Below are 72,089 nucleotides of genomic sequence, written 5' to 3' on the forward strand. Positions count from 1 at the left end.
CTTGAGACAATGTACTTGAGACTTAAACTAGTTAATACAAATATTATTAAACGTGATTCAGTGTGAAGGAACCCTTGAGGAATGAAAAACTATATTTGTAATTGCTCATGTGTACTTGATGTGTATGTGTAAATTGCTTCTGCATTGTTATCTTGTGTTGTTTAAACTTTAAAAAAAATTTAAAAATTGATAAACATTGTAAAATAGTAGGTTAATTTCTCTTGGGTTGTTGAGCAGGATGTTACACTTTTCATTTATTTAATGCATTTTCCACCTCCAAAAAGTCCTAGTAGTAACACCATGCCACCTATAGGAGATGGAGACACAAAGAGTGTTAGATAGTCCTCATTTTGTTTGGTATTTATTTAACCTTTGAGAATTTTGTATTATTATTTCAATACATTATTTTTTGATATATATGAGATGAGGCATAAGTTTTGCAACAAACTTATATGATGTAATATGGGTTGTTAATTGTTCATGTGATGGATGGTAAATTATGATTTCATATGTGATGGATTATAACATGTTTACATTCATTCTAACATGTTTTGTATATAGGATATGTGATATGCTTATGACTTAGTATGATACAATGTGCTAACCTGTGTAATGATGTAGGATAGATGTGATATAATGTATTATTATGATGGCTATGTATCATGTTCTAGCTATATCGATGGGTGAACCTTATATGACCCCTTAGAATAGATAATGATGCCTTGGGAATATTGAGGATCCCCGAAGGCTCGTTAACTTTTCCCATGAACCCTTAGTACCCACTAGGACCCATTATTTACGATAATGGCTCCTAAGAGGTTGTAGGACCCATTGTACCATATTAAAATGGAAGCACCCATCATTTAAGACCTTTTGGCTCTTGCCTTTTAGTGACCTTATGGACCATGGATGGATTCATGCTCAATCAATTCTTTCTCCTATTCCGTCTCATTTCTTACATTTTTATCTATGCAAATTTTGATACCTCAAGGTGTTTTTTTTTCCAACCCCAGAACAGGTCAACCTCAGTTAACCTATTCCATAGGGACTTTAGGTCTCGAAGGCAATTTAGTCTAGTGGTTTCTAATTTAGAAATTGGGTGACCTGGTCAGCTTGTTTTGTTTTTAATCCCAAAAACTAGTATAAAAGGAATCCTAGGAACCTCATTTTTACATCACTAGAAAACACATCACTATTATAGAAATCCACTAGAATTCAAATAAATTGCAAGGCACAATTTCAAGCACTCAAGTAGGAATTTTTTATTATCAAGCATTCAAGATTCAAGGATCCATTGTGGATGCTTCCTCTTCAATATCTAGTATTTTGTTGACCATCAAAGGAGGATATCTACAATGAGACATTCATCATAATGATTATGTCTATGTTTATTCTTATGATCATGCTATGATGTGTGTGTGTGTGTGTGTGTGTGTGTGTGTGTGTGTGTGTGTGTGTGTGTATTTGCATATGATGGATTTGATGCTTTATGTTGTATGTAATACACTTATAAAAATGAGTGATTGATGTTTTTGTATTTTATATGTATTTATGGTATCATGTGATGCAAAGACTATCATGCTTATGATCATGATATATATGCTAACATGATATGTATGAAGGATGCATTATTGTGGAGATACTAGACCAAAAGAACATAATGATTATAGGGATTGACTAAAATAATTGTTAGACTGATTAAGAAAGAGTTAGGATTGACAAAAAACACTTTATGAGAAGACCTGGTTAACATCTTATTATTTAAATCAATCAAAAGAACAAATTGTTCATTGAAACTTAGGATAAATGATTTTTCATTTTCTCAAATCCTCAGACATGGATATGAATGAATTTATCATTGAGCTACTTTTATTCAATAAAACGGGTATGACCCACCAAGATATGAAAGATCAAGGTAGTTTTGGGTTCTCTTTTTAATTTTGATAGGAATTGATAACAAACAGGGAATGTTAATCAATCTATGAATGTGAGCATTAAGATTCAAGGTTTGTGTGACATCCACAAGCATTGCTATCTATCAGAATATTATTTGCTTGAGATGAATTTCAAAAATGTGAATGTGCTTCTCATGAATAGAATCGTGACCCATCAAAATGTCTCGAGTTGCTTGTGGATACCATATATATTCATAAGAACATGACTCAAAACAAATCAAATAAGGATAAGAATTGCTAATCTAATGAGTCAATTGCCATAATGATTTTATGTATAGTGTTGCGTGTTTTCTTTGACAATGACACCAATGATGATGTTTGGTTCTAAGAACGAGGTATCCCATTTAAAACTAACCTATCTAGTTTTGAGTGTATCCCTCCCCTGTATAAGACATGAGATTATATGACAAAATTGATATCATATGACTAATAGATAAGACATAATGACCAATTTGATAGAGGACCAATTGTTATGTTTATTGATTGATGTATGATTTGTGAAGATCAAAATTATTAGGTTTGGCATTTTCCCCTAATGCTTGTCAAATCTCTTGATGTTATAATTTTTAAGGATTTTTTAAGTTGTAAGACTAGTTCTTTTAAGATTTGTTTTGAGGACTTTTTTGTGTTTTTTAGGATTTTTTCGATAATCATAACATTAGTGTGCCCCCAATCTAGACATAGGATGATTTATTATGGAGAAGGTGCAATAGAATAACTTGTGAATGATGTGATGGACTAACTTATGAATGACATGATACTGACTTATGGAGTCATGATGGATTGTCTTACAAGAACATGATGGATTGACTTCGAATACTAATGAAGTTTAGACCTTGTATGGTAGGAAATGATTTATTATGATATAAATGAGGTGGGTGGATGTATGAGAAAGGACATTAGTAGAGTACCTATTAGATAATGGAGCAAAACTCTATACATGACGAGTGTTGCTAGGTTTTCACCACAGTACTTGTCCAAAGTTGGTTTTCATCATAGGATGACTAATTTGTCTCTTTTTCTTTTTCTTTTTTGCCACTCAAGCTGTCTATTTTCCAAGTTTTCACCCCAAGTATTTTTTTTGCTTTTTTGACTTTTTTACAAATTTTAAAAACTTTTTCTAGGGTATTTAAAAAAAAGGAATCTTTAAGAATTATGTATAAAACTTGCACATATCAAATCTATTGACATGATTGGGATATGGATCTCCCTTAGATTCAAACAATTGATAAGTAGATTAAAAAATGCTAATATGATGATGTATGGGCCAATCCAATTTGGTTCAAATTTTCATGGTTTCACCCTATCAACAAAGCTCCTTAAAGTTTCCAATAAGATTAGTCTCGAGTCTCAAAGATTGTGACATATATATTCTTGGTGTAACTTCTATAGAGATGATTCTAATGGACTTGTAAATGGTTAAGATAATTTTAATGTTTGTCTTCAAGGAGTTCAGGCTCTTATAGTGTAGATGATAATCTTTATTTGTGATGATATTCTACAAAGAGAACCTAACTCAAACTATATTTTTAAAGTAACTTCTAAGTTGTAAACCAAGGAATACGGTGTGACACTAGCGGGAGTGTGGATGCTAGTACAGTAGGCTCGAGAGGAGGAATTGAATTGGATGTACCAGTCATGACCAATTTCATCAACAATCTTCTTGGGGATTTTGACTATGGTCTTATTAGATGTCTCATCTTGACCATTAGGATGTGGACAATATCTTGAGGTGATGTGGCACTTGATATGAAACTTGGTACATAGGTCACAAACATATTTGTATTGTTTAACGAGATAATTAAGGATGAACTTGGACATTCACTTACCATTAATATAGGTCATGATGATAGCTTCTATCCACTTTATAAAATACTCAATGACAATGATAATATCATCATGGCATATTTTTCCATGGTAGACTAATAATACTCAATTTTTAGGAGATTCTTGTCCAAAGTAGGGCACTAGAAGGAGCCCCAAAAATATTTTTATGTATGTCACTTAGGCTCTTTTGTACTTTTTCAACATTAAGACATACGAGGAGGGTTCCATCTAAACTCTTCCTATATTTGTCAACAATAGTATCATATCATGAAGCTTGTTCAATAATGGTTTTCATTGGTTATGAGACAAGTTAGGTAATATGTATTAGTTATGGAGACATGTATGAATACCATGATACTAAGGGGAACTAGGTCCAACAATTTCACACACAAAATTATATAAAAGGAATTTAAAGGTAGAGACCATAAGTTACTCTACTAAGAACTTGTGGTGAATTACATTATTTGGAATATCAAGTAAAGATATCATTGTTGTCATTACATTGATTGTCTTGTTTTGTATTCTAGGAATCTTCTCAAAGATAAGGCGATCAAAATATTTCTTTAAAGTCATCAATAATTTCTTGTATGGTATCAAATTTTCATCCTTATTCATTTAATCATCATTAGCCTACTTGATAATCAATTGCGAATCTCCATAAACATTTAAGTGTTTAATTTTTCATTCGACAATTTTCTTAATACCCATGAGAAAAGCATCATATTCCACCATGCTATTAGTGCATTGAAATTTGAGCTTGTAAGATTGGGGTATGAGTCATCTTGAGATGTAGTAAACAATATTCTATCCTCAAACCCCTTTTGTTTGTAGGACCTATCAAAGTATAAGCATGTGTGGAGGTGAATTAATCAAGAATATGGCCTCGTCTAAATAATATGACAAGATGTGATGAGTTGTTGGTATAGAAACATTGACCAATTAATCTTCAATTACTTTTCCTTTGATGGCTCATCTATCAATGTACTCTATCTCAATTTCTTTGTGGATCATAACCCATTTGGATATCCTTCCTATAAGTGTTTCTCTACTAAGAAGATATTTGAGTGGGTATATCTTAGCAATGATTGATATCATACAACCAAGCATATAATGTTTGAGTTTTTTAGTAGAAAATTGTATGGATAGATGTGCTCTTTACATAGAATAATATTTTAATTTGTATCCTATAAGTAATCTCCTGATATAATAAATATCCCTCTATCTGCCTTCAGAGTCATGTTGTGCTAGAATAACTCCTAGAGACAATGTAGTTTATAATTTTTTAAGGAGTAAACTTTATCCTTCTTATGGTAGAATTAATACATGAGTTGATAAAAAATGTAGAAGTTGTCAATCCAACTTCACAGTTTTCAATCCAACTTCATGAAGCCAAGATCACCTGCATATAAAGATAACTTATTGCCAATAATTATGGAATAACAAAGCAAGGGTTTGTGATTTGAAAATGTGAAAGATTATATTATCAGATCAAACAAATACAAATGTATTTTTAACAGATGCATAAAATATATAATGATCAATCCTTATAAAGGAGATCAACTAACCTAAAATAAGAATCCCTAAAAAGTAACCATTTAATAATTAATATAATTATTAAATGTCACTAATGTATAAAGTGATATCTTAAGAGAGAAGTAAAGGTAGCTCAATGATCAAGTTAGATCTTTTGATATTTTAGTCAGTCAGTTATTCTAACACCTTCCCCCTTAAGATCAATGATGACACAACTACAAGTAATGCATGGAAAGAAAAGGAAATTACAATGCATAAAGCATACTTGGGTCTCAAGAACATGGCCTATAGGGTATTGAATCAAAACCAAGACCCTCTAAAGTGGAAAAATAGAGAAAACCTCATGGGAAAAATTCTACTCAAAAAAGAGATGGAAAGAATTATGAAAAACTAGTGAAGGATTATAGAAGCCTCCAAACTAGAGAATGTCCTAGAATATAAGGATAAAAGGATGATCATGAAGAACACCCTTGAAGTATGAATAAGCTACAAGACAATTTACAATAGTAACTGATGATTTGAAGAACCTTCACTAAAAATGAACATGACCAGGTAGAGAATATTGTAATCTACACGAGTGCCCTCAAACAACACTACTTGAATCAAGATGCAAAAAAAGGCAAAGAACTGAACTCAAAGATACATATGATATAGAACACCAAAGAATTAATAGGTGATTAATCAAACATGTAATGTGATCAGGTCAAAAAGATTATAATATGTATAAATGCCCTCAAATGACACTACTCGAATTAATAGGCAAACAAAGGAAAATCATTGAACTCTAAGATACATATGACATAAAACACCAAAGCCTAAAGAGATGGCCAATCAAACATGGAAGGCTACCTTGAAAATAGGAATGAATAAAAGAAGGCCATAAGGTAAATGATCCATCTCACCAAAATGCATAGGTACCCAACCACTGCATCCACCTAGTACATATGAACAAATACTATATACATATCTCACTCCATCAAACCAAGGAAGCATTAGTAAAACTAATAAGAGAAACCCACCCATAATGCAAACAAGGGAGAGGTGTCAAGTAACTGAAAAATATGGCCAATAAGAGTTGCATGTCAAGGAACTAGTAAGAAAAAGATACCTAGAAAATACATAAGAGTGTTGAGAGGATTGATAAGTCTCTGTACATAGATCATCATGAGGCTAATTTTGTGGAAGGAACACTTACTTGACAAATACTAATGACAAACAAGTGTATATATCAATCCTCCATGACTGTACTTTATGAATAGTGTATGTACAATAAGGCATAAAATGTGGTAGATTCCAAGAAGGTAGTAATTTTCATAAGCACCCTCAGATGACACTACTCAAATAAGGAGACAAACAAAGGCAAGCAATTGATACTGAAGATTATAGATGGAAAATGATAATTTATCTTAGTGTATTTTCTTAAGTACTTATAAAAATTGCCAATAAATATTAAAAGAGACAAAAGGCTAGTAAAATAGAAACAACAACCCAATACAAGTCATCCCATGCAACGGGAAATTATCCCTAGACTTGAAACAACCAAGATATTCACCACAGTGCAAAAATGCAAAAAATTAAATAGAATGCATGTGAAGAAAAATCTAGAAAAATTACCCATATCATTGGAAAGAGAACAAAACAAGCTTTCCAATGATGTAAAGTTTTTTTAAAAATGGAGTCTGAATGCTCAAGTTATGTCTCCTAGAGTGCAAAATAGAACCTTTAGCTTTAATAGCAAAAAAAACCATCAAAACAAAAAACTCAGTAAATCAAACCTACATCGTGATGAAAGGCTTGGAACTAGCTTTTCAATGATATCTTGTTTGCTAAAAGTGGAGTCTATATGAGCAAGATACGACCAAAAAAATTGCAAGTAGCTCTAAAAAGGGTAGAAGGGCTATGCAATGTGTTGATGTAGTGATGACATCATTAGACATGTAGATTGAGTTTGATGACCCGTATGGCCATTAGGGTGCCCTACCATGAGCTATTGGATGGACCCTAAGTGGGTGTTGAGGTGGAAATGACAGTGCAATGATGTAGGTGCTTATAGGGCATTTACTTGGCAAACGTGGCTCGATGACCACCTGATGGTTAGTAATTTGGCATCCTTGATTGATGAAATGTAGTGCTTTTTGTACCCTTTGGGAGAGCTTGTGTGTATGTGTGTATTATGTGGGGTCAACTTTAAGCACTTTAACCAAGTGCTAACTTTGAGCACCGAGGGGGGGGGGGGGGGGGGGGGCTGGGGGGGGGGGGGGGGGGGTGGTCTCAAAGAGGACATGTGATAGGTTGTACCTCAAGCATGTTAGGGTACATTGTTGAACCTATACTTGTGAACATTTTTAATACACCCACCTTTTAAAAGGTATGCACTTGAGCACCTTTTTTAAAGTGCATTCAATGTTAAGTAAAAGTGCCTTTTTTTTCTTTTTAAATAAAAAATTAAATAATCACCACTTGGGAAGTGTGCCTAGGTTGTACAACCTAAGTGTAAAAGTGTTTGCCTCACCAATCAGCTATGTCCAAACTTGATGAGCCTTATATGAAAATAGGGGTTTTTTAGTGCTAAAAACCCAATAGTGAGGTCTATTTGAGCTCAAAGTGCTCCAAAATCTAGATGACCCCCTATTGCTAAAAAAACAAATAGATTTGTGATCCATTTGAGAAAACCCCTATTACTCCAAAAAAATTCAAAACTAGAACAAGCTACAATAGGCCAATGCTCTATTACCATGTAGAAGTTGTTAATCCAACTTTATGAAGCCAAGATCACCTGCATGCAAAGATAACCTATCACCTAGAATAATGGAATGGCAAAACGAAGTTTTGGACTTTGAAAATATGAAAGAATCTATTATCAGATCAAACAAATACAAACAAATTTTTGAGAGATGTATTAAAGATGCAATGATCAATCCTTATAGAGGAGATCGAGAAACCTAAAATAATAAATCCTAAAAAGTAATCATTTAATAATTAATATAAATTATTAAACGCCACTTATGCATAAAGTGTTGTCTTAAGAGATAAGTAAAGGTAACTTAATGATCAAGTCAGGATGACTTAATAATTAAGTTATTTATTTACTTTAAAGTGTAAAATGCTTCATGACATTATTGTACCCATCTAAAAGGAACATCTATATGAATTAAATACTGGAAGGAATGATACTTGTCAGGCATTTTTTCTATAAATCTCCTAATTGACTACAACCTCCTTTGAAGATTCCTTAATTGAAAAATATTCTTGGGAAGGATCATCTCAACGATTGCTTTGAGCTTCTCCAGATCTACCTCTACTCCATGATGAAATACAATGAAATCCAGAAGCTTTCTTGATGCAACCTCAAAGATACACTTATTAGGATTTATCTTATGTTTGTATGTTTCTAATACATTAGAGATTACTTAGATAGAATGCTAATGTAAAGATCTCTTATAATTGATTTTGACAATATATTATCAACACAGATTTTCATGATATCATGCATGAGATCATAAAAGATAATTGTAACTTTTCTTTGGTAGGTGGTGCCTACATTCTTAAGACCAATGACATGACATTCTAGCAATAGGTTCCCCATGCACAAGTCAACTTTGTCTTAGGTTGGTCTTTGAGTGTAATTCAAATCTAATTATAGCTTGTGAACCCATCCATTAATGATAACACTTAATAACCTATCGTTAAGTCCACAACCATATCAACTTTGGGTAATGGAAAGTCATATTTAGGACGTGCCTCAATCAAGTCTCTAAAATCTATGCAAATTCTTATGCCCCCACATAGTTTGGTGTTTGGTACCAAATTTGATATCCACTATAAATAGTCTACAAGTTAGATATAGCCAACATCTAACAATTTCTTAAGCTCAACCTTAAATAGAAATGCAACGTTTGGATGCATTTTTCATAGTGTTTGTTTGAAAAAATCTACTCTTAGATTGAATGGTAAATAATGCAGGATTAAATGTTGATCTAGCCCTAGAAAATTTGTATAAGACAATGCAAAGTTGATTTGTATGTCCTTGAAAATATGAATGAATTATTCCATTTTCTTAAGAGAAAGTGAGGCTACAAGGTGTATGATCCTCTTGGTTTCTTCAATGCCAATGTTTATCTATTATTTCTTCGCTACCAGTAGTGGTGATCTTTCTTGATTGATGGGAAGTGTGTCCAACCTTCCATCTTATGTTCCCTTGAGGACTATATATATGTATGTATGTGTGCATGTATACATATACATATAGATTACTTGTCTGGCTATTTATTTTATGCTGTACACATTTCATGATTGGTATGTATATAATCATGAGCTAAGCCTTTCATACCAACTTTAACTCATGTTTCCTGATTGGCATTATTTTGCAGTGATGTTTATACATTATGACAAGGATAATTCTTTAAGTTTGTTGATGATTATTTCTCATCTAAGCCTACAAAGGTGGCTCTCTAGCTCATGCAACTAGTTATCATTATTGTATATTCCTCCATAAATTTCTTGAGCTCTAATCTTTCTCTTAATTAATCCTTCCTACCTTTTAGTGTCTTATGGTCATGAACCATGATAGATACTCCAACGAAATTATCTTGCAAAAAGAGGTAGATGAGGTAGATGTCACTAATAGGGGCCATAATTGAGGAGTACTTACAAGGTGTCATGAAATTCTCCCATAACCTAGTTATTAGGGCTATAATGTGAATCTTTGGTGATAATTGCATTTTAAATGAGGACTGCACTAAGGCGAATTCGAATATAGCATCGATGTTCTTGGTAATAACCATGTTTTCTGAGAAGGATAGGATATTGTGAAGAAAATCTGCAAAAGCATTTCAATTGGGAGTATTCTAGTAGACTTGAGAGTTCTGGTTAACATTTATGAAGACCTACCAATCCCTAAGCCTAGACAACATGAGAGACTTGTGTAGATAAATAAGTTGGTTCCTAAATACCTAATTATGGGTATTGAAGATTGGGATAGGTTTGAAATGAGGAAACCCAAAATTACTCATAAACCAAACTTCCTCCTCTAGTTATTTCATGGCAAGAGACCCAACAATCTCCATTGGTTTTCTCAATATCAACTAGAGGAAGATATAAACGTGTATGCAAGAAAGGTTGATATTCCAATGCCTCATTCCTAAATGAGGATGTTGACAAGGAAGAAACCAAAGGGGAATTTAGAGACCAACCTAGAGGGAAGAACAAATGTAAACATAGTTGCTTGGAAAAATGTACAAAGGACTACCCTAGGACCAAAATTAGAATGAGGACTTCAACAGATGAACAAAAGAATCCAAATTGTATATTAGTCATCTATATTTTAAGTTAGGCCATTTTTTATGTTATTACAGCTTCTCAGATATCTCGTACTCTGGTTTTATACTTTGCTTTAGATTTCTTAGACTACTTTGATACTTTAGTGGTATTATATCTCAAACTCTCGTAAGACACTTTGATTATCTCTTGATAATCTTTGTTTTGCTTATCTCATTTTATGTATTATAGTTTTCCTTATTTCTCCTTATTTTGGTATAAAGGAAATCTCCAACTTTTTGTGTAAATATATACTCTTAAGATAACCTGGGTTTAGTTCTTATAAGGTAACTTTGACCTACTCAATGTTGATCTATTGCTATGCTAATGACATTCGACTTTAATCTCTAGATCTTGTCACTCTTATAAGGTATAATATTGCCTACTAGATTATTTTCCTACAAAGAGTTTGCTTGACTAAGCTGAAATACAAATTTATAAGATGATAGATAAACATATATACATATAGTAACTTAAATTTGCTTGTATTTGGCTGTATCATATACAAAGATGATGTTTGTCTAATTAAATAATTATATTAACTATGATAAAAATAAAGTTGAGGATGTGATTATCACTAACTTATGATTAATTCTTCACATATGACTAACTGGTGGTGATGTAAAATAAAGGTTACATTGATCCTCTATTATTATTATATTTGTTGCTAATAAGGATGATAGATTTGGAAATATATGGGTAATATTTTACAATAGGCACTAGATTATCATATCAGGAGAAATGTAAATCAAAGGATCCATGGCTAATTTTTGGCAAGATTAGATCAGATGCATGTCTATATTAAATGGAAGATAATTCAGAAACAAAGTAAAACACCTGAGCTTGTCCTCAGTGTATGTGAATAAAACAATGTGAGAGGTGTAATTTGTAAGGATTCTGTATGAATTAAGAGTTTGTTAAATCGATACAATGAATTATGTAATCAAAATGCACTCTCCATGTAATTGTAAATGAGGAAGTCCATTCCCTCATAAATACCCTGTAGCACACACATAAGATGATTGCAAAAATTTGATATATTTCTTTGCAAGACCAAAGGTTTTCTCTAATCGACTCTTTCCTACCGATGCCCCTAATGAGTCGACATGTAAATAAAGCAATTATTAATAAAACATATTCGACCATAACCTTTTACCCCCCCAAAATAAAACTTATTAATATATTTATATCATTTCTACAATCCTTTTCTTTTATATATTTCACTCATGTCTACGAATTGACATTAAGAAAAAGAGGATTTTAATTTAAACATATAACATATATTTGTAAAAATGATAGCCATAAAATTAAATTATAAAAAACAAATAAATTTATGAAAATTAGACATAAAATTATCATAAAAAAATAAAGTAAAATTATAAAAAATTAAATAAATTAAGACTAATGTAAATAAATTTATCCACGCAAGGTCTAGGAGTGAATTGGGGTGACCTCCTACGTTCCACTCTCACCGCCTACTACTATCTGTACCCTAGCTCACTGACTTAAAAATAAAAGTAAAGTCCACCATTTTCGTATGCTAGGCCTATAAACTGAGTGGAAGAAGAGAAAAGTTTCCTTCCACTGGTGTTCGAGTGAAACCCTCCAGAGAAAAAACCAGCTGTTAGTAACCATGATTATCCCTGTGCGATGTTTCACCTGCGGAAAGGTAAGGAAATCCCTCCGTCCTCCTTATTGCTGGGTTTGGGTTGCGTTTCAGCTTGTTTTTTAGTGACCCGTACTTCATGGCAGGTGATTGGGAACAAATGGGATCAGTACCTCGATCTTCTTCAGGCTGATTATCCTGAAGGGTAAGTTTTTCCTCCTCTTCACATTTTCTTTTTAAATGATCTCATTTAACGAATAATAAAATTCAATGCCCAGAAAAAGAAACTAAATATTATGATTGCGCCAGGCTAAGGGCACTGGAGTTTTGTTCGTTTAAAATTTACAAAGAAGGTGTGGGGAGTCTCTTTGGAAGGCTTTAAATCTTACACCAGGTTTAGATTTTAGGCAGTGTATTTGTATCAATCTTTAGTCCATAGCTAGGTCGATGCTCTACTTTAGCTCGATGAATAAGCGTGTCAAAACTCTTTAGTTTGGGTAACCATGGAAGACGAAACCCAGCAACACATATATATAACCCATTCAAGCTATGTTGGCAAACTTAAGTTTATGGCAATTGGCAGAGATACGTATGGCGAAATTTGGGAGAGAAAACACATAGGCTTAATAAGAATATATTCAAATCGGAAATGAATTCAGACTCTTATTGGAGGAATTGCAAGTATGTTTTCTTTATTTCGTGGATATTTGTTTAGGACCTAGGTCATACTCCCAGGCTAGCATGCGAGACACCGTTGTGTGAAGAAGGGAACGTTACATTTTTTTTCAATTTTTTTTTTTCAAATCTGAGCTCCTTGCTGTCTTGTTAATTATGTCTTGCCAATCTGAATATCAATATACTACTTGCTTGCTGGTAGAAAAATAAAAATAAACATGTAAAAGATTAATTCATGCAATCGTATTTCACATGTATGCTCCTTTTAATTGGCAGTTAAGACAACAAGAAGCAATGCGGTGATATTTCATCACAATGAAAACTGTTATCACCATTTTCAATAAATAACAGTTATATACCATTTTCAATAAATAACAGTAAACCTCAGTTGAAAAATTATACATAAGCTTCAAACAGTAAACCTCAATTGAGAATCTTTACACGAGGGTCTATCTTCACAGACAGGGTTTTGGCTAATGCTAAACTCTCTTCTACCTCCTATAAGCATTCCCTGTTGCATAGCATGGTATAATGTCTCACAACAGTTAACAGCGAGAACTACAATCATTCCCTTGTGGTGAAGATGATGGCTTGAGGGCTTTACAGAACCGAAGCAACAAAAATACCTTCTGCTTGCATTGTACACGTGCACGGGTGTCCATGGATTGGAAATGTTGATTTTCAGTGATTCAATTCCGATTCACACTGCCCTCCAATAAGAAATGATGCTTCATGTGCCACTGCCCCTGTAGCATAACCTTAAAAGCCTAAAGACCTACAACTGGAATTGTTGCATGTAAGGTCCAGATACACATCTCTATCATTCCAAATGATTACGAAAACCTTTGAAATGATATGAATACCCCAGTAACTCCTCGCTGAAGCTTGGAATCCCTGGCCACAGCAGGAGAGCCTGCAAACAAAGAACTTAAGAGAATAGGGTATTCTTCTTTGATTACCTAAGTTCCAAACTTATATCCTGGGTTAGTTCACTCTTAGACTCTTACTCCATCTTTTGTGCATGGTAGAGGTGATGAAAAAAGAATCTGTTTGAGTTTTCCTCCTTATTTCTGGATGAAATAAATGTGGAAAATTTGCTTGTTGACTTTAAGCAATGTGTATTAGAAAACACTATTGTTTGTCACTCAAAGCCCTTGAAATAGTCAAATATTTATAATTTTTGTTGTATTTCTCAGGATCTGCTGCAAATGTAATTGCACTGTCGTCTTCAGTATATGCTTTTCAAAATGCAACTCTCTCTCTTATAGCATAATCCATGAAGGGATATGTTAATATAATAATTTATTATTTAAACACATATGAAGGGACATATCCATTTGTTAATATAATAATTTAAACACACACATAACTCCAGTTTAGTCTCTTGAGTTTATCCAACTGAAGCTACCAAACGTTAATACTCCCTCTTAGCTAGGGAGGATAAAGACAAGAGAGATATACACCATTTGTAATATTAGGCATGACAAATTTTAAGGATATCTTTGATTAGAGATTTCCATCATTTTTATATGACATATAATATCAAGAGTATTGGTCTTCAGAATATCAACATATGATATTCATCAAAACTTTGAGTAATGATCTCTAGAATATCAACACTTGATATTCACCATGTACTCAATAAGGTGACGGTCTGCAGAATATCAACATATGATATTCATCATTTTGATATCGCATATGAGTTACTCCTTTTAAAGCCTTAGTTACCTCCATCCCTATGAAGTCCCAACATTTAAAAAAAAACATGCTAGAAACCTATCCGGCCGTGGAGATTTATTTGGATTCATTTTCTTGAGGGCTATAGTTACATCCTCAAAGGTAAATTTTCCCAACGTTTCATTTTGATCTTTGGATATAAGCTTTGGGATGTTCTTAACGATGCTTTCTTGTGCCCCTAGGTTCTAGTTACCATTAATATTGAAGATTTCTTCAAAGTACTTTATCGCTTCTTTTACAATGTCATTTGGGTCCTCCAATTTTTCCCCATCCTTATTTTGAATGGAAGTGATTCTATTATCTATTCTACACTGTTTTGTACTGTTGAGAAAGAATTTTCTATTTCTATCTCCTGCTTCTAGCTATGTTTCTCTTGACATATGTCTCCAAAGCAATTCCTCTTTGGTTAAGATGTCTTCATCATAGATGGACTACTGGCAGAGGACTGTTCGAGTTGCAAAAATTGGCTGAGTTTTCTGGCTTGCCGAGTTTTTATGACTTTTACTGGTGTGAAAAACTTGCAGAATTTTTGGCAAGAACTTGTTGAGTTGTTAAGTTTTTCTTAAAAACTTGGTCGTAGTTTTATAACAATAGTTCAAGGCAAAAAACAGCCCAAATCAGTTTCATTTCTCATTTCTTCACTCGTATTTTGCTGAGAGGGCAAAATTCTTCCAAACACATGCAAACTGATTTCGATCGATTTGAAGTGGACTTGAGTTAGGTTTGAAGCACATTTGTAGTGTGTTTTGAGCAGAGTTTTTGAAGAGGATGACATCAATGATTTGAAGAGGCAGGCTATAGAGGAAGGCATGGATTTGGTTTCACGTTGGATGACATTGAGTTGAATGAGTAGTCACTGCTAGCGTTAGGAGAAGCTAGAGGCAGAGCTATATCTAGGATTGAAGACAAGCCACAAACTGAGTTAGACATATCGAGCAAGAAGGTAATCATGGACAGTGCAGACTTCTAAGATTAGACCCTCTAGTTTTATCTCTCCCTTAATTTTTATTAGAATTGAGAAGAGGAAGATGTAATTGGAATGATGGATTTACTTTTAGTTTTATATAAATTATTTACTATTTTGCTTCCAGCCATGAGTCTTCCTCAGGAAAATGCGATGTTGTACCCATCTCATGTTTAAATATATCTAACTTGTTTGTTTGTGTTTTCATTTATTGAATCATTGGACGTAATCTTCTCATTGAATTTTATAAAAAAATGCATTTCTAATTAAATTGAAGCAATTTTTTAAGTTGCCAAGTTTTTGCTGAAAACTGGCTGAGTTTTCCCCAAATTTATTTTTCAGACTTTGGTGAGTTTTTGGCATTTGGCGAGTTTACCAACTATGGTTTTCATAATCCTTCATTAGGCACTTCTCTCTTTCATATAAGACTAAATCCATCCCTTTCTCAATAACCTCCTTGTTAGATTCTCCAATTCTTCCTTGTTTGCAAAGATATTCCCAAAGTGTTCAGAGTTCCATACCTTAAGCCTTTACTTAATAATTACTAGTTGGTTAACCACTTGGTAAAGTTTAGACCTAGAGGTCACAATCTCATTCCACCATTTTTCTATCATCTTTAGAAAGCACTCTTCCTTGAACCACATTTGTTCAAATTTGAAAGGACAGTTGTCTAGCTTTTTATCCTTTATGATGCGTTAGTCAACTGGGTAGTGATCCAAACCTGAGATGGGTAAATTGCGAGTAAAATCACTCCACCATTCTTTGGATCTAATTGACACCTGTCCATATACTTGCAGAAGATATCTTTAGAAACAGTGATTCAATTGACATCAGCAAACTAATAAAAAACCCTTCAACACTCACTAATAACAATCTCTGATCTTTGGCCATCTATGGGGTTTGGTTTTGCAGTCAAACGTTTATGCCATGTCTACTACAAAAATGTCATGATCTGAAAGTAATTTAGATTTAATTCAAAAAATTAACAAAAGTCAGCCAACTAACACGAGGCAACATACAACAGTAAAATAAAATATGTCTAGTAGAAATCACCTCTATGTCTGTCAGTCCCTCTCCTTCCTATCCAACCTATCTATCCTTCCTGTCCATCCTTCCATCGGAGCACGCTGTCTTCTCTGATTCTAGGATCATATGGATGCATGACCCTGGCTGACACTGGTACAGGAAGGGGAGCTGATGCTTCTACAGGGATATAGGAGGCGCTGCTGTATCTGGGACAGCTACCGGTGGTCCCATTGCAATAGGTGGAACTACAATGGGAGGGGCTGCTTCTGTCTGAGGGGAGAGATGATCATTGATCCTCTTATTATGCTGTTCCTGATTTTTCAGGTCTGCAAGGTAGTTCTGGAGGGTGTTTGCAAATTGAGTTCTCTCAGGAGTGGCTCTGGTCCATGTGTATCCATTTGAAATCTGTCTCGTCCTGTAGTAGTCTTCAAACCTTCTTTGGGAGAGCTTTAAAGTGATGGTAACCTGGAAGACAATTCAAAATATGTGAGTCTCCTCAGAGTCTCAGCAGGAGACCTTGGTACACCATTAATAAACTATTATTCCTAATTTTCCAAATTGACTACAATATATCGATTGATAGAGTAGAAAGAAAAGCATTGTGATCTTTTTGAAGCTCCAGCATATTGCTAGTCACTATCTTGGACTCAAGGATGCTATTATGCATAGATAATCGAAACATATTCCAAATCTTCTTGGCAACTAAGCAATCAATAAAAGATACATGAAAGTGTCATGTAACCTGCAGATAGGGCATATTTTAAGATCACTATTGGGATGCTTGACGGAGTTTCTGCAGCAAGAATTTCTAGAAAAACCACTTTTTTTTTTGGAGCAATCGGATCACCCCAAAGATTGTCAACACAAGTCTTGCATTAAGAGTGAGGGAGTTCAAGGGACCAACATTGCTTGAGGTGAGTAAAGATATCAAAGCTGTCAACAAGGAGAGAATATGAATCCTTTACCTCAATGGCTGCAAGAGGGGAGTCATTTGGCCAACAGAGAGAGAGAGGAATCTCAAATGATTGATGACACATGGCAAGGGAAAGGAGATGGAAAGTGTAATATCCCCTTTTTGGGAACATTAGAAAATTACTAGCCCAACTTGTAAAATAATTAAAAGTGACTTTGGAGTTAAACTAAAACAATTTAAAAATTCTGTTTTAATTAATAAGGGGAAAAGGTGAGAAAGGGGCAATAAGATGAAAGACAGAATGGGAATCTGAAGAGTGATGTGGTTGAGCATTAAAGAGGAAGTCTCATTCATTTTGGGAATGCTTGGTTTGTGATTCAGGTTTCAGTTTCTTTCTTGGAGAGCTATTTGGAAAAGCTTCAGCTTTCATCAAGCCTGAGGACGGAAACCCTCATGCTTGTAGATAGTGGATGCAACTCCATTGTCCATAGAGACATTGCACCAGGTGTCTCGCGTGTGCTTACAGGTTCGTTCCTGACTTTAAATCTGTATTTAAGATTGGATATTTTGATAGCTAGTTATTGTATTGCTGTTGTATAATGCAATAACATATTCAAAGGCATTTTTTGAGAATCTACTGGTTTATATTTTGCTGGTTTACATTGCATCATTCATCTGTTTAAGTTCTCAATTTTTTTTAAAGTTAAAACCGGGCAAATATCCATTGGGGATATTACAGTGGTGTTAGAGCATCGGCCCTGCCATTCTGTGGGATATATTTAGAGCCTCGATCTTACCATCCTGTGAAGTTGTGCTTACAGAAGTTGTATCAAACCTGTTTGCATGCCAGCGTATGAGGGTTTATGAGTAACAAACATTTACAAAAGTTTGATAATTATCTGGGTATCTAAAGCCTGGCTTAATATTTTTGAAGTAGAAGCGATGAATATGTGTAAAACACAAAATGAGACTTGTTGTGATAAATATTGTCAGTGGAGAAATCTGAAGATGAATCAAAGCTCAGATTCTTTGGTATTCACGGAGGCATAGTTGGACGTTAATAAGGAATATTATTTCTGGAACTTTTTTCTAGCAAAATTGATAAAATTTGTCAACAGCTGTCAAGGCTTTGTAATTTCTTGCCCAAGCCACTTTGGAAATTCTTCAAACGCAGAAAAATAATAATTTTGGGTCATCCTTCTATTGCTCAGGACTTAAACAAGTGAAGCCATTCTCATCGTAAGTTTTGGACAACGAGGACAAGAGTTTGCGATGCCATTACACAAAATATTGGATGTTGTTTCTGGAGAATATTGCATGAGGTATTCCTAATTGTTTTTTATTGCCGTAGAACTCCATAGCATAGCTTTCCAATATCTATATCAAAGGACCACAGGCATTTTCCAGGAGCAATTTTTTTTTGAGCAAAGACGGAAGTTTCAGTCTTAGAAGGAAACAATATGAGATTCTGACTTTGTGGCAAACGAAGTATAACGTCATGAGAGCCTTTTTAGCAGAAACCAGTGTCAGAAGGGTTTTTTACATTCCTGATAGCTAGAATCTTTTCTGGAGTCGAGTAACACTTTGGGCGTGACTGAATGTGGAATCAAAGCTAATCACGGTTGCTAGTGAATAGTCAATGAGTGTTTTAAATGATTTAATGCCAAATATTGAGAATTGTATTGTTTGCTGTCAAAAGACATCTTCTGTCACAAATGGATAAATCAAACTATGTAGATGGATGTCGGGCCTGAGTTATTCTAAAACACACTTACCAGGGAATTGTTTTTGTGACGGTATTTGGCAGGAACGACACTCAATTTGGAAAAATGCGATCTGAAACCAAGCAAACTGGGTAAATGAACCTTGAAAAGAGAAGTCGACTGAAGAGAAGAGATATAACTACGGGTTGTAATGATTGTCTTGACGTTACAAACCACCTATGCAGCAGTTGGGTTAAGAAGATATTTGAGGTGTCAATACACTTAAAACTGCTGTAGCTTTGATTTGGTACACCACAGATATACTGTTATGTTTTATAATATTAGCCGTAATTATATTTGGCAGGTCCAAATATATTTATTTCAAACAATCATGTGTTTTCTCTAAAGTTTCGGGAGCATTGGCAATGGTTTTAAAGTAATTGTTATTGCTAAAGGAATGTTTGTCGGGCGTATGTTGAAGATAAATAAAAGGCGAGTCTCATCAGATTTGCAGCTAGAGGAAGGCACGTAAGTTGGAGACTCTGGAATAGGCAGCGCATGCTAAGCTATTTTGGATGAAATAGTTTCTCTATTTGTCGTGAATAGCCAGGTAATTAAGTTTTGCAAATCATTATCAGTGACAGAAGATTTGTAGACGGAATCCAGAAATTGAAATGGTTTCTTTAATTTGTGCTACACGTGGAGTTGAGTTTTTATCAATCATCATTGAACAATAATACTTTGAGAAAATACAGAGTTGTAATGTTGGGAGGATGTTGAAATTCTTCAACTAAACAGGTTCACCATCAGTTGATCAAGAATGCTAAAAAAAAACTTAGTGGAAGCATATCCATATGATCAGTACAAGCTTGAATACTTTACCAGAGCTGTAGATAGCAGTCACTCTCAAGCATTATACAACGAGATTACTGGTTGTGAGGAGACAGTTTCAACTTGCTGGTAGCTATATTCTGGAACCCGAATTCACTCCTAGCTGGGCAATGTTCAGGACTGGAGGTCAAGTACAGACTGTTATTTCCTGTTATCTCTGGAAAATATATTGGCATTCAGTCATCTTGGAACACCCATCTGCAAAGAGACATTCAGACCTTATCGACAGTTTGACAGTGATTGGGCTTAAGTTCATAATAGGGTGGGTTGAATTAGGTAACAGGAAGATTAGTATCAGGCTGTGTCGCAAGGTTTGCTGAATTTTCGGCTCCAGGTTCAAAATTTGGCGAACTTTAAAATTATAAAAAAAATTGAGATAAATTCATTCTAAATTCGTCTGAAAGCAGGTCGTGTTTCTGAAACTGTGAGTGCAGGTCGCAGGTCATGGGTTACGAATTCTCCCGTCTGGTTACACATTCTACCATCTGCTTTCTCGGTTGCTTTCAAGACATTAACCTCTCTGCTTTTCCCTCTGCTTTCAGCTTCTCTTTAACTCTGCAACGAATGGTGTCTGAACAAACCTCGGCTACCATTCCTCTCTGTCGGCAACAACGTCTGAACTAAATTCGACTTCCATTACTCTCCATCGGCTGTTTGGGGCACGACATTTTGATTTTTATGTTCAAAGATTATTTATTTAATAGGTTTAGTTGGTAGTTTTCAATTTTTATTATAGTATGTTAAATGTTTAACGTTTAGATTATTTAATTTTAGGTTTAGTTAATAGTTATCAATTTTTATTATCATGTCTTGTTATTATTAATTTATTACTATAATTAATTTTATATAATTTATCAATTATTAAAACATGCCAATATTATTTTTTATTATATAATAATAGATTGCATATATTTATAATTAAACATGTTAATATTAATATTATTTTATATTATTTATCAATTATTAAAACATATAATAATAAAAATGGTATATACTTAAAAACAAAATTACGTTAGGCTAATTTAATGTCGAATTTTTTTCTTTTTTTTGATTTGTCGAACTTCATCCGAACTTCATGGTTGTCGAACTCGAACTCGAACTTGAACCTTGTGACTTAGGTATCAGGGACAGTTTACACATTTCATGTGAACAAACCTTGGCATCAGGTTGGGGACATAACAGTGGCAGCTTCAGAATCTTCTTTGTTTCACCAAGACTCCTAACTGGGTTTTGTATGGAGCATGATTATCGACATTTCTATCGATGATGTGTGAAGTCTTTGTTGTTGAAGATAACTTAGTTCAAACTTACAGAATGGTCTTAACCTGCATTGCAATTAAATTATGATACATTGGTTTGAAGGGACATTAGTGTCTCTCAACCTGGTATAATCTGCGTGGGACTGGTAAGAGCACCCAGGAAATTCTGAAGAGCTTTACAAAATATCTATTGTACATTAGAAATTGAGGAGTCCAATTCATTGGTCTAAAATCTAGATACATCAGATTGTGACTGTGATAGGCTCAGCGCAGTCAATCTCCTTCGTACAGGGCAGCTTAACTGAGAAAGCTTATTCACTGATATTCGAGGCTAGATAGCAAAACTGAACTATGAAGCCATTATAAAAGCTCTTAGAACTGGAGCATCTTATCTCAGCTTCATTCTATTTGAGGAGAATTGTGAGGGTGCAAGCTGAAACAAAAGACAAAGTCTGATTGATTTTGTGAGCGTCACATTGAATTGTCATGGGAAAGGTACACAGCTTTGAAAAGGTTAGACACGGATTCGAAAAGGTTAGAAATGATCTTATTAAGATACAAGAGCAGTTAGCCCAGAATTTCCAGTCTGGTATAAGAGCTGAAACAATGAGCATATATAATGAGTACAACAAATTCCCTCCACAGATTCAGAAAGATAACCCTTAATGGATTATGTGGACTTTCATCCAATGCTGCAAAATAAGACTGATATGGCAAAAACGAAATATTAGGAATTGGTCAAGGATCTCCTTGTGGAAGATAAGTTTAGATATTTGTATGAGAAAGACAATAATCGTCTACTGGTGGTTTTGGAAAAGTAGAGCAACCAACCATCACACCTTCTCATGAACATGTCTGAGAAGTTAAACATGGTACAGGTTTCTTGATTGGTAGTATGGAGATAGAGGTCTCTAGCGGGGCTGCAAACACTAGTGCTCTTGATAAGCATGTTGGTAAAACTTTGGAGGAGATGTCCAAATAACCAATGATATGGACTAAAAATCTTTTGCAAGTATTGATGTTGATTTTGATTTGGGCTTATGGGTCACTACATATGGTATGGATTCTCCTTGTGATGCATTTATTTCTGAGTATGATGCTGCCCCATATTCTTTTTCACAATTGAGTATAAATGATGGCATTCATGATATTAATATGTATGATGAAACACTTTTTCCCACCTCATATGCATTCGACTTATCTCATGCACCTACTAGTTCACCTTATTTGGAGAGTCAAATGAAAGTAACGGAACGAAAAATAAATTAGAAGAGATAGAGGAAGGTGAAATTCTTGAGGAAAGGAGTCGTTCTCTGGTTTTAGAGGAAACACAGATTGTTGTGCTCCAGTTTCATGAGTCTCCCCTGTGTAAAGAGATTATATCCTTTAAGAATGGCTTTGAATCCAAAGAAATGGATGGGAAATCTGAAAAGAAGGAACCTAAACAGAAGCAGACTCAAAGAAAAAAGAAAAGAAAAGAAAGGTACTACTGTTTCTGAAGGTGTGGAGACTAGGAGCATCAGGGGGAACAATGATTTTGTGGAAGCGATCCTTGTTCTTAGGTACCTTGTTGAATGCTAATAAACATTTAATGGTGATTAAAATTAAAAGTATTGCCCAGAATAATGATTGGCTTATTGTCAATGTATATGCACCTAACATCGAGAGTGCAAGAAAAGAAGACAAAAAGGACTCCAAGAGGAGTTCTCACATTTGTAGGTAATTAAGGAAGGATTGAAAACAATGAAATCAGATTACCTACACCTTCTTTTAGATCGGGATCATCTCTTTGATCTTACATAGATTTACTTAGAAGCATTGAGGAAGAAGGAAGCAGAAGTAGACGTATGTACCTATGACCTCACGAATGCTAAGGACACCCTTGAGGCTACTTTAGTGGCATTTCATGAAGGAGAAGATCAAATTGCTAAGTTAAGTCAGAAATTAGATTTGACATGCTCTAATTCTGCCCAATATTCAGATATGACCATTGAGGAGGTGGTTAGTGGTGATAGTGTGAGGGTTGATCAGGTTAAGCCGAATTCATCCACTTCTAGTCGATGGATGGTACTTTATGGTGAGCTATTTGTAAAGGTTGAGGTAATGCATTGGGACTATATAGTGATGAGTGCTCATCACTTTTCGTTTGATCCACATGTGGAGGATTTGATGAGCCGCAAGTGTGGGTTGACTCAGAGATCTCACAACAACAAGTATTTGAATTAAGGTGGTGATGGGAGATAACTTACAGGGGTACTAACCAGTTTTTTACTATAATGATGTGTATTCGAGTGGGTTGCTTACTTCCATGTCACAGGGATGTCATGCGGATACTAGTTTACAGGTTGATTATGGTGTCAATTACCACTAGCTAGATCACTTGCAGAGTCAACAGATCCATAGGGATGTTAAATAGTCTGGTTGTAGTTATGAGGTTGTTGATACCCTTAGTGGTTTGTATCTCCTTATGGACAATGGATGTGTGAGAGTTGGTTTCTTTTGGACCCAAGTCTTGATAGAGTTAGCAGTATAGCTTGGTTGGGTTTTACTAATGGGCTTCACGAATCTTGGCATGGTGAAGATGAGAATTTGGATAGTTGGCGTGATGTTTGTCCTTACATAGTGGAGGGAGGGGAGATAGGATGGCTTTTTGAGTTGCTCTCTTTTGAGATGCTCTCTTTTGAGATGTTTACTCTTACGATACCTATTATTAGATTACTCCACGATTTCCAGTAGGGTGCTATGATTTATTAGGTAATTTGGTAGATATTATCCTATTCATGGGCACATGCATTATTGGAGTTAGTGGGTGATATCAGGGACATGACAGGTTTTTATTTGCGATCCAGGGATCATAGTGGTAGATTGGTTGCATCCTTATTGTTGGTTTTGTAGTTTGGTATATCTTGATTATATAGTTACTAGTATGAGCTATTGAGCGCCTTGCAAATGGACAAGCGGCCTTGGTATTGGATTATGGACTCATGATTGCTTGAGGGCAAGCAATCTTGAGGAGGGTGGACTTGTCATGTCCCCTTTTTACGAACATTAGAAAATTACTAGCCCAACTTATAAAATAATTATAAGTGACTTTGGAGTTAAACTAAAACAATTTAAAAAGTCTCTTTTAATTAATAAGGGGAAAAGGTGACAAAGGGGCAATAAGACTTAAGACAGAATAAGAATTTGAATAGTCACGGTTGAGCATTAAAAGAGGAAGTCTCATTCATTTTGGGAATGCTTGGTTTATGATTCATATTTTAGTTTCTCTCATGGAGAGCTATTTGGAAAAACTTCAGCTTTCATCCAGTCTAAGGTCGGAAACCCTTGTGTTGGTAGACAATGGATGCAACCTCATTGCCCATAGAAATGTTACACCAGGTCTCTCATGTGTGCTTACAAGTTCTTTCTCATTTTTCCAATCTGTATTTAAGATTTGGATATTTTGATAGCTGGTTTTTGTATTGCTGTCGTATAATGCAGTAACATATTCTAAGGCATTTTTTGAGAGTCTACTAGGTTATATTGTTGGTTTACATTGCATCATTCATCTGTTTATGTTTTGAAATTTTTTTTAAGTTAAAATAGAAAGGCAAGCCTATATGAGGATGGAGAAAGTTTTGAATTGTTCAGAGAGAATACAAAACTTGGAATGGAGGACCTCTTATTCCATAAGTTGATCATCACAAATGATATCAAACATCACCTTAATACCTTTATTGGCCAAAAGCTTAGCCAAGCAATCTTGTACAGGGCAAAGGGTTTGCCTTTGTGTACCAAGTTCTAACATATAGATTTTTCTCCAGAGGAAGAGTTATTGTTTGTAAGACCAACTCCACCCGAGTTGAGATGTTTCAAGTGAGAACTTTCTTGTGATTAGGTCACTCATGGGAATATTACGAAGCAAATAGTTAATGGGAGGGTATTACTATAATAGATAGTTTCTATTATTATTATTATCGTTTATTATTTAATTTAATGGTCATCTATTGTAATTGTTTGTAAGACCAACTCCACTTGAGTTGAGATGTTTCAAGTGAACTTTCTTGTGATTAGGTCACCCACAGGAATGTTACGAAGCAAATAGTTAATGGGAGGGTATTACGATAATAGATAGTTTCTATTATTATTATTATCGTTTATTATTTAATTTAATGGTCATCTATTGTAAATTTTCTTTAAATATTAGAATGTTTCCCCAAGCATCCAACAAAGCCAAACAACTTCACAACTTGCGTTGATTGTTCCTCTATATTCAACCTCTGTAAAGGAGAGAGAAACAACTTGTTGCTTATTATTGGTCCATGTGATGGCACTACAACCCAAATTGAACACATCCAAAAGTTGACTTTTTATCATCAACAAAACTTGCCTAGTTTGAATTTGTGAACCCACTAAGTTTAGGATTAGAACTCCAAGAGTAAAGAAGTTCATAGTCAGTAGTATCCTTCACATAACGAAGCACACCTTTTGCTGACATCCAATTATCAGCCTTAGGAGCTGTCATAAAATGTGAGATGTAGCTCACTGGGAAGCTAATATCAGCTCTAGTAGTAGAGAGGTAGATGAGGTTGCCTACTAGTTGCCTGTATGTAGTATCATCAATTGGAGGAGAATAAGACGTGGTTGATAACTTCAGACCTTTCTCCATGGGTGTAGATGCAGGCTTGCAATCCTGCATACGAAACTTGTCTAATAAAGCCCTGACATATTTGGATCGAGAAATGAATATACTAGTAGACTGTTGCCAAACCTCAACACCTAGGCAATAATGCACGAGCCCAAGGTCAGCCATATCAAAAGATTGGCATAAACTCTCGTTGATTCTTTGAATCAAAGATGTTGATCTAGTGATGATTGAATCATTCACATAAATGACCATAATGATGATGTCACTGTCAGTAGTCTTGATTTACAAATTTGAGTGTGAAGAAATCCTTTTGAAGTCGTGATCACTGAGGTATTTATTAGTTTTCAAACCATAGAGAGCATTCACCAATCTAAGAACTTGACATTCTTTACCATAACCTTGAAACCAAGAGGCTGCATCATGTAAACCTCTTCTTGTGGGCCACCATTTAGGAAAGCACACTTGATGTCCATCTGATGTACCTTCCAGCCAAATTGTGCTGCCATGGCTAGCACTAATCTGACTGTGGTCATCTTTGAGTAGGAGCAAAGGTCTCCTCATAATCAATGCCCTAACGCTGAGAAAAGCCCTTTGCAACTAAATGAGCTTTGTACTTATCCAAAATACCATCAGAGTTGTATTTGGTTTTGTAAACCCATTTGCAGCCAATGGGTTTCTTCCCTAGTGGAAGATCAAAAAGGACCCAGGTGTTATTCTTCAGTGGGCTCTGGTGTTTAGATGTCATGGCCTGTTCCTTCTTTAGAATTTCGTTAGCCTCAGAATATGTTTGAGGTTCAAACACACTGTGAATGTTGGCCATGAGAGAAAAGTTAACTGACTTTGTAGATTTGCTCTTTTTTCGAGCAGTTCTCCCATCAGTAAGCTCATAATCGTGAAGATCAGTAAGTGTCTTAGCCCACCAGTTAGGCCAAAGAGGAGAATGACCAACATTAGATTCAAGGGAGGCTCTATGATTAGGTTCCTCATTAGAAGAATCAGGATCAAATTCAGTTGGAGCTTTTGCATATCTAGGTGATCTCACAGGAGAAATCAGAGGTGTGTGTATAGGAATCACTGTTATAATTGGAGCTGCAGGAGCTGTTGGAGCCCTACCATTAGGTGGATCTAATGGAAGCCGAACTCCCAAGTCATGTGCCTTCATTGACTGGTTTGCTAGTTTAGGAACAAGAGAAACATACATGAATGGTCCTCGCTACTCATCAAAGACTACATCATGACTGTACATGAGATGAGATGTGTCATTGTCAATCAAGCGATAGGCTTTGTGAAGACTATTGTATCTAACAACATGAGTTTTTGACTCTTGGCATCCAACTTGGTGCATGATGCATCAGGGATCCAAACAAAAACAAGAGCATAAAAAACCTTCAGGTGATTGATTTTGGGCTTGCGACCTGACCAAGCCTCTTTCGGAGTTTTACCTTTGACCGCCACTGTAGGTTACCGGTTCAATAGATAAATTGCAGTGTTAAATGCTTCTGCCCAAAACTTCTTCGAAACATGTTTGTGTTTGATCGTGGATCGAGCCATCTCATGATTATTCTGTTCCGACATTCAACTACATTGTTTTGTTGTGGTGTGTGGGGTGTGGTTAATTGGCATTTGATGCTATGAGTATCACAAAAGTTAGAGAATTCATTAGAACAAGATTCCCCTCCTTTGTTTGACCTAAGAGCAATAATAGATCTCCCAGACTCTTTTTCAACTAAAGGTTTAAACTTATGAAATATAGTGAATGCTTTTGATTTCTTTTAAAGAAAATATACCCACATTTTCCTACTGAAATCATCAACAAACAACAAAAAATACTTGGACACAAGAACAAAAGGAGTCGCCATAGGGCCGCAGACATCAGCATGAACACGCTGAAGTACTTGAGTAGCTCATCATGAATTGCCATTTGTGAAAGATGTGCGATGTTGCTTCCGAGCTTGGCGTGCATCGCAAACTCTAAGCTGCTGAGTCTGAATCTCTAGCAATCTGAGGACAATCTCTTCTCAAGCAAGTTGAGAGAGATAGTGCACATTTAAGTTCCCAAACTGCTGATGCTGAAGGGTGCTGACGGAAGACCACCGAGCAGCCATAGCTAAGTCCCTAGAATCACCAAAATCAGTAAGTCTGAAAAGACCATGATCGTCAAGACCTACTGCAACAATAGACTGAGTCACCCTATCAGTGATGGTGCACTAATGTGATCTGGAGGTGGCATCCAATTGACTGAGAGTGTTTCTGCCTTCATTGTTTGCTTGGATAGAGAACCTGCATTTTTCTCCATTAAAAGGGTAGCCAAGGCTGAGTAAATGGGTTAAGAGGACAGCCTCTGCTCACACGAATGAGAGGCCTCCTCGAAGGGTAAGAATACTCTCAGAGGTCGAAGTTGCAGAGTGTTTCATGGGTGGCTAATCTTCTCAAAAATGAAATAAAATCAGATCTCTCTTGAGCAACTGTCAGCCATATATATATATATAGATATATCAGACCCTCAAATTAAGGTTTATACAATTGACACAGTAATCACCCTTTAATCAGTAGTATTGAGGACAATCTAACCTTGGTAGGTTGTCAAGCTAATTGACATTGTGTTTGCTATTCACCCTATTGATACTTTTGAGTCTCTTATAATTGAACCTGAAGAAATCAGTCCTCAACTCCATAGGTCCAGGCAAGGGACATTACATCTGGTTGCTCCATAATTTTTGTCCTATTTAATACACTCACTGCCTAATTAAATGAAGTCATTGCCGAGTATCTTGATAATTGAGTAATTCTCTTCCATGCGTCACTATGTTGGCCACTCTTCAATCTGAATCATATACCAATATATTTAGACAAGTTAACAATTACATCTATTAATAATCATTGCTATCTTTTATAGAGATTCGTGCTCCATTTAAGTATCGCTGGATTATTAAATAGATTTAGGCATCACTATTCTATTATGTAGATCCCTACTATAAGTCTGGGTGTTAAGTTCACTACTTGTTTTGGGTCATCTTAGTCACTCCTCAGGTTTGATATTCATGTTGGAGACACGATGAATTTAGTGAATTTTTTTCCAGTTGCTTGTGGAATTCAGGAATAGAGGGCTGATTGTTGGGTCATTCAAAGGCATGAAAAAGCTGAAACAACTCTCTCAAGTTGTTTCCATGATTGTGACAAAAAGAGTATTCCAGTAATTGTGTATTAGCTAAGCAAGATGGCTTTTGTGATTTAATTTTGTTACTTGCATTTGGCAGTGGAATTTCTTTCCAATGACATTGTAATGATGGAATGTGATCATTACAATCCTCAACCCGAGTTTTTGTTTTATGAAGATTTTGATATAAAAGCTCTTTTTGGTCAAATAATTATTGCATTCACAGTGAAGACCCTATGAGGGAGCTCTTATGTACTCAGACCTTACGTAAAGACTGGAAGGATGGATTTTGAAGAAATCTTTTTCTGTTGTTTTTTCGATGGCATGACACACATCTGTGTCATTTTAGTTGGAAGCATATCGTGTTTTAGTTGACTGTTAAACAATATACCTATTGTTTATGTATCTTCTATTGTATCTACAGTGATGCTCTTGATGCTCTTGGATTGGTGAGGTACTGCTGCAGGCGCATGCTTATGACTCATGTGGACCTCATTGAGAAACTTCTAAATTACAATAGTATGTTAGAGCTTTTAAATACTAACATGGTTTACGTTAAAAGTTCCATATTGTCTTTAAATATTCAGCTCTCATTTCCTGTTATTCATTTTTTAAGTGCACTGAACTTTGCTTTTGTCTTGCAGCTTTAGAAAGAAGTGATGGAAATTAGTCACGAAGCTAGCGATGGTCTAAGATGTATGCAATTTTGTTTTGATGATCTTGGAAGTGGTTATATAATAGACATGATAGAAATCTATAATATTATGTATATTTTATGAGTTTGGCTAGTACGTGCTTGAACCTTATGTTACTGATACACTTTCTAATACGATGTTTGCCCATGCCCCATGATAACAATAACAAATGTCTCTTGTGCTTTTGGAATACTGGTGGTTTACACTTTGTATTTGAATGCTTCGTATATGTATCACGTTCAATTATATAAAGCCTATAATGTCAGAATGGTTACATTTTAAACTTCCCATCTCTTAGTTTATGATCACTTGGTGCCTATGATGTAGAGTTAAAGTTTTTTTGAATTTTTCACAATTGCTTTTTAAAACTATGTTGCATTAACGATGCTACATTGGCTTTGGGGAACATGGGGATGGGGCAACGACGGGGCATTTTTTTTTCAATTGTGTATGGGGGAAGGGGGAGCGGGGAAGGGCCTTACTTTGGAGTTGGTGGTGGAGGGCTGGCAGAGGTGGGTGATGTTATATATATTATGTACTTATATGCAATACTCAAAATGCTAGTTTTGAAAAAAAATATAAAAGTATAAGAAGCAAATACTAAATACTTCAACATTGAACTAGTGAACTTGAAAATTTGATCATTGAATATCAAATTACTAATTGCTATTAGAAATTAGAATACTAAATAAAATTATCGAATTGACAAACGGAGGATTTTTATTATATAAAAAATAATATAAAAATTGATTACAATGAGTAGCATGATATGAAAACAAGTACAGTCAAAATGCTAGTTTTGAAAAAATATATATAAGTATAAGAAGCAAATACCAAATACTTGAACATTGAACTAATGAACTTGAAAATTTTATCATTGAATATTGAATATCAAATTGCCCATTGCTATTAGAAATTAGAATGCTAAATAAAATTATCGAATTGACAAATGGAAGATTTTTATTAGTTATTGCCTTATAGAAGGCAGGAAACTAATGTTTTCTTTTCACCCCTTTCAAATTTTTTTTTTTCCTAAACATGTATCATATATCAAAGTTTAAAAAGATATATTAAAAAAATATAATTATTTGATATCAATTTCGAATTTTTGATTGGCCAAAGACTATTTTAGGTGGGCTTTTAGCATTTATTTGGAAATTAATATTAGAAAAAATCTGAATCAATGCAAACAGCTGATTTGGATAAGGAATCATTTATTTTGAGTCAGATAGTTGGAGCATACTGGAGAGGAAAAAGGTGCAATTAATGTCATTAAATAGAACCATCTTCATAGCACTGATTTTTTTATGTCTTCATTTAGAACATCCATACCATCCATGCCCAGAAATATTCTTTTCACCCATGCTTGTGCAGGCAACCGTTACATAGGCACAAATTTCTTCAGGCATATGAAGGCAACATTTAGTCGATTTTTCATTCAACTTGTAAATGGTAGGGCATAAAAATACCAAATTCGTGGCTCTGCTACTTATCCAGGCTCACAAGGAAATTTGTGCAGATAAAAAAAACTATTTGTTTGTTCTCCCTTGTCTTCACATTTGAAATTTGCTTTTTCTGGAAACTATATTTTCACTAATAAATCTGTTATTCGCTTTTACATGAACCAAGTGGAACTTTAAAATAATAAAAAAATCTTCAAAATCTATCTTTTTAAAAAATATTTATCTTCTAATTTTTTAATAATTAGTTTGACTATAAAGTTTTTAAATACACTTTATTATGTCATTGGTCAACCAACGATTTCACTGTTTTATTTATAAGATTTGAGAATTTTGACTCTTATTTTAAAAAAAAGGAAAGTCTTTAAAATCTAGCTTATTAGATTTTTCAATAGATGTAAAGCTTTTTTTTTAAATTTATTTTTTAACTAAATCTTTTTTTATAAAGTTTTATATTAACTTTTTCAATACATTTTTCAAATCTTAAATATCTATGGATAAATTTTCTTAATTTTGGAAATTCTTACCTTCTGCAAAAAGTAATGATGACTTATGTACATTGCTTTCAACTATTGTGTCAACAACAACAAATTTTTTTAAAAATAAACTACACTCATGACTGCTATAAAAATAAGACATTTTTCAGATCAATGTCATTTGCACCACCTATTTTACTGGTTCATACAATATGCTATATGTCTCTTTCCTACATCAGATCACAATGATACATTGATGTAAAAAATTGCTTCAAGCTAGACCCATTTTACGCTCTTCTAACCAAAAGGCAGAGACTCAAGCTCGCAAAGAGCTCTTGTTATATAAAATATAAAATAATGATTGATTACAATGAGTAGCATGGTATGAAAACAAGTACACAATGTCAAATGTACTGATGCGAGGCAACAAATATAATGTAGTGTCTATAAAAGTTGTAATAAAAACTAAAAATGTGAAGAATATAATTTCAGATTTTGTGGGGAGGCCGGTGAGTCGAAGGGACCATGGAATAAACTTGGTGGACGGTAGGTAATAGCAAGGGGATGTCGATGCAAATATATTAGTGTTGAAAAAGCCCTAAAAATACTATAAACATTTACAGTTGAAATATAATATAATATAATATAGTATTTAAAATATAATATGGGACTTAACAACATCCCTTGGCATCATATGTAGGCACCTTAGAAGGTACTTAACTGTCCATATCTTATAGTTGTGCATTGAATATTATAAGGTTCATTTAGACGCTGAAAATATACATCACAAGCTTCACATGTTTGGAATATTGAAACCATCATATTTTGTTGCATATTGGTTCTCTATTTATGTTGATCAAAATGTGATATTATTATTGTAAATCTATTGTACCTTTTATTAAAGTGTATGTCATGTTGAATGCATCTCTCTACTAATTAACTTGTCATAAAGTACAAGAAATATTTATATCCTTGGTGATGGTAGAATTTTTCGAGTGTTAAGGAAGTGACAATGTTTTGATGAAGTGAAAATAGGTTTTGAAAGAACCCAAAACCTTGTACAAAGAGACGAGAAATATAGCAATGAAAGATCTTAAAACAACTGTAGAACACCACCCAACAAACTAGAGGAACACACCATAGTTACCATCACGAGGGCAAAAAACCAACCCAACTAAACACAACAAAGGACCAACAAGATAATTTTGGCCCAATCTTATGAGAACGTAAAGACATCAAAGGTTTGGAGGATTTGACATTTTTTCTTGTAAGTGATGTCCATCCATCCTCCACATTTTCAGCAACCATCTGCCAATCTAGAGAACCCACTAAAGGACATACATCAACAGTATCCATAGAAGGGAAATGGGTAGCACCACAACTAACCCCCAAAACCCTTTCAGGAGAAACATGGGCATCAATACCCACAATAATAGGAGATAAGACAATTGAATTAGCGCCAACATCAATGTTTTGAATAGATATAGTAGCAATAGAAGGGACAACCTTAACATTTTGAACCAAAGCCACCTTAGAGACAGCATCCGGAGCATCTAAGACAACAACAATAGCAATTGCCACAAAATGGTCAATCTGAGGTGAGCAATCTGCCACACCCCTTCCTTGGAAACTTTTTGAACCGTATAATGATGGTCTAAAACCCCTAACCACCAAGGTTATATCTTCAATCTAACCTTATCAGAGGAACATTGCGTAGTGAGATGGCTAGTCTTATGACATTTCTTGCATTTTAATGGAATACCTTCATAATCAAGATTCTAGGTCCAAGAACCATTTGGAGAAGCCAGAGTAATCTGTGCAGGAGACCCTTTGAAATATCCACCTCCACAAGAATACGAGCATATGTTGTTTTAAAATATCAGAAGAATCCCGTATCAACCATCTGGAAATTCCAAATGGCCTCCCCCACAGACTCCAAGATTGAATCCAGCTAAGGATGAAGGGGAAGATTCGTCAATCTTACCCATACAGGTATTTTGTTAAAGATTCAGTAAGAGGATCAAACTTCTGATACTAGGGTTTGGTCATTAGTGGAGACCGCTCCTCTCAAGAGAAACAACAGTTACACAAAATGGTGTTCCTATCTGCAACATTTCCAAATTTCACAATAAAAAACCTCTTGCCATAGGGTAAATCTAAACTGTATTAGTTATGATGGGTTCCCAATGTTTGGAAATCCAAGCATGTAAATCAAGAAGAGAGGGCCAGAAACCCCTAAAATGAAAAATAACCGTAGTAGAAGATAAATCCTCCAAAGTTTTGAAGATCTCATCCATAGTATCTAAATCAAGATTAACCACGATGGGGCTACTTACAGAGACATGCAACACTAAAGGACAAGATCCCCCTCTCCTAGCAGAGGCATAGATACTAGCCTCAAAAGTAGCCACATCTGCATAAGAAATCATTGATCTCCCCTTAGCTACCAGAGACCCTAAGAGGGTTGTCTGGGAAGACCTTGGCAACATTTGAGACAACCTAGAAGATCCACCACTAGATGCAGCAATAGGGGCAAAAGAATTCCCACAAACGAAGGTCGCAAGTAAAATCGTGACAGCTATAACAGGGAGTGCAATAGCAGGAAGGACATGGTGAGCAGGAACAACATTTTGAAATGCAACTGGAGTGAGAGTGTGAGCAGAACTCATCATGATCTTTTTTTTGACTCTATTCTAATAATGGGAGCAATGCTTTTTAAATAAAAGTAGCAAGTTAACATAGAAACCACCTAAATGTAATCTATTATGAGGATGAAGTTCGTGATGAAGCCCGCATTGCCTGCGACTGTGACTATATTTGCTTCTCCTGTGCAGGCATTAGCTCCCATCATTGTCTAGGCTCCTGTGTGGGCCTCTTCCAAGGGTGTGGTTGTTGTTGGGTCTGGCTCGGTGCCTCTTGCGAATGTTTCTTTCACCCATGATTCCTTCTTCCGCAGCGATGCCTTAGATGGGTTTCAATCTCTGGCTTTTGCCTTTGATGTTGGTTTTGGTAAGCCCATTTGCGTTTGTTCCTGATGGGTCAGCATCTGCTCTGACTCATGCTACAGGCAACTTCGGCATCTCTTACGATGATGTTGCTGACATTGGAGGTTAGATTGTGCATTCGGGTTTTCGTGATGTTGTGCTTGTTGTGGTATGTAACCTGATTATGATTGATTTAGAACCTGTTATAGTTGATGAGATCTCCACCTATGTGGATGACTTCTCGTCCACTGCTGCTATCTTTCGTTTTAAAGGTCTTTGGCCCTCTCTATCTAATCTGCACGCCTGGATTACCCGTGTTTGGGAGCCCATCATTTCGGAGACAACCCAGATATACCCTGTGGCTAGGGGATTTTGCTATTGTGTGTTGTGGTTTCTCATAGGGGGAGAAGTTTCCCTTGATGGCTAAACCTTGGTATAAGGATTTTGATCCATTGACAGAATCCTTTAATAAGATCCCTTTGTGGGTTAGGTTGCCGAATCTCTCCCTTCACCTTTGGGTGGATTCTATCCTGGAGGCAGTGGGGGAAGCCCTTGGGGACTTCTTGTTGGTTGATACGGCTCCATCCAATGTGTTTCGGACGACATATGCTTGCATTCTAGTTGAGATTGACATATCCAAGGGACTCCTTGAAAAGATTAAGTTGGCCTTTCCTCTTGGATCTTGGATTCAACTTCTTGATTATGAGGGTATCCCCTTCTACTGTAGGAAATGCCACAAGATTGGCCACCTTGCTGCCCGCTGCTCCTCTGATAAATCTAGACCAAAGAGGTCCCCTTCTTGGTAGAAGGGGGTTCAGATGATCACTACATGGTCCAAAAAGTCCCCTCTGTGGGGGATTAAGACTCTTCTTAGGACACTTTGGTGGTAGATTCGATTGCTGTCTCTGATGGCACGATTGTTGCCCTAACAGTGGTGACCTCATTTGTTCACCCTCTTTTGGATTCTGTCACTGGTGATTCGACAATGACCCCTCCTGCAGATCCTTCTCAAGCTGTTGTTGGTCCATCTCCGAACATTGCGGTCCCTTCTTTTGCTGCGGTCCTTTCCCCGGCTGTGGGGGTTGACTGTGGTGTTGCTAACTTTGCATGGAAGAAGGCTATTGGTTTGGTGGAGGATGGATGGACCATAGTAAAAGGAAAAAAGGTCAAGCACTCCACTCCCTCTTTTGATATTGCATTACATTCTCAAAAGACAGAAACAAAAAGGAAAGCCTGATGCAACTGTCCTGTTTTTGGCCCTCTTGGCTCTTTTGGCCTATTGTTCTATGTAGTCTGACATGGTTAGGAACTTATTGTCTATTCCTCTTTTAACCATGGGGTTTCAGGTGCTCAATCAAAACTTGGTTTTGTGGCTGTAATGTACTATGTTATCTATGATGCCACCCTAGTCACCTTGTCTTGGTTGGTGACCTTTTTCACCTTTGGGCTATTGCTTTATTTGGTTTGGGCTTCATTGTAAATTTTTTGATTTGTAAAGGGTTTCAGTCACCCTTCAAAACTTGTTTTTCTTAATAAAAAACATAGAAACCACCTAGTAGCACATATATTCAATTTATTCCAATATACTACCATGTAATATAGTAATTAAAGTGCTATAATCATAACTTACATATAGTTGGAGGAGAATGTGATCTTGGTTGGTCATGAGCAACACATTTTGGTTGTGCAGGTTTAGGTTTATTGTCCTTGTAGGTGCAACAAATACAACAAAGTGAACTACTTCCCCATTCACCCCAACCAAGTGGACCTAACAAGCTATCTCAGAGAGCAACATGGTGATTGAGAAAAAAAACATAGGCTTAGGTGAATACCGAGATTTTCAAATGGTTAAGTTGGAAGAGTACTTTAGTGTATCCAATAAAATATTGAGGGTTCATCCTCAATCAAACAGTGTCAAATATACCATCAGACATTTAGGATGAGGTTTTCTTGTTTCCTATGTTATATCAAGGGTCCATTGTTGGACTCAAAGGATCATATATAGGCACTAGAGAGATTTGCACATGTGGTGAACCTATTCAAATTGATGAATTTTAATTTCATTCGTCCCTTAGTCAATGACTACAAGTCTATTCAGTGAGGCAGAAGTGGCTTTTGACATATTCTACCTTGTAATCTTAGCAATATTATCAACTATCTCCTTGACAATATCAATAAAACATACATCAAGAAATATTTATAAATGTTCAACATGAGCTTTTGGATCTTGAGAAAAGACTAAAATATTTCCTATGTAAGCAATCACTTTTTTTTTAAAAATAGTGATGAAATAGATTATCTATAGCTTGTTGAAAGTTTGTTGGAGCAGTCTTGATGCCAAATGGGAGAATTGTCCATTGATAGTCCTTGGAGTACACAAAAGGCAGGTTTGAAATGATTATAAATTATTTTAGTTTTATCTGGAAGAAACCTTTGGAGAAGTCAAACTTTAAATACATGTTAGCACCATGAATATATTGCAATATGTGTTATTTGGAAGGAAGGGGATATTGATTATCCAATAAGCATACATTTAAAGGCTTGTAATTGACCACTAACCTTTTTTCTAGAAGTTCATTTCCATTTTCATCCTTTTTTGGGATGTACATAGCATGAAATGAAAATGGTGTGGATGCTTGCTTGATGAAACCTTTAGATAACAAATCTGCAATCTCCTTTTTGTATATTTTATTTTTCAGTTTTACTTAGTAGAAAGTAATTAACAAGTCCTCGTGATATGATTTCTTTAGCACTTGCATCTGTCTTTGAGGGGTAGAGAGCATTCAATATTTATTGAGTTTTGTTTTGATTTGATTAAGTAAAAATAGGTTTTGAAAGGACCTAAAACCTTGTACAAAGAGACAAGAAATATATAACAATGAATGATCTTAATACAACTATGGAACACCACTTGACAAACTAGAGGGACACACCAAAGTTCCCAACAAAGGGGCTAATAGCCTAGAAAGCCAAAGACTATCAAGATTTATATTTTGATCTAGTCTTTTGAGAATGTAAAGATATCAAACGAAGGTATGGAAGATTTGACTTTTTTTTGCCTTTGACTGATGTCCATCCATCCTCCGCCTTTTTAGCAACCATCTGCCAATCCAAAGATAAACCTAAAGAACCATGGTAGACCACAAGATTATCCACAAGGGGAGAGGGGTAGCACCACTACTAACCCCCAAAACCCTTGTAGAAGAAACATGGGCCTCAATACCCACAACAACAGGAGATAAGACAATTGAATCAACACCAGCAACAATGTTCTAGACAGAGTCAGCAACAAAAGAAGGGACAACATCAACGTTTCAAATCAAAGCCTCCATAAAGACAACATTCATATCATCAAATACTACAACATAATCATCAACCAAAGAAAGAACAATCTGAGAAGAGCTATCCACCCCATCCTCATCTTTGGATACTTTTTGAACCATATAGTGATGGTCCGAAACCTCCAACCACCAAGATGGTGATTTCTTTGATCTAACCTTATTAGAGGAACATCTCGCAAGAAGATGACCGATCTTATGACATTTCCTGCACCTGAAGGGAATACCCTCATAATCAAGAATCTAGGTCCAAGAACCATTTGGAGAAGCCAAAGAAATCCTTTTAGGGAGACCCTTGGAGACATCAATCTCCACAAGAATGCAGGCATACATCGTCTTATACACATTAGTAGACTCCGAATCAACCAACTGGAAGTCCCTAATGACCTCCCCCATAGCTTCCAAGACTGAATCCAAGCAAAAGTGAAAGGGGAAGATTTGACAATCTTACCCATAAAGGTATCTCATTAAAGGATTCAATAGTCAGATTAAAACCCTGATACTAAGGTTTGGCCATTAAGGGGAACCTCTCCTCCCAAGAGAAACAACGACACAAAATGGATTTCCTATTTACAACATTTGCAAATTTCACAATAAAAAACCCCTTTCCATAGGGTAAATTTGAACTAAATCCGATATGATTGGTTCCTAATATTTGGAAATCCAAGCATGTAAATCCAGAAGAGAGGGCCAAAAATCCCTAAATCAAAAAAAAATAGCAGTAGAAGAGTAATCTTCCACATATTTGGAAATCTCATCAACAATTTTTGAATCTAGATTAATCACAATGGGGCTACTTACAGAGACACACAGAGCCAAATAGAGTCCCCCTCTCGCAACTAGACCACCAAGGCCTACCTCAAAAGCATCCACATCTGCATAAGATATAGCAGATCTCCCCGCAACAATCTAAGACCCAGGGAGGGCCGTCTGAGATGTCCTAGACGACCCACCAGGAGAAGCAACAAAATGGGTAGGGAGCTTCTCATGAGTTGTAGCAAGAGGATGGTGACCATCTGCAACAACAATAGGAGGACGGTGGGCAGGAGCATCCACAATTTGAAAAACTTGGGCAGGAGCAATGTGAGTAGTGGGAGCATCGAGATTCTTTAAACATTTCCTAGATTTCATTAAACAAAGATTGAAGTGAATAAGCTTGCTTAGTAAACCAAACACAATTATCGTTATGCTTCTTTTGAAACAATTCCATTTCTATTGTAGTGCCATACTTTACTTGAGTTGGAAATACTTATTAATTACAGTGAATGGTTCCCATGTGGCCAAAGTATGACTTCCAAAAAGATCATCATAACCATCAAGTTCAAACTGTACAAAATTGACATGTTCTACACAATTTGCTAAGAGAGAGCAATGGGTACTATTTAGACCAAATAAGACATGTGATTACCATTTCCATAACTAAGTTTACTTTGAGTAGTCACTCATTGATTCTTTGGAAAGTACAAATAGCAGTCTATGTCGAATTTTGCGTCGGTATCAAGGAAAAAATGAAGCTTGCATGGTTCAATTGATGAGAATGAATAGAGAGTGTAATACCTAAATCCGATGTAATAAAAACCATATGCATATTGTGCATGTTTCTCTTTGAACCCAACTTTGGGAGCATTTTCTAATGAAGGAGAGTAAGACTTATCTTTGCAAAATAACTCTTCATCTGATAGAACTTGAGTATTTTTAGGATGAAATTCTTGAATATAGATATTTCTATAATTTGTTTTCCTTTCTTCTTCTTTAATGTATGAAGAGATCTCTTCTTATGACATGTGGATCTCTTCTTGTGTGGGTTCTTGTTGAAGACATTCTATTTCTATTTGGGCTTTACGATGCTAATTTTGCCAAGCTTGTCATGAGATTTTTCCTATACAAGAATCTAGTTCTATTGAAGAAGTAGGCTATTATTTCCATCGAGAGATTTTATTCCCCTGATCATACCAAACCTAAGGCATATGAGGCCTGAAAATTGACGTTTGAGGAGTTGATGATGTAGGATAAGTATCCTTGCGTAAATTTTGCATTTGGAGATAAATATTAGGAAGCCTTTGTTTATTGCACTTCCAAGTTCCTTGAAATATCATCATCATTTTTTGGCTCTCTTTCTATTACTTCAATTTCATCAATACATTTGGTGAAGGCTTTATTTTTAGTTTGATAGTATGGTGTTGAGGATTCTACAAAAGAATGGAACTTCTAAATCTGAGGAATTAAAAATGTTAGAGTTGGATTCTTCATCATCCTCATTAGTTTGTGGTGCCTTAGAAGTTTTTGGAGCATCAAAAAATTCATCCTTGTCATTAGATGAGAATATTAAAGGAATGCGAGAATGGATTTTGCGTAACCATTAATATATTCATATTCTCCTTCATAAAAATGCCATGTTGATGAACTCAATTGGCCTTAGCTTTTCCCTTCTTACTTTGTTTTTCTGGGGACTTAGCATAATGAGGACCTTTAGAAATACATGTAGGGCTCGAATCCCTTTTCTTTTTAAAATATTTTTTCTTCTGAGAAAATCCTTTTAATTTTTGGGATTTCCCATACTTACGTCTTCTAGATTTTTAGGAACAATTGACAAATAACTTGCATTTTTCCTACATTTCTTAAGGGAACTTAAGAAAATTTCTTTAACTGTAGCTAGGAAACAATTACGTACATACTCATTTAGTGATAACAAGCCTTAACCTTTCTTTTAACTTTAATAGTTTGTAATTACAAATTTAAGGGAAAGATATATCTAGATCATTATTCGATTTGTAAGAACTAAATGTTCACTTTTGCAAATAGTAGTTCCCAAGATTATTCCTAGAGCTTTTGAAGAACATAAAGTAAATAGTATCATGCTTTTTTCTCATGTTCGGGATAGTAAAGGTTTTGATATTGATCATTATAATACTCATCTAGCTATTGTTTCTATGCATTGAATGCCATTAGTGTGACCAAAAAACACGGGGACAAGTTGATTATGTAGTGCCTCTCATGTTTACAGTCTGTACCTTGTCTATTTTGATTTGAGAGATACTTGATACTCTTATTATATGTACTTTGAGATGACTTGAGGGTCAAATGTTATACTTTGATTCAGTACCATAGATTCTTTACTACTATGCTATTCAATGTATCATATTTGCACGTTGATGCCATTTTGAGATGATAGTAGATCTACGAGGATATTTGATTATCTGGTAACTAGACATATTTTCTGATTATGTTTTTTGATGGATTTTATGTTATGGTGATTTATGTCATTCTTGTCTATTTATGCTTTATGCGAATGTGAGTGATGTAAATGGATCAATTAGGTGTTTAATGCATCATTGCTTTGGCTATGATATTATATGCAATTGCATTTGATCATGTGTTTTAGTGTGCATGAATTATATCCCTGGCAGTGACACCTAGAGTTAGTGATTCAACTATTCATATTTTACCAATGTCATCCCTATATGGTCGACATATCCATATTTTAATTGTTTAAATTAAAACATTTTGGTGATTAGTAAATCCAAACTCATCTCCATTATGTGATTAGACCAGTGAGTGCATCTGTGCATTTAGAAGTTTGTATTGTCGCGAAAGTTGTTTAGTGATTTTGGCTTTTCGGGCTTTAAATCTTCTCAAATTTAATTTATGACAGTAACCAATTTTCGTTTGAGTTGATTCGGAGTCTAGCTAGTATAACTGGCTATTTTCCCTAATTGACTATCCGCTTGAAAAGTGAATAAGTATTGAAAAAGGGATTTTATTATTCACTTCTCACTTTTTGAAAATAGAAATTTTGTGAGCTTTTCTGAAATCCTCTTCCTGAAGGATTGGATTTCTGTTTGTTCTAGGAGCTATGAGCGTGGGATCTTTGTGAGGTCGATCTTGTTGGATCTAGTTTAGGTAGACCTTGCTTTGCTGTGATTTTCGACAGCTTTGGCGGGCATTTTATTTTATTGTGTGGGTTTTAGTTTTTGCCCCTTTTGTTGTCAGTTAAGGCTTTCCCATTTTCTTGTTTTAATTTTGTTTCAGGTTCTGTTTTTGGTAGCCATTTGTCTGGGGGCTGAGAAATAGTGTTCCCCTCCGTTTTTGTTTGCTAGTTTTGCTTGGTTGGTCGGTATGAACATTTTTCTGATTTTTGGGATGGGGGTTTGGGGTTTCGCACTGTTATGCTGGTCATTTTTGCATACAGTGTCCAAACCCAAATATTATTGGATTTTTGGAGGGTTTTGTACCCATAGAACAAATGGGTTTTAATTTTGAAGTTTTTCCAAATTTTGGGGTTTTTACCTCATTTTGTGTGCTGCCCTATTTTCTTGAGTTTTCTTGGCATGAGTTTGGTCATGGACCTAGATCATCCCTTTGGATGTTGGTCAAATGTTTATTACACTTTTATGTTGCATTGGGATGCGTTCTACATCTGTCCTTTCGATTCTATTTCGGTTGAGTGATATTCTGCATTGTGTTCTCATCCAGTCCTTATGTTATGATCTTCGTGATGGCATGCCACACATGAGTATGTGCACATACATTTATCGAGTGACTTGCGAGTCCTAATATTCTGTGGTACTTCTGGAAATAAGATCATTGAGGTTGGGTTTGGGAATTTGCATGCCTATGGGCACTCATCATTGGATGAGCATGGGTAGGGTAGGGTAGTATATGGAGGGGGCTTCTATCTCTGTAGCCCAGTGTCTATTTCCCGAGGATTGGCATGCAAAAGCTCTGTAAACAAGTGATAAGTAAGCTGAAACATTGGGTGGTAATAAAACTTAACGATAATAAAACAATGATTCAAGATGTGCTCCTTCCATTGGGAAGTGGAGAGTTGCCAGTACCAGCTTGGGCTTGTCAATGCCAAGCGATTCTCCATGATGTTAGCCCCTACTTAGTAGCCCATTGAGTGTTTGACCTATAGTTATGCATTTTTTATGTCTTGGTTTCAATCATCATGCTGTTTGGAATGTGTGTTAGCCATGGACGTTTGCTTGTGTGTGTTTGTGGTTGGATCATTATCTCCATCAGCACGACGGGAGTGGACCTACAAGTGCCACATGCTTGGGAGGTGTAGCTACCCATACCATTGCTAGGGACTAGTTTACATAGATGGTCTATTGTTCTAGTGTGACCGTTGCTGGATGTTTTCACTTGGTACTTCAGGTTTCAGAGTATGCTTTTTTGTGATTTTTGCTTTCATTGGGATGCTTGTATATAATGTTTAGGTGATGTTAGTTATTGTTGCATTTCCTTATTATGATGATTAGCATATGATAGATGATGTTATATGTTTTGTAGGATCTCTTATGCTTTGCGTTTAGCATGTTAGATTTCCTTATGCTTATGCTGTAACATGTTTTAGTAGTGACGTCCGTATACGATAGTACTGATGATTTGATTGGTAGCTTAGGATGTTATGTGCGAGGGATGGCTAGGGCCCACGATGGTCTTATGATGCTATTATGGTTGGTAGGAACCATGTACTTAGATTCGTTGTTGAGCACATTGTGATGCTGTTTTCATTTATTGTTATGTTGTTTTAAGTACACTGAAATGTTACTTGCTATACTTTTGCTTTTTACTTTTTAGATGGTTATATGTTGTTTCTATCTATCAGTAATGCGTTTGAGTGTTTACACCTCGAAATGTGGATCTAATACTTCCCAGTGTGGAGGAAAATCTTCCCTTAGCTTTTTACCCTTTTTGGTTTGGGCGTGTTGTTTTGGGAGTTCACGCCAAATCATGCATCCTCACGCGAGGATGCAAGATCTCATGTGGTGTGTTGGGTTTCTTCGCGTGGCTTGGACTTTCTTGCGCAAAACCCAACACCAGCGTAGGGTTCTTTGGCCATTTGGCCAAGCATTTTCTTGCATTGCATGGTGCACATCCTTGCATAGAAGGCACTTCCTCGCGGTGCATGCTACACATCTTCACATGAGAATCTATCACTCTATAAGCCTCACACGAAAAACAGGGGGTATCTATGCTTGTTTGAGAAAATATTGGAAGTTGGTTTTGGACACCCTTTTAGGTTTTACACCTTCCTAGTTCAAAATAGATTTCCTATGGGGTTTAATTTCTTATATTTAAAATATATTTTAATAAATGCAACGAGTCTTTTCAGATAGGTTCCAGACCTCTACGAGCTCAGATAAAGATTCTAGGAAATTTCATGGCTTCAGAAATTTAGACTTAGCCAAATTTCAAGGCTTTAGGATTTTAGGCTTAGCCAATTTTTCAGGAGTCAGCTCTTGTCTTTTAGCTTGGGTGACCTCCTTTGTTTCCTTGTTTAAAGTTCTGGTTAGTAGTGGCATTTGGAGATCTGTTGGTGTTTGGATGACTATTAGTCTTCCATTGCAATCTTTGTGATCCTTGTATGCCGATTGTTGTGTGCATCCATACTTGTAAAAAGAAATTTTTTATCTTGGCTTATATTTATCCTTGTTTCCAAGGATCTTCGAGCGGGGCATTACATCACAAGTCTATTAACAAGCCTTCTCCAAATTGAATATCCAATCTATCCCAAGATTTCTTGACCAATCCTATTATCCATCAAAGGCTTGCAAAATATATTCTCTTGGAGCAACTATAGGATTATTGTTGATATTATTACTTATGAGATTATGGATGGGGTCAAAAGTTCAAAATATGACCGTGGAAGGGTATCTTTTTCAAAAGTTTGTAGACTATATAATGGACTCTAATTATTGTTGACATTTCTATTTTGACATTCGTTAGTAAAAAATAGTTATTGTTTGGAAGGAGCGATATCTTTATATGTTCTAGTAGTTGGATCCCATTCCTTAATAGGTCGAGGATCTTCCTTCCCAGGCACTAATTTGCAAGGAACAATGAACCTAGCTATCAAATTTATGGAGGTCGTAGGGGTTAAAGACTATTTTGCTTGCTATATTGATCCCAAACTATAATTTGGATGATGTAAGGAGTGAAGATACCTTCCCCTAGTAAATGTGCAACCATCTTAGATACCCATATCCCCTCGTTAATGTGGGCTATATCCCAACTACAATGGGGGGAGGTGGGATTGTCTATATTGCTACTCTTTCTTCTTCCTTGCTAGGTTGTTGGCAAAATGCCATAACCTTCATGAGATTTTTGGCTTTAGTTTTCATTCTCAATGTTTTTATTTTGATTTTATTTCCTTTGAATTTGAATTTCTTTCTATTAGTAAATATTATTACTATTATTTTGAAAATAATTGATAATGTAATTTCTAGATTGATCATTTGTACAGAGATTATAGGTTAAATTAATTATTTTTCTAGAATGCAGTGGTCAAATTTTGGTCAAAGACATTACTTGCAACTAATAGGGAAATTCATATTTGGGTGGTTTATCTAGGACAATTTGATACTTGAGTTGCAAAGTAGGGTTACAAGGCTTAATGAATGTTGTTGGAATAGGTTGCTCAGTCTATTCTTGTTGCACCACAAGTACCTAAAAACAATTCTAATTCTCATACACACATTGCCACAAAAATATTGGTTAGTTTGAAAATATTACCAAGATACAATCATGTCATAAACTAGAATAACCCGTTCACTTCATAACTTGAACTTACTTGATAATTGTTGTAGTTGACGATCAAAGTATTATGTCTATAATATTAATCATTAAAATCATACACACATCACAATTTACGACCATTGTCTTAATGTTTTATGATTGTTGTCTTAATGTTAGGGTTAAGTTTTATCCAAATCAAATCAAAATATTAGGCATTTAAGACTAAATAAATATACAATTAATAGGGATGTGATAGATAAGACATTGCAAGAGGCAGATAACTAAGTAGCAAAAATTAGTAAGATACGTGAAATTACAAAATAAAGATCATCCAAAAAAAAAGATATAGTAGCTTGTTGATGCAAGAGGAGCTCCTAAGGATACTTGTAATAGTTGAGGTATTCTAGGGGTCACTTAGTCATCTTGGGGATGACTAGGAATCCCCACATCATTTCCTATAAGGGGGCGTGTTGCCTGATTTGAAGGTAAGTCTTGGGGATGCCTTGTTAGGACAACGATGAGGGGATTTTCCATCGCCATCTCCAAATCCTAGAGACATTTTTGTTGCAAAATTATTAGGATTTCAAACAATATTTTAGTAATGGAAATGGCCTAGGAGTTTAGCTCTCTCAAAATAAAATACGAAAGTGGTTTGAATTATTATCCTATCATAGCATTGATCACAATTAATGTGGCTACCCAACACACACCTATTTAGAACATAAGAATAAGGGGCATTATTCCTATCAAAATGTGATTTGGAAATTTCCCTTATTATTGAACAAAACTCATGTTTCTTTTATATCCTACTCTCACTCTTATAGAACACATCTATTTTTTTTTACTTCACATGTTCTGGATATCAAAAGTAGCAAAACAAGGGGATTGTCCCTATAAACAACAAGCCAAAGGGCATAAATCCAAATATATAGCCCATAGGGGTTAATGATATCAAAGTCATTAACAAAATAGGTATTGGCTAAACTACAAGGTCAATAATGAACAATTAATTAACAACACTCTGGTTGAATGGCTAGTAGCCCATGTTAGGGGTTGCTAGACAACTCACCCATATCATGGGGAGGAGAATGAGAGAATGGAGAATAGTTCTTTCTACATCATTAGAAACTCCACAACAAGGGGGAAAAAGTGGTGAATCCACTTTGAAAGATTGTCAACACTATGGATAGAGTGTTAATTGGGCTACACACCTTCATCCATAGGTTGGTGTAGATTGGAAAAAGAATTGAGAAGATTCCACACAACCAGAGAGGGTGACATCAACTATAATAGGTGGAGTAGGGTCCATTGAGTCATGAGGAGGCCAAAGAGCGTCAACTTGGAGGATTCATCAACAACTTGTGAAGAGTCCTCAGAGGAAGAATCAAAAGTGTGGATAGTTAGATGATCATCTTTCGTGTCCTTCCACCAAGTGTCAATACTTAGATGATGCAAAAGGGAATTTAGTGCATAATATTTTAGTTTTGGCACAAGATGCCATTTTTCTCGTTATTTTTTCACCACATTCTTTCAATATCTTCCTTGAAAAGTACACATCAAATCATAACTTAATTTATCATATTTTGTTGTTGTAGGACTTTCTTTGCAAGTTTAATATGAATCCAAAATACCTCACTATCCTACGAAGAACTCTTACTCAATCATCCAATCTAATATTTTTTTTCATTGGTTCACCAACCTCTTTTTTAATAAATAACAAATAATCATTTTTGAAATGGATCAAGCCCATTAAATACCTTTCAAATAGACATCCTTAAGACTATGACACATGATACGTGCACTTATCTTAGGATTTTCTAATTTCAAACTAGATTTTCTTGAAACCCTACCATCAAATGATTCTAGTTTCTTTGCTCCATGAAATTATTTTCTTTATTGGGTTTTTCATGATCATCTTTTTAGCGCTATTTTAAACATGGTCCCTAAATATTGCTTTTATTCTAGATCTTTATAGCAACTTGCTCTTCATCTTTTAAGAAGTCTTTTTCTTCTCTTCTCTCCATGATGCCTTCTTCTCCATACACAACTATAATAAGTAATGCACATATTCCACTTATGATTTCGAATATATGATGTTTTCCCCTCAACTATTACTTTTTTGTTGTTGTTGCAAATTTACGAACTTAATTGGGGAAAGCTTAACCTTTCCAATCACAAACATGGTAACAAATTTATGCTATCAGTTAGATACATTAGAGTGTGCCAAACTCATATAGTTAGGATCATCTCTGGGCATAGACTTTAAACTTTAGGGTTCACTCATAATGACATTTCTTATGGAGCCTTTTCAAGAACTAGAGGCTCTCTAGTTGGTACACCCATAACTAGAAAGTTTCATGCTTATCTTTGGGTTAAGATATCTAACCTTGATTCTAAGTACAATTAGGCATTAAATAATCCAATTTTTATAGAAGCATGTTAACCATTCCATTCAAGTGTTGGTTTAGTACCAACATTAGTATATTATTCAACATCGCATGTTCTCTCAAGGATTTGCTCAAGCCTACATCATCTATACCCAATGTGATTAGCTTTCTCTTGTGCCACACACACATCTAAGTGGTTAGCTATTATATTGCTCACAAATACGAACAATGATTAGTTTAAGCATAAATCACTTCTACACTTCTACATCATTTATACATAATATGATAACTTGTATGTGCATATACATATTGTGATTAGCTTTTACATCATCAGATAGACAATAATAATAACTTAACTAACTCATGTTCACTAAAAGATCAACTAAAATAAGTGGATGCAACCTATCATATGCATCAAGTTCATAAGCCTATGCCAATTAAAAAAGGAATCTCAATGCATCCCATATGGCTATGTGAGTGTCAACCTTTCTCTTCATCTATTATTGCCTATGGTGATACTCAAACATCTCATGCTACTAATTTATCATCACTAGCTAGGGTATGAGTATAGGAATGCACATTATTCTTAAGGTCCAATAATAATATTTACAAAACTTAGTAATCATTCAAGTTACCAAACCATTGTACCCACTACATATTTGACATCTATTTTTCTTAGAACATAGATCTAAGACTAGCACCTATATTACTGATCGCACAAAATTAATAATCAAAACTAAAAAATCATACTTTAGGCAAATAGCATAAGGAAACAAAATTATTCTAATGCATCAATACTAATACTAAACCCTTGAGATGGATACATTTTGACATCCATAGTAAAAACCAATCTAAACCTAAAAAGAGGTAGTCCCAAGCATCATTGCATGCTACTAGTGAAGACTTGTTTTAACCCCAAAAAATTTGTTGACCCTTGACATCTATCATCAACATGCTATTGTTAGAATTACAATAGGAAAGGTAAACTTCTGGTGGGGGGGAGAGGTGAATCAGTAGTTTAAACTTTGACCCATAAAAATTTCACTACACATCCATCTCATGCATTCAATAAGTAAACTGAAATACCATGTAAAGCATATACATCTAAATCATGTAAACAAGTAAACATTCACACATGTATGACACCAGATATGATTACCCAAAAACCCTCCAATGAGAAGGTAAAACTAGGGTGGGGATGACACTCACAAATCTTCACTACTATAGTGATAAAGTGTATCTAATGAAGGTTACAATGTTTTGATCATGATACATGATCTACCCTGTGAAAGGTCTTCCCTGTTAAAGGCTTACAAAGACTATTAGGTCTCACCCTGTTAAAGGATTTCAACACCCTGTTAGAAGTGTGACCTTGCTAAAGGACTTTAATTCACAATTAAGTAATCATCTTGTTAGAGGATTTTAGTACAACCTGCTAGGACTACTCTGTTAAGAGATTTAACTAATTCACCTGCTAGAATGATTCGACAATGATCATACGGTTAGCACTTGATTGCTTGATGACAAATCACCTCTAAACTAATGTATTCTTTATCCTTCTTGATCAAATGTCTCTTTGTTGTATGCTCTTCTCTTCCTCTATTCTCTTTTAACTGATTCTACAATGCAATCTCAAATCATAACTCCTTAGTCACCATGAATGCTCTTTTTGCTCATGCAAACTTCTCTCTTCGCTCCTTCATACTCCTTTTTGCACTCTTAGAGAGTTTAGGGTTTTTCCTCCTTAAGAAGACTTAGGTGACTTAGGGTTAGGTATGAATCAACGACTGTGATTCATCCATTTTTCCACTTAAACCTTCCCATTACTTGATTGGCTGCATGTAATTGCATTGGGAATCCAACTTAAAATTCGTTCTTATCTCCAAAATATCGAATTTCAATCTTTAGTCAGCTCAAAAGCGATTTACATAGTAGTTTGTGTCATTACAAACAACTATGTCAAAACTATCTTACTCGACATTTGAAGTCTCTGATGCTTGACTTATACTATCTTCTATACTATGACTTGACATCTGTATTATTGGGCATGCACTGCTTGCTCGGCTCTTGAATCACTCGGCACACACTGTTTTCTTGGCACTTGAGTGACTTGACACATGAGTAGCTCGACACTCACTATGGACTCGACATGCTCTATTATATACATGTTGTGCTCGGCATGTACTACTTATTCGATATGAACTAAGTAAATGACTTAAATGTGTGGACACTCATTTGTCAAAACCAATATGAGATCAACAACTATTTGGGAAAGTATACTAACCATATGATACAACCAAATACTTATTTTAGAAGAGCACATTACCTAACTCTTCCCATGTTGGAGCAGTAATAAGGATTTGCAATATGGGCGATCACCTTAGGATGAGTGGAACAAGTTACATTGAGTGACCAATTATCCTCTAAATATAACATCTTAGAGCCTATAACTCAACATTTGTTGTGATGCCAAGAAATCAACCTCTATCAATTTCAAATCAACCTTACGATATTAAAATGTATGAATACAATGACTTAATCATATTATTTGAAGGGTTGCAACTTGGCTAATTAATCCAGTTATATTACTCAGAAGGGATTTAATTGGCTTACTTGCATTGCAATCAATTTACCAACCCATAGGTAACACCTTGAATCGAAAGGGTTTAATATAATGAACCCATCCAAACTCATTGGAAATCAAATTTATTTTTCATTCCAAGTTTATTTATAATTTTTTTTAATATTAAATATAAATTATAACTAGTAGTACACTATCTAGTGTGAGTATAACTTTTTATATAATATAATTCTAATAACTTAAGATAAGGCATCCTCCTAAATAAATCCTAAATTTAGCATAAATTTAGGTATGTTAAATCCCAAATTTAACATAGATTTAGGTATGATAATTAGAAACAAAAAACCATCCATATATACAAAAAATCTCATACCTTCGTATGAATCATAGTGACTTCAGTTGACATCATCATTTAATAAAAGTTAACAGGTTTACCTAGCTCATGAAAAGCTAAGTTATGGCCAAAGCTTATTCCACCCTTATTTCTTAGGAAAAAAGACCTCACTAGTGCGTGAGGATTATATACACCATTTATACTTATTGGTAGGTTGAGACACGACCATGGAACATCGATTGTGTTTTCCCACATTCACCTCAAGACAACCTTAATGAAAACAACTCAAAAAGTTCATTCAAAGTTGTAGTAAACTCCACATCCCTCTTCTTGACATTAAACAACATTTAATAAGTTTGAAAATACTAATAATAATTTATTATTAGTATTTGAAAGACGTATTGATTTGGTTCAATGACAAATTAGTGATAATAATAATAAGAAGAACAAAAGTATATAAACAAACATGTTATATATTATATATTAATGGTTTTCTTTTATCATGTCAATTATATCAGAAACAAATCTCTAAAATGCAATTAAATTATGTGGAATAAATTTGTTTAAATGCAGTTAAATTATGTTAAATATTTTTTTTTAAAATTAAAATTGATAAAAGTTTTTGATTAAGGAAAATAGGTTTTGAAGGGTGCTTGAGACCCTTTACACATCAAAATATTTTCAATAGAGCTCGAACAAAAGATGCAACAGACCAGAGGTGGAACAAGTCACCAACCAAAATAAGGTGACCAGGGTGGCCTCACAAATAACACAGTACACTTCTGCCACCAAATAAAACTCAATAAAACCATTTAGGACCCTTTAATCCCAAAAGAGTGAGATCTAAGAAGTCGATTAGAGGACTGTTGGGAACGTTTGTATTTTTTTTTCTTCAACCTTTATGCAACCTTCCTCCACCAGTGAAGCCTCCTTCTCCCAAACCAAAGCATCGACATCTGACCCAACCGAAGAAATAGGCAAAACCTCACCAGAAAAGTTGCCCGCCAAAACCTGACTCGCAGAGGGAGGGGCAACCGTGACAACCACATCCAACAACAGATCAATAGCCTAGTCAAACGGGTAGAGCTATAGGCCCCATCATCAACCATAGTCGCGAGGGAATTCATAGGATCAAAGACTTTAAGGACAGAGTAATGTTGAACCAAAACCCCAGACCACTAAGAAGGTCTTTCCTTTGATTTCCTCTATTCCGCATGACAACACGCATCAATATGTCCAGTCCTGGAGTAGACTCTACAATGAAAAGGAATTCCTTCATAGTCTAGAGCTTGAATCTAGGAACCATTAGGGACCTCAAGTTTGATCTTCTTAGGGAGGCCCTTCGAAGTATCAACCACCACGAGGATGCGAGCGTAAGTAGTATGCAGACTATCAAAAGATTTAGAATCCAACATTTGGAAGTCACCAATGACATCTCCCACAACTTCAAGAACCAAATCCAGCCACAGGTGAAGGGGAAGATTTAGGAGCTTGACTTAAAGTGGCATATGAGAAAAAGATTTAGATGTAGGGTTGAAATCCTCGTGCCAGGGTTTGGCCAACAAAGGGTAACGATCCTCCTAGCTAATGCGACTACACAAAATAGCCCTTCTGTCATCAGCAACATCAAATTTTACTATGAAAAACCCCCTAGCCACAGGGTAAATTTGGATAGATTTAGAAACCAACGGGTCCTAGTGCTTAGAAATCCAAGCGTGAAGAGCTTGAAGGGAAGGCCATAAGCCTCAACATCTGAAAATAATTGCTCTCTCAGAGAAGTCCTCAATCGTATGAGAAATTTCTTCGGCTATAACATCCCCCAACACCAATTGGATAAGACTGCTAACTCTGACAGGAGTCACAACTGAGGAAAAAATTAGTCATTTCATAGATGGAACCCCCAATCCATGGACATCAGCTTCGAAAGCTGCCTCATCCACAAAAGAGGCAGCATTGCCGCTAGCAGCAGGAGCAACAAACCTTCTCGATCTACCGTTGTAAGAAATAGGCTGAGTGGGCGCGACCCCAACAACCATACTTGGCCTAGGTGATGGTTTGGAGCAGCGAGCCCAAATTATTTTTAAAATTGATAAAAAGTTAAATGGTATTCCTACTTAGTAGTATTTTTGAATTAACAATAGTTAACTGAAATTTGCTTTCAAATTATATGATAAAAATAATAGTTTGATAAATTGTGATAATATCACAATTAAACTATATGAAATTATTATTTTGGGTTTTATCGATCAATTTATATTTCTAAGAATAAAGAAATATATTCCTGTACATCCTTAATCAACTTTCTTATTTGTATTAATATTATTGTGATAATTATATTATATTCTTGCATATATCTTTAACACTATTGTTTTACAATCTCTAATCAATGGAAAAATGTTTATATTTTTTTCACATATTTTTAAGCAATGGAAGGAGTTTTAGAAGCATTGTTCTTTCTCATACAGTCTTGATATTAGAATCTTAAACAAACAAAAAATTCTAGGGATTTCACGAACTGTCAAGTTTCAAAGCATGGACTTAAAAAAAATTGCTATCACTTGATAATATGAAATATTGAATATGAATCTAAATTAAAAAAGTTAGTACCAATCTGAATTATTTTGTCAATTTAAAGATAATACTGAAAAAATAAATAATAGTATTGTAAACACAATAAACATTATGAAAACTTCAATATATTCATAATATTAAAAATTCCATAAAAAAATTGGATAATCTTGTAAGTGAGATGAATGCCTCTCTATCAATCTAATTTGGGTAAACTCATGAAGGAGTTCTATGCCCGAGTTCATAGAAATTCGTCAAACATGTATGTGAGATGTATATCCGAGTTCATAGAAATTGGGCAATTCTTTTGGTGAGATGTATAGCTATGAATTCCATATGCAAGATCTACTGCAAATTAGCAATCTCAACGAACAAGATGTGTGTTCATATTATTCTACCTGTTAGATTCATCTCCTGATTACAAGTAGGAAGGACAATCCAAAAGTAAAAATCATGACACTTGATTGATTAAAATATTCCATATAATTGGACATCCTGATTAATTTCTAATCATTCCCCCCCTCCGCCCGCCCCCACCAGCCATTGCCCTGTCCTCTTCCAAATAAAATTGGCTGTAAATCTTAAATGTTCAAACAAGTCTGTACACCAATTGTATTGAACATTAGTTTGGCAATCCCTTTCCAATGATTGTGCCTCTCACAACGCATGTTGATGGCTGGCCGCCTTCACAAAGCCACCGTAGAATGTTCTTCGACGTTTGTTTGGGCGTCTTATAGTTGCACAGGAAAAAGAACACGAGGTTGTAGCACAGGAAGTCTATGTTTTTCTACATTTGGGAGTCAAGCCTTCAAGGTCCTACGGAAAATTCTTGAGGTAGAAACTTTCAGTTGTAAACAGAGGATTTTATAGAGGTATTGACAATTGTTATAGAAAAACGTCCATACTTGGCCAATAAATGTCCATTTATAGAGCAAGATAAATAATTTTGTTTGAAGAAGGTTTCATTGAATTGTTTGAAAACCAGGATGATTAAAATGATGCGGCATATGGCACATGGAAGACTTGTTGAATGTTATGATTATGATGCATGAAATCAAAGCTTTGAATATGAACATAGTTTTGATCAAAACAGGTAAGATTTACTTGCTTGCAACATAGAAAACCTTAGGGAATTCATGAATACTATAGGAAAATATTGAGCCCAAGCCATCATGTGGTCTTATCAACTAGTACTTATATTGAGCCCAAGTCATCATGTGAAGTCTTACCAACCCAAGTAGTAGTGTAGGATCATGAAATTCTCTTTGTACAACTTCTTGTGGCCACTTCTATTGATTATCTCCACATTGAAGGAGAGGCTTCTGCTTCCATAATAACTTGTGGCCACCTCCATTGATTATCTTCACACTTGGAAGATGAAATGTCATTGGAGGAGATGGAGAAAAGGATCAGCAGATTTATATGATGTAGTCTCTTGTGCAGACTTAGAATGTTATTCTAAGAATAAAATTAGGTTCTGATATCTGAATTACTTTCTTAATTTAAAGAAGGATACAGAAATAAGAAATAGTAGTATTATAAAAACATAATAAACAGTATGAAAACTTCTATTTTATTTATAATATTACAAATTTCATACAAATTTGAACAATCTGTAAGTGAGATGGATGTCTGTGAATCAATCTAATTTGGACAAACTTATAGAAGAGCTATATACCTATGAAAGGTCATTACACTTAGTTAAATAAAATATCTCATTTAATTGGATATGCTGATTAGTTCCTGATCATTCGGAGTTCATGCTCAACTTGATTAAAAATTGCTCCCAATTCATTATCTGAAAAATCATTACACTTAATTAAAATATCTCATTTAATTGAATATACTGATTAATTCCTGAGGAACAATCTAATTTGGACAAACTTGTAGAAGAGCTATCTACCTATGAAATGTCATTACACTTAGTTAAATAAAATATCTCATTTAATTTGATATGCTGATTAGTTCCCGATCATTCCCAATTCATGTTCAACTTGATTAAAAATTGCTCCCAATTCATTATCTGAAAAATCATTACACTTAGTTAATTAAAATATCTCATTTAATTGAATATACTAATTAATTCCTGATCATTCCCACTTCATAATCAACTTGATTAAAAATTGCGCCCAGTTCACTATTGGAAATTTTCCAAGCATGAACTTAAAAAATATATCTCCCCAGTTCATAGTCAACAATTTCCCAGCATAAATTTTTCAAAAAATTGCTACCCAATTTATGCTCCGAAATTTATTCAAACATTGAACGTACAAAAAAATGGCTACCCAGTTCATAGTCTGGAAAGCATGAGCTTGAACAAAAATCGCTCTTGATCCAGGTTATGGAGAGTTTCCAAACATGAACTTACAAAAAAGTTCTCCCCGGTTCATAGATTGCAAAGTTTCAAAGAAAGAGCTTGTATAAAAATTGTTGCCCAGTGAATTTCAGAGCACAAGCTTAAATTTCCTCAAAACGTTCTCCAATCCGTGAACATGGGTTCCTGAAATCTTGAACGAACGGGAAAAGGGATCAAAGTTTCATAACCCCAAAAGATTCAATCTTTTTTCACCCCTGAAGCCGCACCCACTTACCAATCCCAGGAACACCACGGTAGAGCACAAACAGCAGATAATAACCAGGAGGAGCCAAATTGCGAGAAGGAGGAACAAGAACAGACATCTGGTACGACATCGGAAGAACCACAATCTCAACAATCTGCAGCTTCAGAAGCCTCTGGTTCATGGAAAAGCTGTGGGTATTAAAAGTAGGCGCCATGAGAGAAACAGAGACATATTGCTCATCAATAGGCATAACTTCCTCGACAAAAAACTCAAGCACAAAGACGGTCCCATACATCATAACGTCGCTTTCCCAGAGGGTAACAATGGGTCGAAAGGAAGACAACTGAGGATCCAAGTATGGCGGAGAGAAAGCCTCTAGACTGAGCTCAGTCGGGAAAGAAACGCCAACGAAGGTGTAAAAGATATTGGGATTACTTCCGCCCACAAGAATTCTTCCATCAGGGAGCAAATGACAGGAAGAATGGTACATCCGAGGGATTTTAGAGGGAGAAAGAGTCACAAACCTTTTGGGCGGGTCTAAATCGGGCTTGTAAAGAAGAGGGCAAAATGCCGGATCGCGAGCCAGAAACCATCCGGCAGTCCCATTTTTGGCGCCGTTTATGATAAGGATTTCACCAGTTGGAAGCAATACCATGTCGCCCATGATTCGCCCAAATGGCATTTGCTCCATGACCCAGTAGGGTTTCGAATCGGCGAGATTCATCCGCCCACATGTAGCAGCTGCCGGAAGAAATGTACCATTCCTGGCCTGGAAATAGGCGTTTGGTTTCGCTCCCCCGCAGATCATAACCGTCACTGGTTCGAATCCCCTGCTACCGTCCAGAGGAAGAAGAACAGATGATCCGGTGGCCGGATAATTCCGCGAAAATCCGCCTGGAATCGATGGGTATTCGCGAAGAACGGTGGCGTTTTTGTAATTGAACGCTACGGACCAGCGATTTGCGAAAATGTAGAGTGATCCGTCAGGGAGGAGATGAACAAATGGGTACAGATTGTTCTCGCTTGGATCGGTGGTATGCTTCAGAAAAGGGATCTCGAATGTGGACTCGGATTTCATCCTCTTGGGTATGAATTCGTAGTTGAATTGCTTCCTCCCGCCGATTACGATTATCCGGCCGTCTGGTAAAACAATGTCCGTGCTGTACCAGCGGCGTACTGCTAGAGTTTCCGGGAACTCTACCCAGTCGCAGCCATGGCAGGCTTCCATGACTCTGACGACACGTTCGCCGTCGCTGTAGCCGCCGGTTTGTATGAGGCGGCCATTTCTGTCCAGGGCACCTGCCGAGCACCATGTGTCGGTCTGGATCATCAATGGCCGCACTCTGTTCCGGGCTATGTCGTATTCTATGGAGTGCGCCCAGCAGTCTTCTTTTAGAACTATGTCGTTGGGGTTTGCTCTGCATCTTCCGTCTGGGAGGGAGATGTTTGATGCGCCGAGGTTTGTTCTGTCGAACATTATTACCTTGTCTGATCTCATCAGTGCCATGTGCATTGCTGAGATGCCTGAGTTGTTCATCAAGAGCTCCCATGATCCTCTTGAATCTTGTGCTTCCTTGACGCTCGGTTGGCCCTCGGCAAGATTCAGATTGCACATGATTAAGAGAATGATAATGGGGAAAATGACTCTTGCCATGGTCTTTTTTTCCCTCTTTTTCTTTCTACAGCTGCCCTATGAACTCAATCAGATTCTTGATGAAGCTTGAAGTAATCCTTTGGATTTTTCTTTTAGCAGGTGCCCTGTAATTCAATCGGACTCTTGATGGAACTCGTATAGCAAGCTGCAGAGTGTTCTTTGGGTTTTCCTCTCTGCCCTGTAACTCAATCAAAGCCGCCCTGTAATTCAATCAGATTCTCGATGAATTTAGTATAACATGCTTCAAAGTATTCTTCAGTTTTCTTGTCTCTTTTTACAACTGCCCTGCAATCAGATTCTTGATGAATCTCGTATAGCAAGCTTAAAACTTATTGTACACAATACCAGAGAGTTAACTGTACCTTGTAATTCAATCACATTCCCGATGAAGACTTTTATCTGTCCCCTGTAATTCAATCAGATTCTTGATGAAATTCGTATATCAAGCTTCAAGCTATTCTTTAAAATTTTCTTTCTTTCTACAGCTGCTCTGTGCTGTAATTCAATCACAATCTTAACAACAGAATAACACAGTTTTATCTGTGCCCTGTAATTCAATGAGATTCCTGATGAATCTCGTATAGCAAGCTTCAAACTAATGGAATCTTTGTTTCTTTCCTTTAACAGTTGCTATGTAATACAATCAGATTCTTGATGAAACTCATATAGCAAGCTTGAAACTATACTTTATACAGCTGCCCTGTAATTCAATCAGTTTCTTGCTGAAACTCGTACAGCAAACTTGAAAATCTTCTTTGTTTTTTCCTTTCTTTTAACAGCTGCTCTGCAAGCTTTTTTTCCCTTTCTTTTAACAGCTGCTCTGCAAGCTTGAATCTGTAAATTGGTTTCTTCTTTCTTTTGATTGCTGCCCTGTAATTCAATCACATTCTTGATGAATCTCGTATGCCAAGCTTGAAACTAATTGCACAGACTACCAAAGTTTTATCTATGCCCTGTAATTCAATGAGATTCCTTATGAATCTCGTAGAGAAAGCTTGAAACTAACCGAATCTTGTTTCTTTCTTTAGCATATCAGCGGCTGTCTAACTCAATTGGAATGTTATCAGCTGCCCTGTAATTCAATAAGATTCGGGATGAATCTCGTATAGCAAGCTTCAAGTTTAAAACTGATTGAACATAATCGCGGCAAGTCCCAAAGGAATTGTGAAAATAAATTAGAATGAGACTTCGAATTCTCAATTGTTCTTATGTAATATCATGGAAAACCAACGGTACAATTTTTTTATCTTGGTTCCCTATATTTGTCCGTTTGGGTTTCCCAGAGGTTTTAATGGTCTAAATCAGATTCACCTAGTAGTCAAGAATGAGATGAGGGTAAAGAGTAATGTTGGCTTTCGGTATTTTCTTGGTTTTCTTATTCTAGTTTTCTTGGGGAATTCAGTGTTTTAGGTTAGTTGGGCTGAGACACCCCTTGTTAGCATGTGCTATCATATTGTTTATCATATTTTGACGACTATTTTTTAATGTTTTGTCTATTTTATTTTTTGAAAATGGTAAATAATTAGAAAAGGGTAATATTTAGGCTAAGAGACATTTGCTTGCTTTTTTTTTTTTGACTTCGAAAGAATAGACACCTTCTCGATATGGTTCTTAATCAAAGATGTTTCAATCTATTTGGGATGATATAGAGACCCCAAAATACATACTTTACTCTATATTGTAATTTTTTAGATTAACATAATGGGTAGTTCATATTAGAGCTTACATGATAAAGAAGGTACTATATGTTACCAAACTTCTCCCCAAGAAAATTTAACGTGAGATCAAAATAATAATTTTTATGGAATGTTGGGCTAGGTTTTCCTTTTATAGAATGAGGTCATTCTTGGGCGAGGTCACCTATAACATTAATGCTTCCTCGAACACATATAATAAAGGTTATCAACCTTTGACTCTTAACTCTAGTTTTATCCACCAAACCAAAACTTTTGTTTCTAGAAATGTTTGATATTTACTAATGTTTAGCTAGAGAGAAATTCTCAATTGTAACAAATATCAAGTTAATGTATGCCTTTTTTCTATTTGTATTAATGGAATTTTCATACCCATACGTTTATCCCTTATGTTTGGATTCATGATAAGTAGATTGCCCTTATGTGATGAATAATGTGCAAGATGACATATCTTTGCATAAAAATTAGCAAATAAACTTATCCTAGCAAGTCTTCACCTTCCAATTTTCCAAGCATTCAAGCGTGCACATAATATCGTTTGACTTCTCAATTCAAATAAATGAATGTAGAATCGGCCCAAGTTATTTTTGCACCTACTTATATGATTTTAGATTTTCAAATTATATTTTGAGCTTCAGCTTTCTTTTACCTTTTCTAAAATGAATTATCTTAAATTTTGACATTATGTGGTATATTTAATGTATATCCATAGTTCATTCAAATCATCTAGGAACTATCTACCATAACCAAAAGAGCATCAAAGAACAAAAATGACCCAACTCACATCCATCAATTCTTGTTATACCATTGTATCATCATTAGATCATATTCTATGACTACCTATTAGCTTTAATCTTTTTCTATCATCATTGAATCAACCCCTCTAGGGATCATTGAGGATATGCATCTCCTTTATCACATGACAACTCCGACATAGTTGCAACTTATTCTTCAAATATAGTAAGGATATCTCCAGACCCTCTTGTCCCTTCTTCACTTGATCATTTGTCACACATTGGCATGAGTGAGGAGGCATTTGAGCATAATTTGGAGGGGTCGTTATTGTCTTTTGATTGTGATCTTTATTTGTTTCAATTAGATTTTGGATTATCATCTTCATAATTTTGTCTTAGAAAACATGATTTGGCTATGGTACATTTTGACACTAATATAAGTATACTTGAGTGGAGGTTAGAGGTATCACACATCTTAAGTTTTATTACCTCATAATCCTTTCAAGAATAATAGTTAAAGTGAACACTTGTGTGGTTCTATTTCTTCCTAAGTAGAGGAATATTAATTGTTGAGCTTTTATTGTCTTCAACATTCATTTTTCATCCTCTTTCAACATGACACTTTGTTCCCATAAGAAGGGTGCCAAAGGGAAATCTTAACTAGTTCCGTTTGCACTCTTCTTTTTTCAAGTTGTGGGAGCCTTCTCTCGAAACTTATAGGGGTAGTTTGAACTTAGTATGTATCATCTTTTGACTGCCAATTTGTGGCTTTTGTTTTGTAGGTGCTTGAGATTCTTTTGTTCCTCAATTGAGCTTTTTGAGAATTTTTTGGGTTGCTAGACCGCTAAAGCTTTATCTCTGAAAGTGTTTCATCTTTGTGGGATTCTTCTATCCACCTTTTTTGAAAAGGGTTTCAAGGCCCCTTCAAAACCTATTTTTGCCTAATCCAAAAATATTCATTTTTGGGCATCTACCATCACCATATGAGATTCTTCATTTAGGGGGATACATTGTATATTAAATTTTTACTTGGATACCTTAGTAGGATTTTATGTTGAGATCCAATTTTGCATAATATAAGTTATTCTTAAGAAATATATTGGTTTACAACATTTAGGTGGTTTGCATATGTAGCAAGATAAATAGGGCAGTTTATAGGATATTTGTCCTATATATATGTACCTTCTTTCTGGATATTTTTAATTTTACTCAATATATCAATCTTCATTTGCTTCATGTTTTTTTTTTTAAATCTCTTTTTTTTCATTTCCATTTTTCCTCTGACGAAATTTGACATTGCATATCATTAAATAATTGATTGGTAAGAGCCAAAAGGACTACAAACTTGTAAAACCCATTCAAACTTGTTTGTACCCATGGGTTTCATCAAAGTATGTGTAATATTTATCAAAGTCTCCACCTTTTTAGCTTCACCCTACCATCCTTGATCACATATCTTACAAAATGATACCAAACATCTATATGTTTTGGTCTTTGCATTAAAAGTGAATCCTTTCCAAGATAGATTGTATTATGACTGCAATAATAAGTTGTAACATTATTTTAACTCAATGTGTGAACACAATCTCTAAGGAAAAATGGTTATTTAAAGGATGATTAATTTCTTAGTAAAACATGAGTTCTTTCCTAGGTAGATTATACTTTGATTTTGTAATGCAACACAATTCACAACATGTAATTGACCATTAACATTTAGAGAATAAATAAAAAATAAAATACAAGAAAACTCAAGAAATGAGTTTAATGTTTGATATTCATTATTCTATTTTCCAACCTCCTTACAATTGCAAATATAAAACTTTATATCTTCACTATAATTCTCTTAAAAACCTACCTTAATACAAACCTACTATTTTTCTATTATCATCTTTCTAAACTAGTTACATGTAACATGAGAACATATAAAGAAATTATTAATTTATCAAGAAATCGAAAAAAATCTTGGAAAGCCCACTAAAAGCTCCTACATCATTGTCATTTAATAAATTGTAACTACTTATTTTATTTTAACCTGTAGACAAAATCTCTAAGGTAATCACATTATTTATAGGAATAAGTTATGACCATATACTCTGTTTATATAGTGGGAATTTTGATTTAAGTCCATTTCTTACTTATCCAACTTACAATACTATGAGTAAAGTAATTATTATTGATAACATCTGCCTATTTTGAAACCACATAGTCATGAAAATCCATGTACTACTGATATTGCACACCATGGAAATGTAAGGAATACTCCAATGTACCATGCAAATATCTAACAAATATTTTAACTAAGATTCTAAAGATTAAACATGTATTTTTTAAGAACTCCCATTACTTGAACAATGTTTTGGTCTAGTATAAACAATAAGAGAAGTTGAGTTTCCAAATACACTTTGGCAAGTCATTGTACTTGTGTCTTCTATCTCTAAAGAGGGTGTAAGATAATGTTTAAAAAATAACTTCATTTCCACTATGACAGGAACATACATTGTTCTACAGTCTTTCATAAAATCTCTAAATCAAATATGATGACATATTGGTTCTCATCGGTGTATATATATTGTTGAGATGCTCAAATTGTTCATCAAGAACACTCATGAACCATTTGAATCTAATGCTTCTCTTCTCTTTGTTGCCTTCTGCACAAGATGAAAAGGGGGGCAAACACAAAGGGTTTGATTACTCTTTTCCAAACCTGCACACTTAGAAGGAAAATGTCTTAATAGGTTCAAGTGAGGACCTATGTATTGAATTAGGCAATGATCCTTCACTAAACATGTAATTTGAAAATGGAAAAGAGGAGAGATGTAATGTAGATGACAGAATAAAGAAATAGAAATAAAATTGGATATAATGGAATAATAATCAACTTCCAAAAATTGGAAATAAACAACACCAAACATACCATAAAATGCACTTACAAGATAAAAGTTAAAGGTCAATCTCATACTTATAAACATTACAAGTATTTAATTAATTTTGGTTTGGTTTCACTCATTCCCAAAGTTTATTAAGTTATTGCTTATTACCAAACTTACAATAGGTTAGCCTAGTGTAAGTGTTAAATATGGGCCTCTAATTCAACCACACACTTCAACATGATCATTGTTTCTCAGTGACATCCCATAATGAACATGAGATAATTCATCCAACATGTCTACACAAGGTGAATTTTTTGCCTTCTAACTAGACAGGGTTTTACTATGCACTGTTAGAAATGAGAGTCCAGTAACCAATCCAAACTAGCACAAAGGATTTAAATGAATGCAAATGCACGATTGATCTATGTTTTTGAGATTTTGTATACAAATATATGAATTAATATATATGATATTCAAATTAATCTAAGAACAATGATAAGAAAATCAAGTCTAAATGAACGCATTGTAATCTATATGAGAAGCATGTGAAAAAAATAGAGTTGTGATTACAAAATTCTTGAGTGCTCAATCCAATAGTAGTTTGATACTCTTCACTTGCATCACTCTCAAATGAGAGGTTGAGGGTCTCTTTTATAGAATCTTGGACCCAATCAATGATCAAGATTAAACTAGGTGCACAGTTCAGATTGAAAGAGAGATTGAGTCTTCCATTTTTGATGGAGTTGAATGAGATGAAATAGGGAAGAATATTGATCCATTCAAATATGATCTCATAACAAAATATTCTAATTAATTAAATAATTAGTTTCAACAATTATGAGGAGGATAGTTAATTAAATCAATATATTTAATTCCATTTTCATCTGAGATGAATTGGGAAAGAATATTGATCCATTCAAATATGACTTCATAATCTAAAATTCTAATTAATTAAATAATTAGTTTCAACAATTATGATGAGGATATTTAATTAAATCAATATATTTAATTCCATTTTCATGTGTATTAGCTAAAGGGGGTGGATTTTAATTTAATTAAAGTGCTACGACTTGTAATTAAATTAATTCAATTAGAAGGTTAATTTAGCCAATTTAAATTGATATTTAGGAATTAAATAAAGTATGTGATTAATACAAATTAGGAGTTTTCTGCATTTGACACTTAGGTCAAGTAAGGCCAATCAGAATAAGAAATTCCTAGTACAATAGGACTTAATTGATTAAGAAATTGATGTTTAAGATTGATGCACCAAAATTGGTTTAGAATGCCAATGTGCCAATTTGGGGGTATTACATTTGCTCCTCTTTGAATAAATGTGTAAGCAACACGTTAATTCAAAGAAATCAAAAGTTTGAAGTCTAGAAGAATTGAGACTGGTTCTGAGATTGATGATATGAAAACCAATTGATGAGATTTTTTGGGTTATCTTTAGAACAAAGCTTAATCTTCTAGAGTCTAGATAGAACACCTAGATACCGATCCAAGAAAATAAAGATTGTCATGATTCATAGGGTCATTCCTAGAATAGGATTCAATCCTCAAGAGTTAGGGTTAGAATGCCTCGATACCTGTCCATTAAATAGATGAAAAGATTAATCACGATTCATAGGATTGTCCCTAGAATGAGGCATAATCCTTAGGAGTCAGGGTTAGAATGTCTCGATACATGCCCATTAAACAATGACTGAAAGAAAGCTTAGGATTATCTTCAGAATGAAGCTTAATCCTCTAGAGTCCATATAGAACACCTGAATACTAGTCCATATAAGAGATAAAAAGACCTATCACGAGTCATAGGATTATCCCCAGAATGAGGCTTAACCCTCATGAGTCCAGACAAAACATGAAGATACTTGTCCATTAAGCTATGACAATGACTACTATGAGTTTGATCAACTGATCAATAAATAAAATAATAGCATATGATGCCAAATAGAGGGAATAAAGATGCCCCTAGTGATAAGATGCCCCTAACGATGAGGACATTGAGTTAAGATAAGATTGAAGTAAGATTTGATTGATTCACTGATGTAATCATCCTGCCCCCTCGGGAGTGAATATTAAAAGATGATACATGACAATAGTGATGTAAAGTAATATATTTGAAGATAGTCATGTGATCAGAGATTTAGAAGAATGTAGAATAGATCATAAGAGCATGTAGAAAAAATTGAGTTGATTCAGAGGTTTGGTTGACCAAGTTTGACTATAGTTGACCACAATTGATCATGGTTGACCAAAGATGAAATTTTATGAAAATTTGGGAAATTTGGAAGACATGTTGAGTTGACGGTGTTTTGAGATTCATATTGTATTAGAAAGATAAACTGCACAAGTGTTTGATTGCGTCATCCCAAAATTTTAAAATGTGATTTTGAGTTTTCAAGTGTGTCAAATTCTAATTTTGATCCCACAAATGAGTTCAAAGCGGTCTAATTAGCTAGGGGATGATTTTCACGTCCACCAAAGCACTTTGAAAAATTAGGTCAAAACCTATATAAGGGCCCAAAGGGTCATTTTCAAATCATTTGATCATTTGTCTTTTGTGGAAAAGGAGCTCTAAGGAAAACATGGTGGTCCTCATGCATACTCATAGATTCAAGCAATCCAGGCATCATAGTTGACCAACATACTACATACCACCTCTAAGTAGTTGATAATATTCCTTGTGATTACGAATTTTACGCATTTTGGTTAAGATTTACATCATTTTAGGTCATTTGAAATTAGTTGGCATTGGGTCCTTGTGCAAGAACTCATTTTCTCACACGAGCATACCAAAGTACTTGAGCAAAGAAGTTCTCTAATTGCACAAGATTGCATTGTTGTTGGGAAATCCGTGCATGAGACATATCCATGTCTCACACAGGAAATTCTCCAAAAGGGTCCAAATTCACATCTGTTTGGGAACAACACATGCGAAGTTTTTTGTTTGTGCATCCTGGGGAGATTTGTTGCGCTATAAAATGTATACAAGATTGTGATATCTCGCGCAAGGTTTGAGTCTCTATTGAGTCATTTGTGTGCAAAATTGCATATTTTTTGTCATTTTAGAGTCATTGTGAGTGATTGTAGCATGTTTGTAGGATGTCTATATAGTAGTGGCATAGAAAATATTATGTTATTTGATCGTGTACTAATTGTGCTATGTTGTTTACGTGTTTGTAGGTTCACTTTCTAGATGTTGGTTTCAGATCTCATTACCCAACCATCAGTGCTTTGGTCAGACAGTTGGATGTTGCAGACGTGACACACATTGATTCTTTCGGTCTTGCACATCTATGTGATATCCCCAGCATTTGGGTGAACTATGATTTGTTGACTTCATTGATGGAGTGTTTCCATTCAGAGACAAACACATTCCAGCTACTAGTCAGGGAGATGTCTATCACTCTAGAGAATATTTACAGGATTCTACAGATTCAATTTCATAGTGCACATATAGAGTATGATACACAACCTAGGGCTAGTACTTTGGCATCGAGGGCTATATTTTAGGATGACATCATCATGGGCAAGGCCATCCCGTGTGAGGAGCTAGTATAGCAGTATGGTCCAACCCATAGACTGGTAGTGGTACTAGGTACATTCCTTGATTGTCACCTTATGCCAGATAGAGGTCAGCATAGGTTAGAGTGAGGATGGGGCCACACGCTTCAGCGTATGTTAGAGTAGCCTGCGTATTTTGGTTGGGATCAGAGCATGTTGGCCCATATGTTTCATGAGATGCATGAGATCGCCTATAGAGAGGTGAAGAGTATGGCGGTCGATGTATATGTTTTATAGGTGTGGGCATGGGAGCACTTGACCATTACAAGACCCATTTGTGAGGACATGAGACAACCTCATGAGGCATACATTTGTAGATATAGAGGATAGATGACCCATCCCGTGCTAGGTAAGACTGAGTAGTGGAGACCTTAGCTCAATGATATGGTATCAGTGGTATGGAGACCAGGGAGGGAGATTGAGGCCTAGGATGATGCACAAGCATAAGTTGGTTATATGTTCACATCCCAACCTCTTATCGGTTGATCGATCTAGGTGATCAAGAGATTCTTATTAAACCATGTGTCGAGATAGTATGGTCGACCATAAGATATCTTGTAGGAGTACTGCACATACACCCCCTTCAGCAAGGAGGCGAAGAAGGGTTGGTCGTAAACTAGATCCTGGATGATCCATGATGGATGTGTGAAGCTTAGAATTGACACATTGGGATTATATGCCCAGAGTCGTCGATGGAGGGATGAATCCTAAGTTTAGGGAGAATTTTGCAAGTCATCCTTTTATACGATTTACAAATCCAGTTGGTATGGTTGTACTAGCGTAGCTAGTCGAGGTCTACATAGATCTTGATTCCACCTCAGAAGATGAGGGTAGATCCAGGTGCTGGTAGAAGTGGATTGGATCATAGAAGATCACAAGGAGAGATGGGAACCTTGGGTTCCATCATAGGCAATTCTCATAGACACAGAGTGGAGGAAAACCTCCATAGTAGGGTGAGTAGGGAGGAGGCGATGAGGAGATGCACGATCAACCTACTCCTGAGCCACATGGCAGAGGTATACTGGCATAGACACATGATGCTCTATATAGATCATAAGATTGGGGGAGGACAACACAACAATAGCTTGAAGAGCTGCAAATTTAGGCCACAGTGCAAGACACACAATTGGCAGAGTGGGATCAGGAGATTCAAGAGCTGAAAGAGAAGCTAGAGCGACAGCGGGACAAGACACACACTTAGACAACATGAGAAGCTTACTATTATGTTGCATACATCAGAGTAGTACTAGAGGTGATAGAGCAGGTGCCCCATTTATCTTAGTATGCCAGAGCTTCAGAGAGTGCACGTCTACCAGCTAAAGCAGAGGATCCTCCTCCTCCACCATAGGATGAAGGAGAAGGTTGCAGTAGTTAGCTCTCTCTCTCTCTCTCTCTATCTATCTATCCATTTTTTAGCATATATATGAGATGTATTAGCATCATTTTGTAGCATTTTGAGATTGTCAATGCTTGAGTAGCACTCATTTTTGTATCAATGTGCATTTTGGACTCATTTTGAGATATATATGATGTTCATACATGAGATGTTTTCCCAGATTATTTTGAGTTACGCAAATGTGTATGATGTATGAATACATAGTGTAGATGAGATGTGATTATACTATAAATGTGATGAATGAGAGATAGATATGTTAGGTATGTTTATGATATGTGGAAATATAAATGAATGATACGATAATGAAAAAATGGATATGTACTAATATCTCATGTAGGGTTCACAGTTGTTCCTCATGATAGGTGCTCCACCAAATTCGTAAAGATCAACTAGGTGATCGAACACTTGTATGTAAGAAATCACTGACCTCTCAAGTTGAGGAATGCAATTAAAGAAGCAACCAATATCATTTCCTAATGCAATTTTAGTATGAAATGCAATCCTATGCTAGATGCAATCCCTAGGACTAGTTACTAAACCCGTCAGATATAGTTTTCATCATAGAGCATTTTATGAAGGCCACTAAATGTCATACAATCCTCACTGACATTGCAATCATAAGAATATGAGTATGACATGAGTCATGGTTTTATCAAAATTATATGTAAGCATTAAGGCACAAGAAGAAAGAATGACCAGAACATATGTTCTTGTTAATGTAGCAAGCAAACATAAGCATCAGAGCATAAATGCTAGGATGACCACAATGTTTGTTACGTACAAGAACATCCGACATGCAAGAGATCCTTCTCATGCTAAGTAATTAGTAAATATTTTATCTGTAATGACCCTTGTGTTCGTAGCTTGAGACAAAAGTGTTCTAAGTATACTTGCAGTGACCCGTTCATTCCCTTTATAGGATGAGTATCAATATTTTACTGTAGCATAGAGAATTCACCCAAACAATCAAGGAGAAGAACCAACCTCACTAAAATGCCCATATAAAATGAGTCGGGGTACACATGGCCATCCAACATGAGATAGAGGCTCCTATAGTAGACACCCATTTTATATGTATCCTTCAAATCATTGGAACTAAACCATCAAACAGAAAACAAAGAAAATATCATGCCTCCAATCCTTTTTTCTCTAGTCAAAAGTGTCATCCTCGAGTTTCTCAAAGGGCAATGACAAAGTGAAAGAAAAACACTCAAAGAAAAGGTTGACATAACTCAAATAGTTTTAGTGTTTCCAATTCAATTTCGATGTCAATGGATTGATGTCAAATGTTGATGTTCAAAACATATTGTAAGAAATCTCTTTAGTAGAGGGATGACAGTAAACAAATGTAGTTAGGACTACTGGTGACAGATGTTAGAGAGATTTGCTCGGAGAGATCTCATCAACAGACTAAGTGATAGTATATATACACAATTAGGACAACTGGTGACTAACGTAAAATAGATCTTCTTTAAGAGGAATCTCATTAGGAGACTACATGACAGTAGAAAGACATAGTTAAGACAATTGGTGACTGATGCAAAAGAGATCTTCTTTGAGAGGGACCTCATCAGAAGACTAAGAAACAATAGATAGACACGATTAGGACAATTGGTCAATGACATGAAAGAAATCCTCTAAAACCATAGGGTGTTTCCCCCTAGACTATGACCAATTTTAATCCATGTAGGTTTGAGCAGAGTCTTGAAGATAACTGAGAGTGTATGCATGAGTGAAAGTAAGAAACTAAAGCAAGAATGTGAAGTACTTAAAGTAGGAAAGAAACTGTACAAGAGCCAGAAGATGTGCTAGAAGATGTATCATTTAAAACAAGAGGCACATGTTTGCCAAGTTGTCACCTTCTTGGTACAGAGATTCTATTTTTGCTACCACAATGCATGTTTTCCAAGTTTTCATCAATGACACTTTTCTTGTTTTTCAATTTTTTTGTTCTTTTAATTGTAGTTTTTTTTGGTATTACCTAGGTGCCTATTGTTAGGTTTTCACCAAGATAATAGATTTTTTTTAGGACTTTTTACAAATTTTAGACTTATTTCAGGACATTTAGATATGTATAAAGAGCTTCAAAAAAATCAGCTATAGAACCTTTTCCGGTGAAGAATATTGATCGATTCCTTTAGTACTTGAGAGTTGATAAGCACTTGACCCAAACACTATAGTGGTGATGTATGGACCAAGGCAGTTGGGCTCAAACTTTCCCTTTTGTACCCAATGTTGTTGATTCTTAAGGGTTCTCCGTAGAATAAGGTCACCTACTTGAAAGTCCTTTGGTTTAACTTTCTTATTATAGCTTTTGGACATCCACTTTTGGTAAGCTCGTAGATGATCAAATGCCACTTGCCAACATTCATCCAATAGATCTAGCTCTTGTAGCTGAGATATTCTACAATCATCATCAGTAATGAGGCCTTTTAGAGAGACTCACAAAGTAGGAATCTCAACCTCAATTGGAAGCACAACATTCACTCCATATACCAATACAAAGGGTGTTGTTCTCGTAGAGTTCTGATACTCGTTCGATAAGCCCATAGAGCCAAATTGATTTGAAGGTGCCTATCCCTCCCATATTTGTTAAATGTGCGATGTAGGATTTTGAGAATAACACTATTGGATGCTTTCACTTGTTCGTTACCCTAAGGGTAGTAGATGTAAGACCAATATTGCATGATTTTGAACTTTGAACATATCTCTTTTAGATATTTGTTTTTGAATTGTCTTCCACTGTTAGTAATGATGGAGGTTTGTACCATACCTACAGATGATGTAGTTGAGAATGAACAAAGCTACAATTTTTCTATTAGCCTCAACAAGAGGGACTGCCTTTACCCACTTTATGAAGTAGTTTATATTTTTGATATTGCTATCAGGATTTAATTGTGTGATTTTTGAGTCAAACTCATTGACCCATGTTTCATGAGTAGTGATTCAACATGAATCCATCTCTCATGAGAATAAATGGAACACTTAGCACTCATTGGATCTAGGTGATGCTCACAAGGGTGAAGCACTGAGACTTCTCGGGAGGTCACCCATCCTAGTGCTACTCCAGCCTGAGTGTGCTTAACTAAACATGGGTCAATGAGTTTGACTCAAAAATCACACAGTTAAATCTTGATAGCAATATCACAATTTGACTTGCTGTGGAAACTATCTCCTATTTATCAATTGATGAGCATAAGGGGCTTTCTAATGAATGGTTCATAAGGCACAACACTTGGTGAAGGTTTTGCAAATGGGGTTTCAAGCTTTGGGTTTAACCATGGACAAAACTCTGTAGTTAAGCACACTAAGGCTGGAGTAGTACTGGGATGGGTGACATCTCGGGAAGTCTCAGTGCTTCACCCCTGTGAGCATCACCTAGATCCAATGAGTGCTAAGTGTTCCATTTATTCTCATGAGAGATGGATTCATGTTGAATCACTACTCATGAAACATGGGTCAATGAGTTTGACTCAAAAATCACATAGTGAAATCCTAATAGCAATATCACAATTTGACTTGCTATGGATTAAACTATCTCCTACTTATTAGTTTATAGTTGTTATGATCTAAAATTGTGTGCATTCAAAGAAGATGGATGAATTTGACCCACCAAATCAAAGGCCCATTGTTGGAATGGCCAAAGTGTGATGAAAGGAATCATCTCCCTAGTTGGAGCATGAATTAGATTTCTGTGAAGTTGGCACTCTTGCAAGACTTGGCATATTTGATTGCCTCTTTCTCCATTTCTGGCCAATAGTAACGAGATCTAATAAGTTTGTGATCCAGTGTTAGGCCATTTGAGTGTGATCCATAAATGCCTTCATGTACCTCAATTAATGTATATTTTGACTCTTTAGGTTCTAGACACCTAAAGAGTGTACTGTCAAGACCTCTCTTAAATTTTTTTTTAGCAATGATGAGATACCATAAAGCATATAAGATAAGGTGACATTTCTCATTCTAAGTCACAGTTTTTAGAACAATCTGGTAATGTAAGTAGGAATATATGTAGTGGTAGCAAGACAAATCATGTCTTATGACATAACATATCATTCAAGATTTAGGGGAATC

General features: G+C 35.4%; 1 protein-coding gene and 1 pseudogene across 2 annotated transcripts; one reads left to right on the top strand and one right to left on the bottom strand.

Annotated features, from left to right (window-relative positions):
* Positions 1-12,121: 12,121 nt before the first annotated feature.
* On the top strand, positions 12,122-30,170 carry LOC149567179 (DNA-directed RNA polymerase subunit 10-like protein). Its single transcript, XM_089820364.1, has 4 exons — positions 12,122-12,300; positions 12,384-12,442; positions 29,617-29,711; positions 29,837-30,170. The coding sequence occupies exons 1-4, from the start codon at positions 12,265-12,267 to the stop codon at positions 29,860-29,862; spliced, it is 216 nt and encodes a 71-aa protein (XP_089676490.1). The 5' UTR covers positions 12,122-12,264; the 3' UTR covers positions 29,863-30,170.
* Positions 30,171-55,760: 25,590 nt separating this feature from the next.
* On the bottom strand, positions 55,761-58,819 carry LOC149567180 (aldehyde oxidase GLOX pseudogene; annotated as a pseudogene). Its single transcript, XR_016361610.1, has one exon. The product of XR_016361610.1 is annotated as an aldehyde oxidase GLOX pseudogene (transcript).
* Between the last annotated feature and the right edge of the window lie 13,270 nt (positions 58,820-72,089).

Source organism: Cupressus sempervirens, chromosome 3 (genome assembly GCF_028749045.1).
Source record: "Cupressus sempervirens isolate cs-2001-9-10 chromosome 3, ASM2874904v1, whole genome shotgun sequence".
NCBI classification, from domain to species: domain Eukaryota; kingdom Viridiplantae; phylum Streptophyta; class Pinopsida; order Cupressales; family Cupressaceae; genus Cupressus; species Cupressus sempervirens.

Excerpts from the sequence above, each read along its gene's own strand:
- LOC149567179 (XM_089820364.1), top strand. The coding sequence starts at position 12,265 with ATGATTATCCCTGTGCGATGTTTCACCTGCGGAAAG. Across the intron at positions 12,301-12,383 it reads GATGTTTCACCTGCGGAAAG|GTGATTGGGAACAAATGGGA; the intron begins GTAAGGAAATCC and ends ACTTCATGGCAG. Across the intron at positions 12,443-29,616 it reads CAGGCTGATTATCCTGAAGG|TGATGCTCTTGATGCTCTTG; the intron begins GTAAGTTTTTCC and ends TTGTATCTACAG.